The sequence below is a fragment of the Adiantum capillus-veneris genome, chromosome 30, assembly GCF_014529385.1.
Source record: "Adiantum capillus-veneris isolate H3 chromosome 30, ASM1452938v2, whole genome shotgun sequence".
In the NCBI taxonomy this organism is placed as follows: Eukaryota; Viridiplantae; Streptophyta; class Polypodiopsida; order Polypodiales; family Pteridaceae; genus Adiantum; species Adiantum capillus-veneris.
This window is the reverse complement of record NC_140960.1, coordinates 26,474,352-26,546,440: the sequence shown is the minus strand read 5'-3', so window position 1 is coordinate 26,546,440 and position 72,089 is coordinate 26,474,352. Positions and strand designations below refer to the sequence as shown.

The window sequence follows — 72,089 nt, the reverse complement described above, 5'->3', positions numbered from 1 at the left end:
TGACTTGAAATAGAAATTTTAAATGTCCCATCTAAGTGAAATAGTTAAACCATGAATTAATGAAATAACAAAATTTGGGTATACCATAACTTCAAAACCCTGCATGACTATGTAGAAGCACCAAGCTTTGCGTGGGATCGACTGTTCCACCCATCCAAGTGCACACCGTTAGATTTGAACATTAAGCTATTGTACTCATAGCTACGCTTAAGGGATGGCGTAGACTATGTAACCACTTTGGACCCAATAGCACATCTGTTCACTCCATATTCATAATCTGTAAGCTCAAGGACATATGATACCTTTGAATTTCTAGTGGCACATCTTTCACTTGAGTGTCCCACACCTCGGTATCATGGTCATTCATCATCACTACCTTGTAACGGTGGGAACTTGAAGTCTGAGGTAACTTGAGCCGTTTCACTAACTTATAGTTAATGAAATTGTGTGAAGCACCATTTTCCACCAAGATCCACCACTTGTTTCCTTGGATGGACCCATGCATATGCACTAGCTCATGTGGATCGAAGGTCAGCTGCCACATGGAAGCCGTGATACAGCATTCATGCACCACCTTGGTTTGTGTTACCTCCACATTGGAGAAATGAGAGGAGCACTCAAGAGGCAATAGCTACACCATGTGCACTTCTCTCCCTTTTCCTTGGGCATCAAATTTCCCCTTGGTACAATCCTTTTTGCCATGCCCACTCTCTAAACATGTGAAACAGAGTTTTTCTTTTTCAGCCTTCTGAAACTCTTCAGTGGAGAGATTCCTCTGATGCAACTGCTATAAACTTTCTTTTATTGTGCCCATGCTATGTGCGTACATTTTCATGTAAGGCACGTGATTATTATGCAGTGATCTCTCATTGGGATCTTCGTTCATATGAGCTTTCACTATAGCCTCCTCAAGCATCTTGGGATCCTAAGTCTTGACATGCTTCTTAAGCTCTAGTGTTAGACTACGGATAAACCCTCGCACCAGTTGAAAGGTATCTAACCGCTCTAGCTTGAGAATGACTTCACAGTAGTGTGAGATATTCTTCAATAGTGTTTTATGTTGATGCATAGAACACTTATCCTGTAATGAAAATGGCCTATGACCTTTGAGAATAGCGGAATTAAGAGAATTAGAGCGAGCATTTTTGTGAAATTACTTTGAGAACTTGGAGGGTGAACTTAATTGATGGTAGCAACATAAACATGGTACTTAATTAACTTGGCATGAACAATACTTTTTCAAGAGAGAGAATATTAGAGAACATGACAATAGATGAGGACCGGATTTACTTGGAGCCGGTCCCCCCTCCAAAAGGCGTTTGTATTCTAGATTCTCCCATCAAGAGAGACTTTGTTACAATACAATCTTTTTGTTCTTTGTGACATTGGTGATTCTATGAAGATGGAAAGCTTCATGCATCATGAGCTTAACATAAACTTTGAAAAAAGCATTAACTATCCCAAGCCTCAGTCCCAAGGCCTCAAACACCTTCGAAGGTGGAGAGAGCTAGCAGGGAATGAGGGTAGGGAAGAGGAAGAAGAACATTTCATACGAGAAAGAAATAGTTCCTCACTTATCATCACTCTTCTTTATTAGCATAGCATAATAGCATAGTAATGAAGATGAAGAAGATGGCAAGCTTAAGCATTGAATCATGGCTCTTGGTTGGATTTGCATTCCATAGCCAAGAGTGTTGGTGTAGGCTCTCCACTTCTCAACAAAATTGGAGAAGGACATGGAGCTCTTGCATTTTGCAATCCACACAATGAGAAAATGTGTGTGTGTGTGTGTGGGAGAGTATCCCCCTCCCCCCCTCTCGTGCTTGGTCCACACCTCTCTCTCTCTCTCTCTCTCTCTCTCTCTCTCTCTCTCTCTCTCTCTCTCTCTCTCTCTCTCGTATTATTTTATTATTTCCTTTGGACATGTGTCCTCTTTTTCCTCTTTTGAGAAACCAATAGAATTTAAACACATCATGAGGGCCACATGTGGAGGATCATTTGAACATGTGTCTTTTATGCTTATTAAGTCATTTGGTTGAATGGAATACTTCAAGGACATTTTCAATCAAGCAAGCATGTGTTTTTTATGCTTATTAAGTCATTTGGTTGAATGGGATACTTCAAGGACTTATTCAATCAAGCATGGACGTTCACTTATCTTTAAATTTAACATTTCAAAAACCTTAATCATTTAAGCATAAAAATCACCTCAAGCTTTGGGCAAGGTTCCCACATTCACTTTAAGCATCTTAGCACCTCATGCTTGGGTACGATTCCCACCTCGAGGTTAGCACTAGCTTGCATAAGGTCAAAGGACTTTTTAACACTAACTTTTGGAGGTCTTTAATGAAGCTAACCCTAAGGTATTTTAAGCTCCATTAGGTTGCATTACTCTTTGATAGACCATCTCTCATTTGGACCCCTTTACCATTGGCCCCGTGTTGAGATAGATCCGTAAGCACATGTCTATATTCTAGCCCTTGTTCCCGTTTATTATCCCACATTAAATGATCCGTTTAATATGAGAAAATCATTTGGGTTGGTTAGATATTAGATTTTATGACATTACCTCTCTCTTGAAATCATAATCGTCCTCGACTATGAGGTAAAAGAAATAAAGCCATAGTCATTAGTCAATTTTTCTTAGCGGGTAGAGGATCCCTTTTTACCCTACAACATCATTCCAAGATGGATGACTAATCCATTTGGTGCTTGGGAGACATAGCTGCCGCAAGCATGTCTGCTCTTTAGTCCATTTCAACCTCCCAAGTAGAGTGACAAGTTCTACATGGTGTTTGAGAGACGTCGTCATCACAAACATGATTCTAAGTATGCATACTACTTAAGTTTGTGCACAATAAAGAGAGAATTAGTCTTATAAGACAAAAACATTGATCATTTAAAAGAAACATGTACATTTTCTTACTCTAATGTAGCATTGTAAGCGTTGACAAGGTTCATACTATCCTTAAGCTGGATTCCTTGCATCCATCTAGCATGTTCAAAAGGATCGCTTCGGGTTGTAGCACCTCTTCTTGGTCTTCAATTTCGGGAGGGTCTTCAATAATTGGTTCATTTGGAGGCTCTCCTTTGTAGGGCTTAAGTAAGCTCACATGAAAATCATTGTGTATGAGCCAATGGTTAGGCAAATTGAGTTGATAAGCCACCTCATTGATTGGCTTCAAACTTTGAGAAGGACCATAGTATCTTTTTGCTAGTTTACCATAATACTTTTGATGGCCTGTAGGATTTTTGCCTGTCGTTTGCCTCAATCAAGCCTTAGGAAACTTAAGTAAAACCCAATCATTTTCTTTGAACGTTACTTAAGACCCTTCCATGCTTGTCAGCAACAGCTTTTCGCCTTAGTTGAGAGATGGATATAGCCTCCTTGATCTTTTGAAAAGATGCTTGCAGGTCACGGCTATACTCATCGGCAGCGAAGATCTTCCCATGTACTTTAAGTAGCAAGGGACTTTTAAGTCTTCCCTCTACGATTTCAAAAGGTGCTTTTCCCGTAGAAGTATGGATAGTATTATTATACGCATACTCTACAAGAGGTAAGTACTTTTCCCATTGTGAGCGTTGATCTACTTCGGTAACATAGGTCTTTAGTAGATCAAGAATCGTAAGATTTGGTATCTCACTATGGCCATCTGTTTGTGGGTGATAGGCCAAAGAGAAATTCAATCTTGTACCTAGATTTTCGAAGAGACCTTTCTAAAAATCACTGGTCATTCTAGGATCTCTATCTGATATGATGGATGTTGGCAATCCATGGTGTTTGAAAATCTGGGATATAAAGAGAGTTTCCATTTGGTGTGCCTTAATAGTCTTCTTGACAGGGATAAAGTGTGCTTGGTTGCTAAACTTGTCAACTATTGTCCATATTCCCGTATTCCCATGGATACACTTAGGTAATCCAAACATAAAATCCATGGATATACTCTCCCATGGTGAATTAGGGATTGGCAATGGCTAGAGTAATCCAGATTGCTTCCCTCTATCATACTTGGACTTTTGGCATACCACACATTTTGAAACATACTCTTGTATGTCCACTTTCATGGTCGGCCAATAAAAGTACGAGACTACTCCTTGAAGAGTAGGTTGAATGCCTCTATGCCCTGCATAGGGTGGAGCATGGGATTCATACATGACTTTCTCACGAAGGGAGTGGGTAACACATAGCCTATTGCCATGGAGAAGATAACCATCCTGCAAGGTTAATGGTTCCTCTTTCTTCCTCAAAGCAAGGGTGGACAGTATGTCTTTAAATTCAGGGTCAGTAGCATACTCATCTATCATAGAAGATAGATCATTGTAAGTTGCTATAGACACAGCATTAACTTTTGGTCTTCGTGAAAGTGCATCAGCCACTTGACTATGCGTACCAACAATGTGAGCAATGTGGAAATTAAATTGCGAAAAAAAAAATCCCACCTCATTTGTTTGTCAAAAAGATTTATTTGCGTCATGAAGTACTTGAGACTTTGATGGTCTATTCGTAAAATGAATGGAGTCTCCATTAAATAGTGCTTCCATGTGTCTAGGGCATGTAGAACATCTAAAAGCTCTTTCTCATAAATGCCCAAGACCTGTTCATCCGTATTGAGCCTTCGGCTCTCATATGCTATGGCATGCCCTTCTTGAAGCAAGACTGCTCCAAGGCAATCACCGCAAGCATCACATTGGAACTCAAATGGCTTTGAGAGATCCGGAAGCATGAGGATTGGTTGAGAGGTAAGCTTCTCTTTGAGCTTGTCAAAAGATTTTTGCTCTTTAGCAGTCCATGAATACTTAATGTTCTTCTTTGTTAAGTCATGTAATGATCCTACTATTTGAGAAAATTTTGCTATGAAGCGTCTATAGTATGCACACATACCAATAAAGCTTCTTAGCTCATGTAGATTCCTGGGATTAGGCCATGCTTTTATTACCTCTAACTTTGATGGATCCATACGAATACCATCTTGAGAGATAATATGACCTAAGTATTGAATCTCTTGAAGGAAGAATTCGCTTTTCTTTTGGTTGAGAAAAATCTTGTTCTCCCTCAATGCTTGAAAAATCACTTGGAGATGTTGCTTGTGTTCCTCTAAGGACTTGGAGTAGATGATGATATCATCAAAGAACACTCCAGTAAACTTGCGGTAGGGTCTAAATATTTTCTCCATCAAACGATTGAATGTGGCAGGTGCATTGGTCAAACCAAAAGGCATGATTAGATATTTATAAAGACCAAACATTGTACGAAACGCGGTCTTTAGGATATCTTCCTGCACTATCCTTATTTGATGATAGCCACTTTTAAGGTCAATCCTATTGAAGTAGGTAGAACCTTGTAGCATATCAAATAGATCTTCTACTCGAGTTACGGGAAATCTGTTTTTGATAGTAATATGGTTTAGTGCATGATAGTCCACACACATGCGGTATGTACCATCTTTCTTTTGCACTAAAAGGACTGGAGAACAAAAGGGAGAGGAGCTAGGCCTCACCATCCCTTTGTCTACCAATTCTTGTACTTGCCTCATAATCTCCTCTTGTTGAGCTTGGGAAACTCGATAAGGAGGCTTGTTAGGCAGTGAGCTTCCTGATAGGATCTCAATTCGATGGTCATCATCCCCTCGTTTTGGAGGCAAGTCCATAGGGATATCATCGATGAACACATCTTGGAATCCTTTTAGAAAGTTAGACAAGTCTAACTCTTCTTGATTCCTACCATTTTCACTTGATAAACCATTAGCGTCATTAGTGGATTCTTTGACAAAAATCATGTACGCAGAAATTGAGCTTTTCATTGACTTTATCAAAAGCTGGTGGATTTACAAGTGGTATAGTACGGCCAAACTCATTAGTATCTATATACATGTTCTTTCCTCTGTAGGTGAAGTAGATTCTCCTTTCAGGGAACTTCATGTTGGCAGCCATGAAATCAAACCATGGTGCCCCTAGGATAGCATCCTCATGTTGTGGAGAGGAGAGATGAAAAAGTCTTCTTTGTCGACATAGCTTTGGACATGAAGCCTCAACTTCCCAATCAAGGGAGTAATGGAGGCTTGTTGTCCCTTGAAAGTTGCATCAGCCGTTACAATATCTCCCATCTCAAAAGCTTGAATGCCCAACTTGGTGGCCAACTCCGTTGATATGAAGTGGAGAGTAGAGCCAGGGTCAAACAAGATGAAGGCATCATGCTCCCTTACCTTTCCCCAAGCATAGGAGAGAGGTGATCCTTTGCAATGAGCATCCTCTTTTGGAGCTTCGATAGTGGAAGCACTAGGAGTCTCATTGCAAGCATTTCTTTTGGGGCAAGAATGATAACCATGTCCTTGCTCCCCACACTTAAAACATTTGTGATCCTTGCAAAAGTTTTCAAGCTCTTCAGGAGAGAGTTTATTTTTACTTTTGTAAACTCCTTTCTCCTTGGACCGATTGTTGTTGTTGTTGTTGGAATGGCCTTGGGAAGAATGTTGGGCATTAATTTTTCCCTTTGCATCACTTTTGTCTTTATTTTCCATGGACTTCACATTCCGTCTAGCCCCTTGTTGGAAATTGATGCGCGAAGCAACCATGGTATGGTGGATTACTTCGCTGATAGAACTAGGCCGTTGAGAGTTGACATACTCGGCCATGTCTTCAGGTAATCCCACACAGAATTGTTGCTTTTGCTCGGCAAAGTCTATCTTTTGAAAGATAGTAGCCTTGAGATGTAAATCCCAAAATTTGTCCACATATTTGTGCATAGACTCATGAGAGAGAAGCGTCAAACTCCACCATTCGATGAGCACTTTGTCCTTTGCATCACTTGCAAGGAATTCCTTCATGATGGAAACTCGTAGAGTTTTCCATGTCTTTGGGGCTTCTCCGTTGCCACGAAGGCTAGCCCACCATTGACGAGCCAATTTTTGGAAGTGCATAGCTACATGGCGTAGCTTGGAGGACTCCCTGAAGCCCTCGTCTCCAAAGGCCGCATCAAATTGTTGGATGAAGGCCAATACTTTGTCGGTAGCACCAAAGGTTCCATCATAGGTGAGAAAAGAGATACTCTTTTCTCCCTCTTTGAACTTCTTTAATTAGCTTTTGTGACCTTCGCCATGCAGGGTAAGATTTGCAATGTCCTCCTCTCTTGTATTCTCTAGGAGAATAGCCATAGCTTTCATCGGTAGAGGAGGAAGGTGAAGGAGAAGGAGAAGAGAATGACCTCTTTCTTGCCCTTTTCTTCCTTTGTTTCCTCTCTTCACTTTTGGAGTGACGAGGAGAAGGACTATGGGTTAACCGTTTCCTCTTGGGAGGAGTTAGCGATCATTTAGTCTGCCTTCTTCGTGGAGCCACATCTTCGGAGGAACTTAGGGATTCATTACTTTCTTGATCTTTGGATTCCTCCTCTTGTATGGGAGAGAGTCTTCTTTTGGGGGTCTCATCAAGAGGCCTCTTAAGCTCTCTCTCCTCTTGGAGAGGAAAAGAAATCCCATAATCACGAAGTTGTTGAGTAACTTTGGCTTGCAAAGCGGGGTTGCCCATAGCTTGTTGCAACCTAGTAACAAGATAATTAACAAACATGGGGGCATCATCATTAGCACCTTCATGTGCAAAATCAAAGTTTTTAATGTTCATTCTACTCTCTTGGTTATTGTCAGCCATGCTAATTAAACTTATGTGTTTACTTAGTGTATGCTTTGGCAATTCAAAACCTTAGTTGCTACTCCTCTTAGCCTTTGAAAATAGGCCCTTAAGTATCTACACCCACGGCTCAAATTGGTTAATTATAGAGAGTAGTGGAGTGGGTTTAACATAGTGAAGTTGCCGAGGGATAGCTCCTTTTGGACTTCTTATGGCTCAATAATAGTAAATTCGTAGGTAAGTCTAAGAAGACTCCATTATTAAGGCCAAAGCTTCTAAGGTGTGCACCATATTCCACATAGTGGGCTCAACAAAACCGATAATAGATCCCATTCCCGTTTACCCTAATATAATTAACAAAATCAACCATTAATAGGCTACCTAAGTACCTCTCTTCTTAAGCAAGAAAAGAGAAACCAAATGCTCTGATACCAATGTAATGCAAATGGCCTATGAACTTTGACAATAGCCGAATTAAGAGAATTAGAGTGAGCATTTTTGTGAAATTACTTTGAGAACTTAGAGGGTGAACTTAATTGATGGTAGCAGCATAAACATAGTACTTAATTAACTTGGCATGAACAATACTTTTGCAAGAGAGAGAATATTAGAGAACATGACAATAGATGAGGACCGGATTTACTTGGAGCCGGTCCCCCCTCCAAAAGGAGTTTGTATTATAGATTCTCCCATCAAGAGAGACTTTGTTACAATACAACCTTGTGTTCTTTGTGACCTTGGTGATGCTATGAAGATGGAAAGCTTCATGCATCACGAGCTTAACATAAACTTTTCAAAAAGCATTAACTATCCCAAGCCTCAGTCCCAAGGCCTCAAACACCTTCGAAGGTGGAGAGATCTAGCGGGGGATGAGGGTAGGGAAGAGGAAGAAGAAACATTCCATACAAGAAAGAAATATTTCCTCACTTATCATCACCCTTCTTTCTTAGCATAGCATAATAGCATAGTAATGAAGATGAAGAAGATGGCAAGCTTAAGCATTGAAGCATGGCTCTTGGTTGGATTTTCATTCCATAGCCAAGAGTGTTGGTGCAGGCTCTCCACTTCTCAACCAACTTGAAGAAGGAGATGGAGCTCTTGCATTTTGCAATCCACACAAAGAGAAAATGTGTGTGTGTGTGTGGGAGAGTATACCCCCCCCCCCCCCTCTCATGCTTGGTCCACACCTCTCTCTCTCTCTCTCTCTCTCTCCCTCCCTCTCCTGTATTATTTTATTATTTCCTTTGGACATGTGTCCTCTTTTTCCTCTTTTGTGAGAAAGAACTTAATTATTTATTTTTATGTATCTAAATTCTCATTGGACCCCTTTGAGACCTAACCAATAGCATTTAACCACATCATGAGGGCCACATGCGGAGGATCATTTGAACATGTGTCTTTTATGCTTATTAAGTCATTTGGTTGAATGGAATACTTCAAGGACTTATTCAATCAAGCAGGCATGTGTCTTTTATGCTTATTAAGTCATTTGGTTGAATGGGATACTTCAAGGACTTATTCAATCAAGCATGGACGTTCACTTATCTTTGAATTTAACATTTCAAAAACCTTAATCATTTAAACATAAAAATCACCTCAAGATTTAAGCATGGTTCCCACATTCACTTTAAGCGTCTTAGCACCTCATGCTTGGGTATAATTCCCACCTCAAGGTTAGCACTAGCTTGCGTAAGGTCAAAGGACTTTTTAACAATAACTTTTGGAGGTGTGTAATGAAGCTAACCCAAAGGTCTTTTAAGCTCCATTAGGTTGCAGTGCTCTTTGACAGACCATCTCTCATTTGGACCCCTTTACCATTGGCCTCGTGTTGAGATAGATCCATAAGCACATGTTTATTTTCTAACCCTTGTTCCCATTTATTATCCCACATTAAATGATCAATTTAATATGAGAAAATCATTTGGGTTGGTTAGATATTAGATTTTATGACACACCCAATTTCTATCTGCTTCATTTGTGTGCAAAACTTACTTTCTAAATAGAACCTCAAAGATTTCCCAAGTCTTTGGTATGATTTCCTTCTCCTTGAGATACATCCACCATTTGTAGGCCTTGCCTTCTAACAGCAGACTTGTTTGCAGTGCCTTGCCTGCATCCGGAGTGCGTTGCATATCGTGAATCCCATCCCATTTTCTAAGAGATATATTCAGTGTATTTGTTCTCTTTCTTCTCCCCTATAAATTGGTGGGTTTGTATTTTTAAACAAATCATCCACCCCTTTTTGGGTGAGAGTGGAAAGAATCCGAATTGGAATCCTGTCCTTGATTGGAGCCTTGCTCCTACGTATGTGTTCAGCAAAGCCCTTGGTTTTTAGTTGCATATATTACACTACTAAACTGCTAATTTAGTAACATTTTCATGCAAATGTGCAAAATTATTCTCTATCACATACCTACGTGTTTGCAGTGCACAAAACTCTTGTATATCAAGTAGCTCATAGCTATCATCTAGCCCTGATGCCGCGCATGTACCCTCCATGCGAGTGTTCAACTGCGGGGCAACATCAAGTGAATTTTGCATAGAATTCTCCAAATCAAATGCATGATTCATGCTAATGTTTGAATCCATGGCGGTATGTGATGTGCTAGCAAGAGAAAGAAGAACACCTTATTCTAATAACCGCCTGATGAATTGCTACATTAGTTGGCGAATAGGCATGTCAATGAGTCCGTAATATTTACCAAAAAAGCCTTGAAAACTTTCCAAATTTCTCTAATGACTTGCCGAAAGAGACACCACGGCCTTGAACACTTTGCTTAGCCCTCCTTTGAAGGTTTTGAAGCAAGACGATGAGTAAGAAATAATTCTACCTTTATGTTCTTCCGATCGTTCAAAAAGAAAACCAATATTTGTTGAGATTTTTAGTCTGTCTAAAAATCCAATTTGATTATCAAAAGCAATTCAATGACGATTGCCTTCTTGATATTGCTCGTTTTCAATTGTAGCCTCTACCGACTATGTAGGTAAGGTGTCAACTATGAGGTTGGGGTGTGTACACTACCTAAAGGTCACCCTTTGACTTCAGGCGACCACCAATGAGGAAAGAAGCTCAAAAAACCCTTTTCAATGGAAATGGCAATGCTCTACAAAATTGTTGAGGAAATTTAGAGAGAGAGAGAGAGAGAGAGAGAGAGCGCTCTATTACTCGCCAACCCCGCGTCCTTGACAGGTTTTCTCCCCCACTGCCTTGTGCTCCCAACAAGATCTTCTACTTGCGATTTGGTGGAGGTCGAGCTTTGACTCCCTCCTCGCCTAAGTGGTCCTGCACACGGCCAAGAGCCTACTTGCTTCCCAAGACCCTCTGCACGTGGCTTTCCTTCCACGGCTTTGCATGCATGCAAACTCATGCAAAAATCTAAGGAGTGTACCGACGTACGCGGACATTTGGCACCAAATTCTTTATGAATGTCAAGAAAATCCAAGTGCAAGGCACCCAGGAATCAAGAAAACTTGTACTCTCATACGGCGATAGTTCTACTCACCAGGTTTATAAGGCTATGTTCAAGACTACGTCTTACATTGCCAGAATTGTTGTCTAATAAAGCAGAGCGCTTGAAGGCAGGAGGTCTTTTGCATCCATTGGAGATTCCTAATGGTAAATAAGAAATTATCTCTATGGATTTCATTGTGGGTTTACCAACCACTTTACGAGGTCATGACTCAGTATGGGTGGTCCTAGACCAGTTGACTAAACTATGCATGTTTATTCCAACTAAGTCAACCATTAAGTCTCTAGAGTTAGCTAAGCTATTTATGAACAATATGTACCGCTTGTATGAATTGCCAAGTAAAATTGTGAGTGATCGTGATCCCAATTTTGTCCCTTTTGGAGGGTTGTATTTAAATGATTGGGTACACAACTCCACCTAAGCACATCATGTCACCATGAAACGGATGGTCATATTGAAAGGGTCAATCAAGTACAGCTAGAGGATATACTACGAGCATATGTTAGCAAGAAGCAATCAGACTGGGAAGATTATCTTCCTATTCTTGAGATTTCTTACAATAGTGCTAAGCATGTTACAATTGGGTTTAGTCCTTTCATGCTCATACATATGGTTTTCAACCTAGGTCATCCGTTACGGTGGGGTTGGCAACTAAAAAGTTTTAACAGGTCAAGGATTTCCTCCACGACCATATGGAAATTCCAAGATCGGCTCATCAAAATGTTTGACAAGTACATGATGGGTATAAGAAGTGTGTTCCTGATGAAAAACCCTAGCAAGTTACCTTCACAAAATGGGAAGAGGTATTTTTCTGTGTGCCACAACATTCGAAAAGTTTGAAGACTAGGACAACACCTAAATTGTCTTTAAGATATTGTGGGCCTTTCAAGATACTCAAGCAAGTTGGTGATAGGGATTACAAACTCTCATTACCTGCGCACTCTCGTATTCATCTAGTATTTCATGTAAGTCGTTTACATAAACACTTGCATAGGGATGACAATGTCATTAACCAACATATTCTGGTTGATATCATTGAACGTCCACCCAACCGCATAAACCTGAACACATCTTAGGCTACCATGATTTACGTACTCATCATCATGTACGTCGACAAGTTCTAGTCAAGTGGAAAGATCGACCTGAAGAAGGTTACACTTGGTAAAACATTAGTGTTCTTCAAAAAAAGCTTCCCACTTTTGTTTTCAAGGACGAAAACACCTCTCCGAGGGGGGACTAATGTAAGGCCAAGGGAAACCTAGGCGGACCCAAGCCAAGGGCCAATTTCCTAGGTGTGGGCAGGGAATCCTAAAGATAGATGGCCAAGGGCCTATATATAGGGTGTTAGGGCGGAGTATTCTGATGGGAAGTTTCCTAGGTTCTCACAGTAACTGCGTAGATAAGCCTAACAAAAAAGAACAAGATCCAGGCAACAATCCCGATCCAGCTAAGTCCCAGTTTATCAATTCTTATATATAAATTTAAGCAATGTAGGTGATACTAATATTATATCAACAGTTTCATGAGAAATATAACACATGAGTCCAATCAAAATAGCATCTTGCATATTCACAAACAATCCTTTCCAAGTCAATCAAATTGTACAAGATATCTACCCTTACACCTCTGATATAACCCATCAAACCACTTCATACTCCAACCCCAAAATCATAAATCATAATTAAATACATTGCATGAGTGATCAATCTACTTTGGGTGATACACATCCATCCTCCAAAACCAACTTTAGCACATAGCATGGCTATAAATATTTCGGTAGTATTTTGGCAACCCCCGTCATAACCAAAACCAAGTTCCACAACTAAAACGATAAAGGATCTTCAGCCCTTGACCATAACCATATTCCTTATTGAATCAAATCCATCTGAAGAATCTATATAGTGGCTCTCCAAGGAGCCTAAGTGCAATAGGTAGTAGGCTATAGTTTGACCATAACTCTTTATTCGAGTGGAATTTTCACATGACACATTAAGAGAAAATTCTCTAAATGATGTGTTTACTCTTCGATTCAAAGGTTTTAGCATGAATCAAAGCAATTTATGAGATACTGCCAAAACAATGTCCCAACAACGCATGCCTATGTAAACAGAAAAGCAACCACTCAGAGCGTAGTTTTCCAAAAATGAAAGTAAAGAGAGAAAATAGAGCTTCTGATCGTGAACAAGAAGTGATTACTAGTGTTTAAAAGGCTTCTTGATTTATCACAAGAGAATGGTAATGAGAGCTACGAGAATTTTTCCAAGAAGTTGATGTAGAGCACATACATTGTGAAAAGAGAAGAGAATATAGTAAGAAAGTAGAGAGAGATGGTTCTTCTTCTTCTTCTTCTTCTTCCCATGAAGGAGAGAGAAACTCTTATGGAGATGGTGATGAAGAGCTTGCACCACCTCCGTATAATACCTGCATAGAGTTTCAATGTATTCTATGTAACTAACGGCACTGAAAACTAAACACTAATGCTAAATCTACAAGCTCAAGTGCTCCGCAAGGCAAAATTGGGCGCCCAATCTTTTGACAAAAATAGGCCCTGCTTTTTTGTATTTTTTCAAAAAAAAATGGCATAGCTTTTGGAAGTCAACTCTAGCCAAAATCATCCAAATTTTCCTGCAAAAATTTACTCCGAATTAAACAACACCTAAGCAATGAATGAGATCGTGAGTGAACTAAACTGCACCGTGGTGTCCCAATATAATTACAAAATATATCGTACCGCCCCGATGTACATTAGGGAAAATTTGGACTCTCAAAGGGGCCCTATAAGGATGTTTGACTTTGTCTCTCTTGTCCAAAGTGGGCAACCCGGTGAAGTCCATGAACGCTTTGTCAAAACCCTATCATCCAACATATTATTGAAAAGATATTCCAAAGTAAGTTCTAAATCCCCAAACTCCAAATTTCAAGAGTTTATTTGTAGAAGTTATGAACTTCCTACTGAAGCTGAAATGTGGAAAAACATTCTATTTATAGAATGGAGCTGTCACATCAAAAAATGGAATCTTCGAGAATATAAGGAATCTGATGGTATGCTATATATCAATGGATAGATCTCAATGAGTACATTTCAAATCCAATAGGTCCAACAAGTTTTGATTTCATTTGTAAAAATTTTACCGTGCGCCCGTTTTGGACAAGAGAGAAAAAGTCAAAGTTCTTATGGGGGGCCTTCGAGAGTCCAAATTTTTCCTAATGTTTATGATGCCTCTTTTATAAAAATACTTTTCGTACAAATTTTGTTTAATCCCATTTCTTTACTGTATCTCCATTCTTTTACCATACGGCGATCAAAAATAATATTTTTGGGTTAAGAAAATTTAAAAAAGCATATTGCTTTTTGGAAAGGTTGAAAATCGTGTGGGTTAAGTCCACCAACATGCATGCCTTCCATGCATATTTTGAAAATGTAGTAGCACCCATTTGAAGCCTTTTGCATTGTAGAGCATAAATAGCAACCTTCTTGTGTGGAGTTAAGTCCACCAGCATGCATTTCCACACAAATGTTGCAAAAATATAGCAGCACCCATTTGAAACATTTTGATCTCTTCAATATCAAAAACTCTCTTGAATCACCTTTTGACTTCACCTTGGTCATCTTTGTTGTGCCGTTTCTCATGCATGGTAAAAAAATCAAGAATTGGAATGCATTTGATCTATTTTTTCCAAATTGGAACATTTTGGTGCTTGAGTGTATTTGGAAGATTTGGTTGAAAATGATGAATTAGATGTATTTTATGCAAACAATAAGGTTGGGTGCATGTGAATCAAATCAGAGATCATGCCCACCATTTTTGGGGCTCTAAGAATTTCCAAAATGGGCTTGAGATGTGGAAATTAGCTCGAGTGATGAAGTTTTCATAGTTTCAAGTTTTTATTTGAAAGCATTAATTATACAGTGATATGCCACTATTTTTTAAAATCTCATATTTTTTCTTACATATTGAACAATTAACTTATTGATTGATTATATATTGATCGATAAGTTAATCAATCAATACAATTATTAAACAAATTCAATGGGTGTAAATACTATCAATTTTACCCATTTTAGCATCTCTCACCTTCTCTAAGTTAGAAGGTTAACCCAAGTAGTGAAAGTTATAGAAATTTGCTATTAAAAGGATCATTAAATTGATTTCTTAAAAGAGAATTTCTAAATTGGTTATTCAAATGTAGCTTGAACATAGGATACTTTAGTTTTCCTTTTGAAGGGATACAATATTGAAAATGGATGAGCTTTAAAGAATTTTTTAGCTCCTCTATTTTTTATACTTAAAAACACTTGATGTCATTGGATCCTTTAGCATTGCTATCATAGTGTGGCATAGACAATCCCTTGTCTACTAATCATCAAATCATTTGAGTCATGTGTTAAATAAGTGTAGAGGTTAGCACATTATATTGGTTTAGAGTGTTGGGGGATCAATATAAGAAATAGGGATTACTTTTGTGGAGTATGGTAGAAATTTAGTAAACCCCTTAAGAATGATTTTTGAATAACAATGTAGTAATCGGTCTCTTGGTTGTTTGAGCACTTACTCTTACATCTAAGATTGATATGGTGTGAGGAGTTCTGTTGGCTCTGCTAAACCTTTGTTCTTACTTCCAAGTGAAGAAGACATGTGCAACAAAAAAACATATTGGTTGTTATGAGAGATTATGCTCTTAACTCCAAGTAGGCTCTATTTGAAGTTAGGATATACAATAGTACTTGCTTAGTGTTTTTTAAGCAAATGCTTTACCTCTAAGTGAGCATAAATTGTATCTTACTTTGAATTCACTGATTTTGTGTACGCCGACCACTCTTACCTCTTAGGTTAAGAGAAGGTCATTGTTGAATTTAAGCGTAACTTGGTATTGCTTGAGATTTGGTTGATATGGCTTATAAGCTTCAATTACTAGATGCAAGTGGCATACATACAATTATATTCCATGTTATTAGACTCAAAGAGAAGTTGGGTCAATCTGATAATCTTATTCAAGATTATCGGATAGTGGAACTCATAGATACTCAATCTCTTCCACATAAATCAAAGATAATACTAGACACTAAAGAAAAAAGAACTAGAAATACAATTTAAAAGAGTGTTTAGTTAAGTGTGTTGAAGAGAGTTCAACATGGGAGCGAATAAGCACTTTCTAGAAAAGGTTCCCTAAGTTTAAGATTACTGCTTCCAATGAAATTTTCAAGGATGAAAATTTTTTGTAAGGGGAAAGGAATGTGATATATCCTACAGTTGGGCATGCACAACCACACACATGTGACATAACGAGATAAGGGGTCATGGCTCGAGTGTCATAAAGGGTCAAGACTATAAGTAGATTAGCCAAGTGTCAAAGCTTGCTCTCTTTTTCCATGCAGAGGTGGCACTTGCCCACGAGCGATAAGAGGGAGAGGCAAAGCTCTGAAGGTGTGTGTGTTTCCTTCTCTTAAGGTTAGCTTTCGCCATAGCTAAAGCTCCCACCCTACAACCAAAAAGGTTTGTTGCAACTTAGCCTAGAGCCAAGGTAAAGGGAAGAACTTCAAAAATCCTATTGCTAGCCCTTGTGGGTTGCATCTTTACAAGTAGGAAAGTGTAAACGTGCATGGGCCATGGTTGTTTAGGGAAAAAGATTGTGTCCGGACAATGCTTGGGGGTGTGTGTATACAGTTTCTATTTTCACGTGTACCTCAAAAAAGAAAGGAAAAATTAGTAAAATACCCCTCTAATTTGTGGATAGGGCCCAAAATACCCCTCAAATTTTTAAAAAAGTCAAAATCTATTTTGGTTGGATTGTTCAAGCTTTTCTAATCTTTCTTCCTTTTTGACAATTGAGATCCATTTTTGAGTGCTTAGCATGTAATTTGTCATAAATTACGTCACAGAAAAAGGCAATTATGTCTAAAAATAATGAAGCTATTCATCTCCAAAGCCTGCATAAGCAACCCAAATCTAGTTTTAGCATATTATTGATAGACAATCCGTCTTTTTATGGAAAGCTACAAATTTTTTTATCTTTGGAGAAATTTAATCTCACAACTAGGGGTATTTTGGGAATTTTAAAAATTTTGAAGGGCATTTTGGGAATTTATTACAAAATATTGGGGGTATTTTGGGAATTTTTAAAATTTGATAGGTATTTTGGGAATTTCCACAAACTAGAGGGTTATTTGGTCATTTTTCCAAAAAAGTAAAGGGGTGTGATTGCTGGATGACGTCATCATGTGGTGATTGCGGGGACACCTTTAATAATGAGTCATTGCAGTGATTGCATTATGGCGATGATGTGAAATGGAGATGGTTTTTCTTTGGGACTAAGTGACACGAGCATGGGAGGGTGAAATCTACCGTGAGGCGATTGTGGACGTAGATCTTGGCGACGATGTCGAAAGTAATTTAGGGTATCCTAGTACTCTAGATTACTTTTTGTAATCCAAGGTACGCTAGATTACTTTTGGTGTGTCGCTTTGCACACATGTTTTAAGTAAATTAAAGTCCACATGCTTCAAAAGCGCACGCAAGACTAAGTGGTTAGCACATGCCCCTCACGAAGGTGCAGTCAAGTGTTCAAATCCCACGGATGCAAAATGGCCTAGATTACTTTCGAAATGCGAGTATCCTAGATTACAAAAAGTAATCTAGGGTATCGTATTTGAGATCTACTGCCCATAATCGCCTCACCGTAGATCCCACCCTCCCGTGCCCGTGTCACTTAGTCCCGGGGACCATCCCTCTTTTTCTTTTATGCATGCAGGCTTGGCAGGAGGAGCACGAGTTGGTAGGGAGTCTTCCATTTATAACTGGCTACAAGCCCCAGCCCCCCACCACCACCACCACACACACACCTTCTTTCAGTCTTGAGCACATGAGCAACACCAATATTGGGCAGTCGGGCCTTCTAAAAGAGCGGGACTCCTCATGACCATTTATATCCCACCACGTCTGTTGCAGTAGCAGAGGACGCTGCTGCAGACCCGGTACAGTACCGTAGCTATAATGCTCATCAGGCTCCTGCAGTGGCGGTGGCCGCGGCAGCGGTAGGCCAGTCGCCGTCATCCATGCAGGCTGGCCACGACCACAAGGCTCAGAGCACACTGATGCCTGCACTTGCAGGTGATCATCATGAGGTGGATATTCATGAGATCAGCACACTAGAAATTGCACCAGCTGATCAGCATCATGCAGATAATGGTGAACAAGACCAGACGCCGCAGCTCCGGCTGACAGTGGACGAGCTCTTGCGAGATTGGGTCGGAGAGTTTGGCCGCATCCAAATCCTGCACTTCACCCTCACCAGCCTGGCTTGGGTTCTTGAGTCCCTCCATACCTTAGTCCCCATGTTTGCTGAAAAGACCCCCCATTGGCACCCCATTAATCATAACACTAACCTTAATAATATCACCCACAACCTTAGTAGCACCACCAGTTTTCCCTCTACCAATTACCATATTGTCAATGCAAGCCTTAGCCTTAATCCTCATGATGGTATTACCTTCTATAATGTTAACACACACCCCATGCTCATGAATGTTTCTCAGTCCCATCTTTGCTCCTTGCTACTTTCTCAATGGCGATGGGTCCACAAGAGCGAGTCGACCGTGTCACAATGGAACCTCATTTGCCGCCATGGCTACTTGCAGGGCTTTGCGCAATCTGCTTACTTCATCGGAGGCGTCTTTGGTAATTCTCTCCACCGGCCAAGTTTTGAATTTGTAATGTTTCCATTGCTTCCATTGGCAATATTAAAGTGCATACATGAGCACTTACTTGTTCTCTCTCTTTATCTGTAGTGCTTGAGGCATCTCAAAAGGCTTTCTTTTAAATATGTATATATGCATGTAGCAATGCACTTTTATGCAACAGGTGATACACACCATTAGCCAAAGGACACAATCCTAAAAGTTTATTAGAATAGTGGAGCAAATATGCCATCCTAATTAATGCATTATTAAAATCTTTAGTCCACTAAACACAAATTAAATTGAAAGTGTAACAGTAGCTCAGTGGTAAGACCTCTGACACAATAATCATCTTTTACACGTCATAACTCATGTGGGTGCGTATAAAGACCCCGGTTCGATATCCACTGGCATCTTTCATATTTCAATTGTACCTGCAAAAAAAAAGATGCTTCTATGTAAATAATGTACTTACCTTAAATACTTTAAAATGATCTGTCATTTTAAATACTTTAAAATGATCTGTTATTCCACTCATGCATAGATTTCTAATGAAGATTATGGTGAACTTGAACATGATGATAATGGTCATGACAACGAAGGAGCGGGGCTTTTCGGGCAATTGTTAGACTCGAAGTTGGGAAGGAGGGGGGCGCTAGCATTGTCCTGTATGGCAACTGCAATAAGTGGCATGTTAACAGCAGCATCACCAAACTATGTGGTGTACATACTGTTGAGAGCAGTAACTGGGATATGCTCAAGTGGGCTGGGGGTGGTTGCCTATGTCTTGGGCACAGAGTTGATTGGCCCCTCCTCCCGCACTTATGTGGCCATGTCTTCCTTCTACTTCTACCCTTTGGGCAACCTCCTCTTGGCTGCGCTGGCGTCCGCCATTCCCCACAGCTGGCGCTTCCTTTACCTCCTCACTTCTTTGCCCTCTCTTCTTTATTGCCTCTTTATCCTCCCTTTTCTCCATGAATCTCCACGGTGGTACCTTGTTCAAGGTCAATCCCATCAAGCAATCAAGGTAAGCCCCATTGAGTCTCACCGCTTCCATCTTGATGTGCATCATGTGCGTGCATACACCATCACAAGAAGATTTGGAAATTTTCTCATGTAAGAAAACGGCAGTGTTTTTCATACAATGCATAACATCATGAGCTTCTGCTCGAGAGGCACCTCATACCTAGCTAGGTACGATTGGGGGCAGGGGACCCCCCACCGGGCCGGCGGTCCCCTGCCCCCAATCATACCTAGCTAGGTATGCGGTGCCTCCCTCACAGAAGTTCATGATGTTGAGGTAAGTCAGAATGTGAGAATTTGTTCAAAACTTCTTGTGCATGGGCCAGTTACTCATCAGAAGCTCCCTATGTCACATGCGTTCAAGAGATTATAATATAATATCACAATATACATGTTATATCATGTATATTTATGTTGTCCAATGCCAGTTAGCATTAGACGCCATAGGGAATTTTATATGAAAATATATTCTGGCGATGAATCCACAAAACTTTTTACATCTATGACACATTGTTACTTGAGAATACAATATAAGATAGATCAAGTTTAAAAAATGTTAATTGACCAATCAAAAGACTAACCAAATATGCTATTTTTGTTCTAGGTTTTAAGGTCCATTGCTAAGATGAATCAGACTAGTATGCCTAGAAATGTTGTTCTTCTTACAGAAGAGGGAAAACCAGATGACACAAGAGACGATGCAACTGGGTTTGACGACCAATGGAATGCGAGAGAGATATCAAGGGAAAACCCGACGAGAAATGCATCAGAAGTTGCAGGGACTTATGCAAGTGGAACCTTGGTGGATGTTTTCAAGAGGCAAGAGACAAGGGAAAAAATGATTATAGTTCTGGTGGTTTGGTTTGCGTGTGCATTTGGCTACTATTCCCTTAACTTAAATGTGGGAAACCTTGGTACAAACTTGACGATGAGCGTGGTGCTGAATGGTTTGGTTGAGGTCCCAGGATATGCTATGGCTACATTCCTTTTACACCATATCGGCCGACACACTTCCCTTGCTCTTGTCTTGCTTTCAGGTGGATTAAGTAGCCTTGTTGGTGCTTTTCTTTCACAATATCTACTGCTCCACTCTTCCCCTTTACAACCTGTGGTTGGCCCTTATTCCAACTCTAAGGCTTCAAACACTAACACTACCATTAGCCCTCTTATCGCCTCCTTTAACATTCCTGGCAATCCTAAAGCCCTCAGATTAGGTCACCTTGCATCAAAATCTCCAAATATGAGAAGCTCCATTCAGCTAACTTGCAGCCTTATCGGACTCTTCTCCGTTTGTGGAGCTTATAACATTCTTTTTCTTTACAGTGCCAAGCTTTTCCCTACTGTTGTGCGCAATGCTGCCATCAGTTTTGCCAACCAAGGTGGGACAATAGGTTCTATTATTGCACCATTTGTCGTCTCATCTTGCCATGTCAACACAAGCCTTCCTTTCTTCATTATTGGCGCTATCTCCCTCCTCTCTGGTTTAATGGCCAGCAAGCTTCCAAAGACCGTGAACCGCCCACTCTATGAGACATTTGAGGGCATGGAGAAAGAGTTGGATCATGCATAGGATAGAAGATTCTCTGCAAAAACTGGTCTCTAAGATGACACTTTCCCCTGCTTTTAAAACATACATTTTTTTGTGCTTTTTCTCGATTATTTTAATTACATGCACACCCACCGGCAAGTGCATGCACAAATCGTGTGTTTCTTTGGTGAGCTACAGATAGTTTCAAGTGTCTCGAACCACATTACGACTTAAAAGTTACGGGGAATTGGGTTGTAAGCCTTCCACAGGCTTGCTGCAATTCATACAATGTCTCTTACAAAATAGCAACAATGTTTTGAGATCACACTCATCAAGCAACAACCAAAGCAAAGAATGGTGTAAATTTTTATCATAAAAATATGTCCTCAATTCACACACTAGGTATGAAAAAAGTAATGCAAGGAGAACAAGCAATCTAGAAATTATATTTGAAGATTCGCAGATAGACATAGGATCACACTTTGCAAGCAACATTCTCTTGCCTGAAAATAAAGATGGCTTAAAAGCATGCCAGCAAGAGCAATGAGTAAGAAGCAAAACATCAACTATGAGACACTCTATACGACAACAAATCACCAAGAAACCCAATCACAGCTTACTACACTCAAATGTCAATCTCCAATGAGCATCAATCGCCAAAGCTAGTGTCGCACCCGTAAGCCAAAAGTGTACATTTTACCACTTGCTGAAGTGCTTCAAACAGAACCTACCTTGAAAAGCATAACACTTCTCAAAATGAAGGATGAGGGGAGTAAGATATGTACACTCTTGTCTATAGAACAAGTCTCTGTGATGAACCTCTACCAAGGCATCTCAAGGACTCAACCATGCATTTGGAAGCATGCCACTTCTTTAAGCGTGTAAACTACTCTATGAACAAATCAACAGTCACATCATGCATAACACTTTAACATTTGAATCCTCTTTAGTTGAGTTACTGTCATTAGTAGAAAGGGTGTCTAACATGAGAAGAGGCTTTGGCAAAAATCATGTAATCAGAAACAAAATTCTTTATTGACTTCTCAAAAGCGTCATGAGAAACAATAGAAATAGTGTTTCCTTTCTCATTGACATGGAGATTCGTCTCTCTACCTCACATCCCAAAGAAGATCTTCATTTACAGCGTCGAGGAAAATAGAGTTTAGTGTTGAGGGTAAGACTGCCTTGTCAAGAAAACTGACTAGCCAACATAGCATCCTTGCAACTCAACCATCAAATGGTGAGCAACTCATTCAACTCGTGCCTACAACATTAGATCCATTGAAACCAAAAAGAACAAAATTGCAGCCTGCTTTCAGAGACCAACGCAAAAATCTGCCAATATGTTCCTGTAGTGCAAGCCCTCGCAATAACAAACAAGTCTTCTTGACTTTTGAGTTCAATCTTTGTTGGGTTACAGATGCTTTCATTCAGCCATCTCGATCAATTTCTTCCCAATCCATTATCTGCTATGAAAATTTCTATTCCACTTGTGAGCAGAGATAAACCCACAACAAAAGAGAGAGCAGGTATGGAGGACTAGCACTTGCTCTTTCTTCACTATAGTGGTTCCACAAGAGCCCATGCACCAAAGTACCAGAGTTGCTCTGGGCTTATTTAGCGAGACTTTTGTTTATAGCTTTCAATTTCTGGTAAAGAGGCCTGCTGATCAAGGTAAGTATTGCATCACAAGCAAGCGCTACCGTGAGGCAACAGGCCACAATTTGGAAATAGGTGCCGAAACACTCAACACCATCACATGATACATCGGTGCTCTTTCCTCCAGCCATAGCTTCGCGATCATAGAAGTAGCCTGCCAGGCTTGAGAAGACATACGCACCAGTGACAAAATAAGTACTTATGAGAGTAAAATTGGTACCAAAGTGCTTAAGCCCGTAGAACTCCGAGATAATGGGTATGCTTAGAGTCACAATTGAACCGTGACAAAAGCCTAGAACTGGCGATCCGACAAAGAGAGATACTGTAGACCCTGTTGACAACCAGAAAAAGAGTAAAATCATCGGTACTTTTGTCAGTGTCATCCATGCAGGTCTTGGCATACCTATCGCCCTGCAACAAAAGTAACACTTTAGCGAAGAGACGAACTCATCACTTCATGGTCACAGAGATTGAAGTGCTATGTAGCAGAAGTTGGGCATGCAGAAAATGCATGGGCTGTTAATCCAATGACAACACCCCTAGGCATTGTTACCCATTTTTTCCTTGATGGATGTTCTATACTTTGAAATATCTAAACTAGTTTGTTCATGTTTGATGCAAACATGTGTCTGTTCAAGAACTAGCAAAAGCTGATACTCCAGTTATTTGTCCGTCTTCATGTTGCCATACACACTGATTAAGGCATGCAAAAGTTTGTTCGTGTTTGATGCAAACATGTGTCTGTTCAAGAACTAGCAAAAGCTGATACTCCAGTTATTTGTCCGTCTTCATGTTGCCATACACACTGATTAAGGCATGCAAAAGTTTGAACATGCTTCATAACTTGTTTAAACCAAGGATATGAGTGAAATGACTCTCATGCCCTCAAAAATCAGCCCTCATTGTGATAGTTCAGGAATTACTTTACAAATGTTTTTCATCAGTTAGTACTTTGGTTCACTCCCAAAAATGTAGAAAGAAACCTTCATTCATTCTATCAGCTGTGAATATCCCTGTAGATACCAAAGCATGATAGGTGAATTCAGATCTGTCCTTCTGTAAATGAGCGAGGGTCACCCACGTCAGTCTCACACTCACCCAAGAATTCATCCCCTGGAAGATGCTCAAGACGTGTGCGTGTAAATCTCAGTCTGGTCTGTGCCTCCCTCTCTCTGCAAAACAAATCACAGAGCCGCACATCAGATGCATGTTTACATGTCTCAGAGGGAGCAGAGATACAGGTAGTGAGACATAGAACTGGATCCTCTATAACCGGGCTGTCAGGGTCTTCGATGTCTGGCATAACAAGGCATCCTGCAACACCGAATCAGGATTGCACAATCCTCATCTAGGCCCTGATATACATGAAACTGCAACTGTATAGAAACCGCAGCACGATCAGACAGAACTATCAGCAGCCAAAACGTGACTGTCCCACCAGGGGAAGCTGCTCATTGGCCAACATTAAATCTATCAAATCTCTCCAATAACCATCCAGACCGACTCTGAAACCGCAGGAAAAATGTAATGACTAGGAGGAGCGACTCTAGGAAGGTACATGCCATGCATCTACACCGCAAAAGGAAAAGCATCTCTCTCAGAACAAGCAATGTGCGGTAAGGCATGTGAAACATCTGCCTGCCAATCCTCTGCGGTCTCCACATTAGCAAAGTCTCCTCTCACAACCAAAGAATCCACATAACACAATACATCCACAATCTGCTCCCAGAACCAAGCCCTAGCAAGGGCTATGGTCGAAACAAATGCACACCAAAGTGTCCTCAATCTGTGAGAAATCCCACACAGCTCCGCCTGGAACCAACGTGCCATGATCAGGTAGACAATGTCACCAATACAATCCCAAGGGTGCTGCCGAAAAAAATAGAGGTGGAGATGTGGAGGCAGCACCAAGTAAGATGGCAGAGGAGGAAAATCAATATCCATAGCAAGTGGAGGGACCACATCGTGATGGGCACGCCGTAGGCTGGAGAGGTTGAGTTGCAGCTGTCGAACGAGATGGAGAACTTGTGAAGTCCTCCCCGCTCTCGGAGTAACCGGTGGGAGTCACCAAGCAGCAGGGGACACAGCAAGTGGGGGCCGAGGGTGCCAAGTGGGGGAGCCAAGCCCCACTGCACAGCTAGGCGAGGAACACAATCCCTCATCGGGATAGGGAGTTAGGGGGAAGTCAGGGTGTCAAGAAATCTAGGAATTTTCTCTCTCTCTTTTAGCGATGCAGGGAGACGCATCGTGTTGGTATGCGCAGATGACCTCAAGGCTCATGGTTTCAGAGGCATGGTTTCAGCATGGATAGACTGCCTCCTTTTCAATATTCCCTGGATGCACCCCTCACTGCCAGTCACACGGACGGAGATCACTAGACTCATTCGTCAGGATCTTATACAGTTGGACACCAAGAGGACATGGGTAGAGCCGATGCAGGAGTTGGGCACGAAGATGGCTTTCTACAAAGAGCATCTTCTCCAAGTTTCGGGAGATGGGTTTGTGATTCGTCCAAGCTACATGGACACTCATTTGTCTCATGGTCTGCGATGCGCTATTGGTCAGATTCGCACATCCTCACACCAGCTGGAGATTGAGACGGGTAGATTCAGAGGGATACCACCAGAGTCTAGGATATGCCAACTATGCGATAGAGAGCCAGAGACAGAGCTACACTACATATGCCACTGCATTGTGTATTATGAGATACGAGGGCGCTTCCATTGCTTATTCAGGGAGGGTTTTGGACCCCTAGATAGAGTCATGAGGTATCAGGATCAGAGATGCCTTGGCTTATATCTACTTGAGCTACATCGACATAGAGATAGTCTGCTGAGGAGACATGGAGTACGACAGTCATTGAGACAGATCACAGATTTCTTTGGATCGAGGGAGCCAGGAGACCAACCACCAGCACAAGGTTGTACCCACATTCATACCAGAGGCACCCTCAATGACAGGGCGACTGAGCTCGGGAGATCGAGACGACCACGACCGAGACACAGGAGCACACTCCATCGACGGAGACTCCAACAGAGGATCAAAGGCATTCTAGCACGACACCCAGAGTGTCATTAAGGGCCTATTCTACATTTCACATTTCACACTTCATTTTTCATTTTTCACATAGATATTGTATTAGATTCACCACTTTGTATTTGATGGTCTCATAGGTCATTTTGGCCTTTTGAAGACGTTAATATATCATTTCATTTCATTTGACATGGATCCCACTATCATTATATGCTGATGATATTGTGTTGATTTTTGACTCCCCAGAGGGAATGCAGTGTCACTTAGATGCTTTGTACACATTTGCTCATGACAATGGATTGTCTTTTAACCTAGGAAAAACCAAGGTTATGGTGTTTAACACCACACCACAGTGGGTCAGGAGATCAGCACCCACATTTACATAAGGCCAGAAGACGGTGGAATATACAGATGCATACACCTATCTTGGGGTATTCTTCAGTGGACCGGTGTAGCAGAGACTAGACTGACGAGAGCTTATGCAGCCTTGGGAGGATTGAAGAGGATGTGACATGAGTTCACACGTACATTTTCAGGAACCTCGAACAAAGCTCTTTCACGAACCTCGAACCAAGCTCTGGCTTTTTGACACTCTAGTGGCTTCAGCTATGCTTTACGAGTTCAAATTTGGGGACTCTCAGTGGACCACCATGGCAGATCTGGTAGCACTAATGGATGGAGAGGTATGGAGAGGCCTTTAGTCTCTATGATCACTCAGATGATTTGGGCTAAGCCCTCAGTGCCACATGAGATTGTTCGAGCCAAGGTAGCTGCCCCCCCCTCTCGTGGTCGAGGCACTTACTAGATCAGTATCCTTCATGCATAGTTTATGGGACCTCCCCACATACAGATATGCTTGGCTAGCCCTTAAGTCATCTCGACAGCTAGCGCTACGGGGGGATACAGCATGCTGGTATGGGTAGATGACATCATGGTTTCAGTCACATGGGTTCAGCATGGATAGACTGCCTCCGTTCCAGTACTCCTTGGATGCACCCTCCCTATCTCTCAAGCGGACAAAGATCACTAGAGTCATACGTCAGGATCTGATTCAGCTAGATACTAGGTGCACATGGATACAACCAACACAGGAGTTGGGCACAAAGATGGCTTTCTATAGAGAGCATCGTCTCCAACTAACAGAGGATGGATATGTGATCAGACCAACCTATATGGACACTCATTTACCCCATGGGATACGATGTGTTGTTGGTCATACCATAGTTATCCGGAACGGGGAATGTGGAACGACAACATGCATGAAATGCCATTCCCTGTTTCGGATACTCACATTTGAAACACGGAACAAGGATCCGAAACAGGAAATCAGGATGGGAATGGGGAACGGGGACCTGAAAATGGCCATTCCTTGTAACCTTGTAACTATGGGTCAGATGCGCGCATCATCACATCGGTTAGAAATTGAGACCGGCAGATTTAGGAGAGTACCAACAGAGGGCAAGATTTGCTAGTTGTGTCATATAGAGCCAGAGACAGAGTTACATCACATTTGTCATTGTTCGGTATACTGTGAGATACGAGGCCGTTTTCATTGTCTATTCAAAGAGGGCTTTGGACCATTGCCTAGAATCATGAGATATTAGGATCAGAGATGCCATGGGTTTTTTTTTTCTACAGCTGTGCAGACACAGGGAGAGTCTCGAGGAGATCAGGCAGTGGGAGACATTCACAAAGGGAGATCACTGACTTCTTTAGAGCAAGGACTCAGAAGTCAAATGGGCATCCTCGGGCATTGAGGATGATGATGGTTTTAGTTTTTCACTTTACTTCATTTTTATTTTGTACCCAAACATACTATCGCAGAGATTCGGCTTAGCTCCCATTTCCTTCGATGCGAGATAGGGCGTTGGGGCAATGGAGAAGAGTCAAATCGACTGTGCACATTATGCTCATTGCAAGTTCGAGAGTCTGAGTACCACAAACTACTAGAGTGCTCAGCTTTTGGTCACATCCGAACTTGCTTCTCTCACATTTTCAGCCATAACTTAGACCTACACACTTTCCTCTCCCAGCCAAAGTGTGGGCTCTCCATTGCGACTCTCATCACTACAATTTTGGAGCATCGAGAGTCACTCATCAGCCATACACATACTACATCACATGTAACTTTGGTCCCATGGTCATATTTGACCTCCGAGGACGATAATAAAATCTCTCTCTCTCTCTCTCTCTCTCTCTCTCTCTCTCTCTCTCTCTCTCTCTCTCTCTCTCTCTCTCTCTCATGGCCTTATACGGATCAGTAACTAGTTATGTACATACTCCAGAAGGGGATTCCGACGTTGTTCATTCCACCGGTGGAGTAAAGCAGGGATGCCCACTGTCCCCTACTTTATTTGGTATGTACATAGATGAGGTATCAGATTACATTGAGAGAGAAGGTGACAGAGGTGCTCAACTTGCAGGGTCATGGATCCCTTTGCTGTTGTATGCAGATGATATTGTATTGATAGCAGAATCACCAGATGGAATGCAGAGGCAGCTAGATGCTTTACATAAATTCGCGGAGGACAGTGGCAGTCGGTAAACTTGGGTAAAACCAAAGTTATGGTGTTTAACACCACACCGCAGTGGGTTAGGAGATCGGCACCTACATTTGCATATGGCCAGGATACAGTAGAGTACACAGATGCATACACATACCTTGGGGTGGTATTTGCAGGACCGAAGTTTACTCTTAAGAAAGCAGCGGATTCTAGATTATCTAGAGCCTCTGCGGCCTTAGGAGGGTTGGAGAGGATGTGTTCACAAGTGCAGTTTCAGGAACCACGAACAAAACTTTGGCTCTTTGATACTATGGTGGCTTCGGCTCTGCTTTATGGGGTCCAGATTTGGAAGTCAATGGAGAGACCTTTGGTATCTATGATTTCCCGAATGATTAGAGCCAAGGCCTCCGTACCACATGCGATTACCCGAGCGGAACTAGCGGCCCCTCTGATAGAAATTGAAGCTCTTACCAAATCAATGTCCTTTATGCATGGTTTGTGGGATACAAATAATTGCCGATATACTAGACTGGCCCTCGAATCCTCTCGACAATTGGCAATGAAAGGGGATACATCATGCTGGTATGCGCAGCTGTCCTCGTGGTTTCAGAGACACGGGTTCAGTATGGAAAGATTACCCCCCTTCCAATACTCGCTTCAGGCTCCATCACTGGCAATTACACGAACGGAGATTAATAAAATCATCCGACAGGATCTTATACAGTTGGATACTAAGAGGACATGGGTAGACCCTACACAAGAATTGGGCACGAAGATGACCGACTACAAAGAAAACTTCCTACAACTATCTGAAGATGGATTTGTGATTCGCCCGAGTTACATGGATACCCACCTGTCTCATGGTTTGAGATGTGCTATTGGTCAGCTTCGTACATCCTCACACCAGTTGGAAATTGAATTTGGTAGATTTAGGGGACTCCCACCTGAAAGCAGAATTTGCAAGTTATGCGGAATGGAGCCGGAGACAAAATTACACTACATATGCCACTGCACAGTATACTACGAGATACGTGGGCGTTTTCACTGCCTCTTTAAAGAAGGCTTTGGACCTCTAGATAGAATCATGCAATACCAAGATCAAAGATGCTTAGGCTTGTACCTACCGGAACTACATCGGCACAGGGATAATCTAATGAGAAGACAAAGAGCACTACAGCCTCAGAGGCAGATCACAGATTTCTTCGGATCGAGAGAAGCAAGAGCGGAAGGGGAAGCAAGAGGCCAGTAGCCAACACAAAGGAGTACCCACATTCATACCAAAGGCACCCTAATTGACAGAGCGATTGAGCTTAGGAAATCGAGACGACCACCACAAAGAGGCAGAAGTACACTTCACCGGAGGAGACTACAACAAAGGATTAGAAGCATTCTAGCCAGACACCTAGAATGCTCCTAAGAAGTTTATTTAATACTTTGTATTTAGTTTTTCACATTCACTTTCACACCTAGTACTTTAGTACTAAGGTACCCAGACATTGTAACAAATTCACCACTTTGTATCGGTTTGGTCTCATAGGTCATTCTGGCCTTTTGAAGACGTTAATATAACATTTCATTTCATCTCTCTCTCTCTCTCTCTCTCTCTCTCTCTCTCTCTCTCTCTCTCTCTCTCTCTCTCTCTCTCTCTCTCTCTCTCGTGGTTGTATACTATGTACAAAAGGGACCTCTTGCCCATGTCTAAAGAAAGGCGTATCTACCATAGTAACAGGGAACGCGCAGAACAAGGGATAACTGTATCGAAACGACATTCCAGCCGGTTTTGGGCGCCGAAACGGTTCCAGGAACGGAAAAACGTTCCGGAACCAGAACGAGCAGCCGCAACGGCCGGGCGGAATAGGCAGCTAAATTCAACAAAAAAAGTAGCCAATTTTCTATTTTGATGCCGACCAACTTCCCATCTGCAGGTGAAACTATTGTTTCACGCTGGCCATACAATGTCCGACCATTTGCAACTTCAAAAAGAGAATCCCAAAAATTAAACAAAAATCATCAGAAAGTGTCACAAAAATACGGAAGCGTAAACTTACTTTTTAATGTACTTCAAATACTCAAGAGAATGAGAGAAAGAGAGAAAGCTTGACACTTCATTGGGGACCAGAAGATGGGCTGGTCCCCCCCCCATAAAGAGAATATCTTTATTACTAAGGGAGAATCTTTACAAGCACATGAACGGGACGAAAGCCCGTCCTCTATTCTTTCTTGGCCTTTTTCTGCTTCTGACTGAGAGAGTAGAAGAACTGCTCTCTGACTACTGAGTGGATCTATCCTCTTCTGCGAGATTTTGGGAAGCTCTCGTAGAGGAGAGTCTACCTTCCACAAAACTCATCGGAAGCTCTCACGAATGAGGATCTATCTTCCGCTAACTGTGCCACTTTGGACGTAATCATTCCTGCAATCAACCAACCACAGAAACATGCAAAACACACACACACGCTTGCTGTAATTTTCTGCACATAACCAGAAATTGTTACCTGAGCGCGTTCCAATGCCAAAATAAAGGTCCTTTTCGCGATGGAAATGCTCCAAACTTGGTGTATGTGTAGAGTAGGTAGTGGGGAATAAGATTCTATGAAGACTTTGCTGAACTTCACCCTAATACAAGTGATTAGGGGCTGAAAACAGGGAATTTACAGCAGCTAGACAAGGGAGAAAGAGAGTTTACTACTACTTTACGCGATGAAACTTCTCCCAAAGCTGGATGCAACCATGAGAGGCCTTGTTCTAGGTGATGGGTGCTCAGAGGCTCCACATACACCACAAGGTGCTGCTCTCAAGCTTCAATGGAGAGCTTCACTGCGTAGAGGATAGTCAACTTGGGGGGGGTAGTGCACTACCAACCCGGCAAGAGGGGGAGAGGCCTCTCAGAAGAGGGGACGCTAGCATGAAGAGAGGGAGTGTGGGAGAAAGAGAGAGATTGCATGGGAAAGTGTGCCAAGTAGTTGGCACACTTACTTTGAAATTTTTAAACCATTCAACTTGACTTTAAAAATCCTATGCTAGTTAATGAAATGTGCAATTATGTGCACAACTGCACACATAGATGCAACCAATTAAATTGTTAGCTGCTCCCTAGCGCAATGCCATACCGACACTGCTCTGGCATTACCTGTTCGCACTTGTCCGACCATTTGGTCCAGCATAGACAATTTAAAGAATACATTAATTGACTTATCCTAAGGCCGTTAAATGATTCAGGCCTTAGGGTTATTATTCTAAGGACCCCATCTCGTTCCTGTGCTTGCACTAGCGCGCGTATCTTTCTGAGCCTGTAATCTGAGGCTACTATCTATCCCTTTATTGAAGTCCCGATTTCCCAATCGCTAGGGCTTCAGGGTATTTTTTGCTAAGGTCTCCCTGAGTTGCACTGGCCCAAACTTGGGCGCACCTGAGGTCCCAGAACTGCTAAATCTATTCTAATGTGCACACAACTAATTAGATAATTCTTTTCTCGTAAATAAATTAATTATTTACAAAGTCTGACTTAGTTACAGAAAGAAACCAAGAACTCAAGTTAGCAATTGCCACGTCCTCGTGACATACCACCCTCTTAAAATCGCAAACGTCCTCGATTGCGTGCCATATATACATGCCATAGATGTTTTAGTGTGGTAAGCACCCTTTTATCATCACATGTATCCGCAAGAAAGACTGTCAAAACATGTGTACAAATGAATTAATGAGACCATAGTTACAGGGGACGGAGGGGACGGAGCCTAGGGACGGGGGAAGCCCCCGGTTCCGGGAAGTAGACGGGTGGGGACGAACGACAAATGGCCTGCCAAGTGGGAACGTATGGAAAACGTCCTGGGGACAGGAGGGGACGGCAGGGGACTTTTTTTAAAATTTGAATATCTGATCATTTCTAGTGGCTAGTTGCTCTCCAATAGCCATATGTTTGAATTTTGAAGCACCCCAATGGCTATAAAAGCCACCCTTTGGGTCCTCATTTGTTGATGTTTTATTAGCACATTTGCGTCTAAGAACCCCATCTCGTTCCTGTGCTTGCACTAGCGCGCGTATCTTTTTGAGCTTGTAATATGAGGCTACTATCTACCCCTTTATTGAAGTCCCGATTTCCCAATCGCTAGGGCTTCAAGGTATTTTCTGCTAGGGTCTCCCTGAGGTGCAGTGGCCCAAACTTGGGCGCACCTGAGGCCCCAAAACTGCTAAATATATTTTGATGTGCACACAACTAATTAGATAATTCTTTTCTCGTAAATAAATTAATTATTTACAAAGTATGACTTACTTATATCCCTCTTGGTTCTAAACAGTTGACCTCAACTGTAGAGCGTCAACATAACTGTGCAAGATGGCGGGGTAGTCCTTAAGATCGGACACGGTCTTCGCTATGTGAGTTTGTACCTGAAAGGCACCGCCAGCAATTGGTGGTTAACCCTTATCCTGGAAGATCGCAAACCCCAAGAGTGGACTGCTTTCAAGAAGGAGTTCTACGCACAGTTCCTTCCTCCAGACTATAAGGAAGAGGTAAAGAAAGAATGGGATCGACTTTCACAGTCAGAGAACGAAACTGTTCCACGCTATGTGGATAGGTTTTGGGACGTTCTTTTGAAAGTCACTCCATTCAAGAAGATCGACGATTCGGAGAAGATACGCAAGTTTGAAGCAGGTTTGCATGAAGCCTTGCAAAAGGCTATGAAGCTTTACCCTCGAGGTAACTTGCAGATATTTATGGAATAAGCCCGCATAGCTGATGGAATACATGACAAGGGTACTCCCAGGAAGATGGAGCAAAGCACTTACCATGCCAAACAGAAGGCTCTCCATGAGCAACCTACCTCTACTTCTTCTTCTCAAAAGAAGAAAAGAACCGCCTCTGAGGCAGAAGCAGAAGCAAAGCCAAATCAGCCCAAGAAAGGGAGATATCTCTCTCCTGCTGAGTTGCGAACCTACATTAGTGAAGGAAGATGCTTCAAGTGCGGACAAGTTGGTCATATGAAGGGTGATTGTCCTACCAAACCTCCGCAACCACCCTCTTCCAATGCAGTCCCAGATGTACAGAGAAATATAACCAAGGATTAAAAAGAAAGAGCTCTTCTCAAAGCATGGGGTAGTATCAACAACCAACGGGCTCTTATTTTGTTTGACCCTGGTAGTACAGACAACTTCATCTCTACCAAGCTAGCTGACGACCTAAACTTGCAGCCCAATCGTTCTGGAGTTCTTATTCAAGCACAATCTGCTTTCAAAGGGCAGAACTCAAACTCTACTCCAATCATAGGGAAGTTGAATCTAAAGGTCGACGACTACAAAGATCAAGAGTCTTTCTTACTAGCTTCACTTGAAGGATGTGATGTTATCTTGGGAATGCCTTGGCACTACAAGATGCATCCCATTCCTCACTATGTTCAGAAAACCTTATCCTTTGCTCATAAAGGAAAGGAGTATCTTGTACTTGCAGATGCAGGTGATTGGCGTATTCCTATCGCAAATCACATTGCCATCAAGAAAGAAATGAAAAAGTGTGTTTCAGCGTGCTTGATTTTTGCAAGAGAGAGAGATGTGTCTGTTTCACAACTTTCTTCCTCTTTACTGAAAACTCTCTCTGTGTGAGGAAGTAGCAAAGACTTTGATGATCTGTCTTGATAATAAAATCAGCTCCTAATAGATAGTGTTTTTGAAACCGGCCTGTTCAATCCAAAAAGGGCGGTAGACTTTACTTCAAACCTTGATTTAGCTTTCACCCATTATTAGTCGTCTATTATACCTGCGCTATAGTGACACAAGAGAGGGGAATGGGATATAGATGCTAGAATGCACCTGTATGAGAAGACCGACACCAGATTGGCCCCTAACTTAGGCACCCCTTTCGGTATTTCTTTATCGTTTAAAAGAGGGAATAAACGTTGTGGTTCCTACAAGCTGCCCCGCGCAACCTTGGCTGAACTTCCACTGTTCTGGCCCGATTTCGGCAACATAACTGTACTAGAACCCTTCACGGTCAGTATTCCCACGCATTAAATGACTTTCCCGACGCATACGGGCACTTTGCAAAACCTGGCGAGAATCTGCAGCACGCTGAATTCTCTGTTTTCAGCCCTGAAAATGCGCCAGAACACCTGTACAGCGGTCCCCTTGCGTCCCCGAACCTCCTGGGGGTATTAGGGTCCGTTTAGGGCCAAAACCCTAAACCTGCAAAAATACACAGCAGGCTGTAATTTACTGTTTCGGGCTCCGTTTCGCGTGCCGGTCGCATCCTTAGCAAGTCCTCGAGCTCCCGCACCTGTAGGGCTACTTGCCCTTTGAATCGGACGAGATTTCTAGCGTGAAACCTCTCCGAATTCACCTGTACCTGCGGGGGGATTAGCCGCTAGCTAATCCAGTACCTGTGCAAGAGGCTCTTGCCTCGGCAATCGCGCATGAACCCACACAACTGTACATTGGTCAAATGAAGAGCCCACTAGTGGGCCATAAACTACTGCCAAAGGGGAGAGAGAGGGCAGTGTGTAGCGTGCAGGGCATCACTCCTGGCACCGCATTGTGCATAAGAGGGAAAGCAAGCACTCCATAGCTCTTAACTTGTGACAAAACTGAAAATGAGCCTCTCCTAGCTTAAATTTCAGCGCCACTTCTTGTTGCATGAGGAAAGTGCACCAGAAGGTGCCACTTGGCACATTTACAAGCATTTTCCCGTTTCGGGGTTGCCGCCTAAAAATCTCCCAACCGGTTGCCCAGTTGACTTCACAGCAGAGTAAGAAAATGTTCCTCTTGTCATTCCGGAGCTAATGACGCAAACACATTTTCAAGTCCCAAAATAGCAGTTCCCTAAATTTTAGGAGATACTGCCATTGTATCTTTCTAGGTCATCTGACCCTCTTTGTACACTGCAGCCACACCCGAAAGTGAAATGTAGCCTCTGTAGCAAAGGATTCCACTTTGGCTAGTCAATGACCCCACTTGGCTAACCATAGTCCTTGTCCAACCTTAGTGCTCTCTTGCCCTCAAGCCTGGACTCCCTCTGAACAGTTCCACACTAGCTATGCAATGTAGGGCAGTTAGATTTCCCGAGGGGTGCTTCGAAAAAGTGAAAGTAAATAGATAATAAGAAAGAAATCAACAAAAAGGATAGATAGTAGTCACACGCTGGTGACATACCCCCCTCTTGAAATCTCAAACGTCCTCGTTTGCATCTATGTCGTACATGCTCATAGTCAACACTGATGTATTCAACACCTGTCGACACATATACGACACATACATGGTCGTTGTCAACCCTGGTGTATTCAACACCTCGTCGACTCATGTATTGCCTGCGTGTGAACCCTGTTCCAATGACATAGTGGTAGCTTCGCACTCTGCCATTGCTTTGAGTCATTAACTTTCCAATGACAAAATGGTCGTCACACATTTTGCCACTGTCTTATAGTACACGTTGGATTCGTAACACTTTCGAGCATACCCAAACCGACAGTTTAAGAATGCAGTCACACATGTACCCTTTAATAGAAGCAATTACTGTATCCTTGACAAAGTGACAAGAAATACTCACTTCTATAGCACTAAGCACACTTTTGGACATTCCATAAGAGCAATTGCCAAACTGACAATCTGTACAGCTCTAACCTTTATGTAACATGTATGTCATTTGAGCTCACTTTAAATACCATGTACATCATTTGTTTCAAAAGCCATTGTCACACTGACAATCCATGTAGCTTTGAAACTCATGGGGTCAAGGTAGGTTGCAAATCGAAGGCTTCAAGGTAAAGCGATAACACAGTTAGTGACTCTGCAAGTTCACCTTCTTCCATCCACTTAGCATCCATTGGTGGATAGTTTCTGAACTTTACCAAGTAACGCCTAACAACCTTGCCTTTCACTTTTCTTTCCTTATGTGCCAAAATCTGTTCTGGGAGCAAGATCTCGTCAAGTTCCTCGACTTCCGGCTGATCTTCAGTTGGCATATCCTCTGGCACATCACCCACATAGGGTCTGAGAAGACTCACATGAAACGCATTGTGAATCTTCCAACTGTCAGGCAATTTCAGCCTATATGCAACATCACTGATTATGTCGCATACTTGAAAAGGCCCATAGTAACGCATGCTGAGCTTTGGAAACAATCTTTCCTTGCCCCTCATCTTCTTTAACCTTGCCTTTTCAAAGCATAGAAGCACCCAATCACCAAGTGAAAATACTAGTTCACGACGGTGACGATCAGCTGTTTTCTTTTGCTTTGCCTGAGTCTTTTCTAAGGCCACTTTGACCTTCTTGTACATTTCATCCATGTCCTGAACATACTTGTCTGCTTCAAATATCTTGTCCTTTGTATGCAGTATGGGAGGAACTTTCTTGCCACCTTCAACTATCTCAAAAGGTGCCTTGCCCGTTGATGAATGCACTGTATTATTGTATGCATACTCCACCAATGGCAAATACTGCTCCCACTTTCCTTTATGCTCTGACACATAACACTTCAGCAGATCTAGGACAGTAGAATTTGCCTCTTCTAACTGCCCATCTGTTTGAGGATGAAATGACGAAGAGAATTTGAGCGTGGTGCCCATATTCTCAAACAAGCCTCTCCAGAACAAACTTGTCATGCGTGAATCACGATCGCTAACAATCGACTGTGGCATGCCATGATACTTGAAAATATTGCTCATAAACAAGCGTGTCATCTGATCTGGCTTTATCTTCTTGCTGACAGGAATAAAATGAGCTTGCTTGCTGAATCTGCAAATGATGGTCCAAATACCATCTGTCTGCATTCTCGGAAGATCAAAGATAAAATCCATAGCAATACTTTCCCATGGTTTATCTGGAATAGGTAGTGGTTGTAATAACCCTGGTGCCTTTTGCCTGTCAAACTTGACCTTCTGGCATATTAGGCATTCTCGCACAAAGGCATCCACATCTCTTCTCAATGTAGGCCAGTAGAAGAATGTCTCAACCGCTTTAACTGTAGCATCGATACCACGATGCCCTGCATACGATGGGACATGACTCTCTTCCATAACTTTGCGTCGTAATGGCTTTGTGACACACAATCTGCCATGCATCATCATGAACCCATCTTTAAGAAGATAGTGTTCATGACGTTGTCCATCCATTAGCTGCTCAAAGACCCTTGCAAAATCTTCATCATTTTCATACTGTTCCCTCATATCATCAAGTGCATGATGATAAGGAATTGACACAGCTGAAATTTGTGGCTTCCTTGACAAGGCATCAACCACAACGTTCTTCTTACCTTCCACATGCACAATCTGAAAGTGGAACATGGACAAAATATTTGCCCATCGCACATGCTTCTCAGATAACTTTGCCTATGTCAAGAAGTATCGCAAGGTCTGATGGTCCGTTTGGACAACAAAGTCTGCACCTAGCAGGTAGTGTTTCCAACTTAAGAGCGCATGAATCACAGCCAGTAACTCTTTCTCATAGACCTGCATGGTCATCTCTGGCCCTTGCAAAATTCTGCTCTCATAGGCTACTACCCTGCCATCTTGCATTAGCACTGCACCAATGCTACTACCACAGGCGTCGCACTCGACCACAAATGACTTCCTAAGATCTGGCAACACAATAACTGGATCTGAAGTCGTCTTTTCCTTTAAGAGATTAAAAGCTGAAATCTCTTTCTGTGTCCATCTAAAGGTGACTGCCTTCTTTTGAAGAGCATGTAAAGGTGAAGCAATTTCAGCGAAATTTCGAATAAACCTTCTGTAATAGGAGCATAGTCCCAAAAAGCTTCGGGCATCATGCACCGTCTTCAAATTTGGCCATGACTTGATCGCTTCAACTTCTGCAGGATCCATTCTGACACCATCCTTTGAGACAATGTGTCCCAGAAAGTGAATCTCTTCCAGAAAAAATTCACTTTTCTTTACATTGACGAGCAACCTATGACTGCATAGCTCTTTGAATACAATGGCCAAGTGATGCCTATGCTCCTCTTCATTCTTTGAGTAGACTATCATGTCATCAAAGAATGTACCAACAAACTGCTGATGTGGACGGAAAATTCTGTCCATCATCCTATTGAACGTAGCAGGAGCATTTGTAAGACCAAAGGGCATCACTAAAAATTCGTAAAGGCCAAACGTTGTTCTAAAAGCAATCTTGTGCACATCCTTTGATCTAATGCGGATCTGATGGTACCCACTCTTTAGATCTATCTTGCTAAACATAGCTGCTCCTTCTAATTTGTCCTGAATATCATCAATTCTAGGTATAGGGAACCTATTCTTGATGGTAATCTTGTTCAGTGCACGGTAGTCGATGCACATACGCCACGAGCCATCCTTTTTCTGCACCAACAACACTGGAGAACAGAATGGAGATGAACTGGGCTGAATCAGCCCCTTGTCTAACAGCTCCTATACTTGGCTCATTATCTCTTTCTGCTGAGCCGCACTAACCCGGTACGGAGGCTTATTTGGTGGGCTACTGCCTGGCACCACATCTATCACATGGTCCTCGGGTCTCTCTGGCGGTAATTGAGACGGTAATGAATCGGAAAAACGGTCACTATACTGTTGTAAAAACATTGACCTTTCTTTATCTAACACAGATAAATTTGGTTCATCACAATCTAACACTTCACGTGCAAAAACCAAGTACGCAGAAAGATGCTTTTTCATTACAGAAGTAATAGCATAAGCTGATACAGTGGGAATAGACTCCCCTTTAAGCTTTACATCCAGAATGTGAGTCTTTCCCCTGCTCTGTACAGTGATCTTTTTGTTGTAGGCATCCAGGATTCCCTGTACACGAAACAACCAAGGAATACCTAACAACACATCACATCCGTCCAATGGCATGATGTAAAATTCTTCAGCATCTACATAGGACTGGATATGTAGACGCAACTTTCCAATGATGGGTGTCACAGCCTCTATATGGCGAGGGCATGCCAAACCTGCCTCTGCTGTATACCCCATCTCCTCACGTCTGATTCCCAACTTTGAAGCCAATTCTGGGGAAATAAAGTTGGCTTTGGCCCCTGGATCAAAGAAGATAAGCAATGTTTGATCCTTGACCTTTCCCCATGCTCTGCAAAGCTCACTTGCATCTGAATTTGGCTTATCGCCCACCATATCGGGCACTAGACCAGCCATGGGCTTCTTTCCTTTCTTGTCTTCCTTGTCATCAGAATCAGCTGGCCTTTTCTTTGTAGGACAATTGTAAGCAATGTGGCCAGGTTGCTCACAGATAAAGCATTTGTTCTCTGTCCTCAGGACCTTCTTTTGCTCTTCCGATTTACGAGGAAAACGTCTTTTCCATTTCTTTGCCGGTCCCTTTTCTGATTCAGCCGTAGCTCTATCTTTCCCTGCGTTGGCTGACTCTTGAGTCCCTTTAGGAGCCTCATTGGGAACGTGCTTCTTGGCTGAATTTTTCTTGCCTGATCCTGCCTTGACGCCAATGATAAATTCACAATCTTCTCCCTTGAGCAAACCATTGCCAGTGTTTGCTACCTCGATGAGCTGCGTCAAAGTAGTGACTTTTGTCTTCGTACAATACTTTCTCAATCCTTTAGGTAGGCCACAACAGTATTTTTCAATCTGTTCTGTCAATGGCACAAACCTATAGGAAGTTACTGGAAGTAACTTCCGATTGTAATCATCCAGATTTCTGTAAGTGGCAGCATTAAGCTGGTGCCATTCTGTCATGACATCTGCTTCAAAGTCATCAGATAACCATGCTGCTGCAAAAATCTGCTTGAAGTAAATCCATGTGGACGAAGCTTGCCCTTGAAGCAATAAAGTTGTCCACCATTGTCCCGCATTCCCTGTCAAGAAAGTGGCTGCCTTGCGGACCTTTGAAGCCTCTGTAAAGTTTCCCCTTGCATAGGCCTTGTCAAACTGCTGGAGGAATGAGAGCCTTCTTCCTGTCATCAAACCCTGTAAAGGTCGTGAATGTCACACCTTTGCCACCTTCTTTGTACGGAGTTGGCTTCTCTAGCGGCGTTAAATTGTCATATGGAAGTGACTGAAACATGGGAACACTGTTAGGGTTCATCTGTGTTCCTTGGCCGCTATTAACTGGACCTGGAAATGCCATATTTGGCTGCTAATTTGTAATTCCAGCCATACCAAAATTTGCCTGTGGCATCCCAAATTGGCCCTGAGTGCTCTGAAACCCTGGTTGCATACCCATGACACTGTACATGGGGTTAGGCATCATCGTTTGAGCACCCCCGAACACCGTTCCTGGCGTGTAAAACTGATTCCCAAGTGCATGACCAGCCATGCTCTGGAATACCGATCCACCTCCAAAATAGCCAGGGTGTACTGAAGGTGGTGGGAAGACTTGTTGCATAGCCTGTAGGTTGCTTCCCTGCCCATTAGAACTAGCTATAGGCTGCTGAAAGGTGGCGGGCTGAACTGGTACAGCTTGAAAGACTGGCATTTGAACCACCTGTTCTTGCACCTTAGGCACAAGTTGTGGAGACTGCATATTCTCCGTCAAGTGTACAGGTGTTTCCATTGACTCTGCAGTATGAATCACCTGTGCTTGAGCCTTAAAAGGCTTTTGAGTATGATCCAGTGACCCAACTTGCTGCGACGAAAGAGGAGGTTGCAGAAAGGCTAAAAACCTCGGGTTCTGCATTACTTGTGTGAACATAGCCACAGCAGTAGCCAACTGGGTCCTGAATATCTCATCATCCGTCTGTGGCGGTCTTGAAGACTCACCAACTTCATGTGTCTGTTGACCCTATGAAGAGAAAACCTCTTCAGTCACATCATCTGGTTTGTCAGCCATAATTGCAATTTCCTGTGTCTGGTCTATGATCCCCTGTGTCTTCAAGCCCAAACTGACCAAGGCTCACTTCTATGGGAAAAAGTGATTTAATCCCGTCGATGGAACCATGAAACCGGCCTGTTCAATCCAAAAAGGGCGGTAGACTTTACTTCAAACCTTGATTTAGCTTTCACCCATTATTAGTCGTCTATTATACCTGCGCTATAGTGACACAAGAGAGAGGAATGGGATACAGATGCTAGAATGCACCTGTATGAGAAGACCGACACCAGATTGGCCCCTAACTTAGGCGCCCCTTTCGGTATTTCTTTATTGTTCAAAAGAGGGAATAAACGCTGTGGTTCCTACAAGCTGCCCCGCACAACCTTGGCTGAACTTCCACTGTTTTGGCCCGATTTCGGCAACATAACTGTACTAGAACCCTTCACGGTCAGTATTCCCACGCATTAAATGACTTTCCCGACGCATACGGGCACTTTGCAAAACCTGGCGAGAATCTGCAGCACGCTGAATTCTCTGTTTTCAGCCCTGAAAATGCGCCAGAACACCTGTACAGCGGTCCCCTTGCGTCCCCGAACCTCCTGGGGGTATTAGGGTCCGTTTAGGGCCAAAACCCTAAACCTGCAAAAATACACAGCAGGCTGTAATTTACTGTTTCGGGCTCCGTTTCGCGTGCCGGTCGCATCCTTAGCAAGTCCTCGAGCTCCCGCACCTGTAGGGCTACTTGCCCTTTGAATCGGACGAGATTTCTAGCGTGAAACCTCTCCGAATTCACCTGTACCTGCGGGGGGATTAGCCGCTAGCTAATCCAGTACCTGTGCAAGAGGCTCTTGCCTCGGCAATCGCGCATGAACCCACACAACTGTACATTGGTCAAATGAAGAGCCCACTAGTGGGCCATAAACTACTGCCAAAGGGGAGAGAGAGGGCAGTGTGTAGCGTGCAGGGCATCACTCCTGGCACCGCATTGTGCATAAGAGGGAAAGCAAGCACTCCATAGCTCTTAACTTGTGACAAAACTGAAAATGAGCCTCTCCCAGCTTAAATTTCAGCGCCACTTCTTGTTGCATGAGGAAAGTGCACCAGAAGGTGCCACTTGGCACATTTACAAGCATTTTCCCGTTTCGGGGTTGCCGCCTAAAAATCTCCCAATCGGTTGCCCAGTTGACTTCACGGCAGAGTAAGAAAATGTTCCTCTTGTCATTCCGGAGCTAATGACGCAAACACATTTTCAGGTCCCAAAATAGCAGTTCCCTAAATTTTAGGAGATACTGCCATTGTATCTTTCTAGGTCATCTGACCCTCTTTGTACACTGCAGCCACACCCGAAAGTGAAATGTAGCCTCTGTAGCAAAGGATTCCACTTTGGCTAGTCAATGACCCCACTTGGCTAACCATAGTCCTTGTCCAACCTTAGTGCTCTCTTGCCCTCAGGCCTGGACTCCCTCTGAACAGTTCCACACTAGCTATGCAATGCAGGGCAGTTAGATTTCCGGAGGGGTGCTTCGAAAAAGTGAAAGTAAATAGATAATAAGAAAGAAATCAACAAAAAGGATAGATAGTAGTCACACGCTGGTGACAGTTTCCAAATGGAAAGAGCATGAATTACTGCCATTAGCTCTTTCTCGTATATGGAGACATGCAACTCTGCATCCTTAAGGCGCCGACTTTCATAGGCTATCGCGTGACCCTCTTGGTTCAAAACTGCTCCTACACAATCTCGAGATGCATCGCAGTATACCTCGAAAGATTTGCGAAGATCAAGGACGATGAGAACAAGTCCGTGACTGAGTAGATACTTAAGCTTTTCGAAAGCTTGTTTTTGTCCAGACCCCCAATGGAATGGAATCCGCTTCTTTGTCAGGTCATGGAGGGGACCTGTTATCGCGGCAAAAGCTCGAATGAAACGCCGATAATAGGAACAGAGGCCAAGGAAACTTCGTACATCATGTACTGTAGTTGGTGTAGGCCATTCTACAACTGCTTGAATCTTATCAGGGTCCATCCTCACCTGATTGTGAGACACTATATGGCCCAAATAATGGATTTCTTTTAAAAAGAACTCACTCTTCTTAGCATTCACAAATAATTTGTGTTTGCGTAATTCTTCAAACACTAAGGCGAGATGCTTATAGTGTTCGTCTTCCGACTCTGAGAAGATTAAGACGTCATCAAAGAAAACGCCTGTAAAACTTCTATATGAGTGGAAGATTCTATCCATCATTCTGTTGAATGTAGCTGGTGCATTAGTGAGTCCAAAAGGCATCACTAGAAATTCATACAACCCGAAGGTTGTTCTAAATGAAGTCTTATCACATCCTAAGGAGCTATGCGGATTTGATGATAACCGCTCTTCAAGTTTATACGACTAAAGACACTTGCTCCTTGTAACTTGTCAAGAATGTCGTCAATCCGAGGGATTGGAAATCGATTCTTGATTGTGATCTTGTTTAGGGATCTATAGTCTATGCACATACGGAATGTGCCACCCTTTTTCTGTACTAGCAAGACACGTAAACAATATGGAGAAGTAGTAGGCCTTATTAAGCCCTTCTCCAAAAGTTCGTTAACCTGCTTGAGAATTTCCTCTTGCTGCATTAGACTAACTCGATAAGGGGGCTGATTTGGAGGAGAACTTCCTAGGATCAAATCAATTGTATGATCCTCAGGTCGCGAAGGTGGGAGTTCATTTGGAAGTTCATCTGCAAAACAATCTTTATAACTTTCTAATAACTTAAGTCTTTTTTGCTTTAAAGAGGAAGAAAGTTGTGAAACAGACACATCTCTCTCTCTCTTGCAAAAATCAAGTACACTGAAACACACTTTTTCATTTCTTTCATGATGGCAATGTGATTGGCGATAGGAATATGCCAATCACCTGCATCTGCAAGTACAAGATACTCCTTTCCTTTATGAGCAAAGGATAAGGTTTTCTGAACATAGTCAGGAATGGGATGCATCTTGTAGTGCCAAGGCATTCCTAAGATAACATTGCATCCTTCAAGTGAAGCTAGTAAGAAAGACTCTTGATCTTTGTAGTCATCGACCTTTAGATTCAACTTCCCTATGATTGGAGTAGAGTTTGAGTTCTGCCCTTTGAAAGCACATTGTGCTTGAATAGGAACTCCAAAACGATTGGGCTGCAAGTTCAGGTCGTCAGCTAGCTTGGTAGAGTTGAAGTTGTCCGTACTACCAGGGTCAAACAAAATAAGAGCCCGTTGGTTGTTGATACTACCCCATGCTTTGAGAAGAGATCTTTCTTTTCCATCCTTGGTTATATTTCTCTGTACATCTGGGACTGCATTGGAAGAGGGTGGTTGCGGAGGTTTGGTAGGACAATCACCCTTCATATGACCAACTTGTCCGCACTTGAAACATCTTCCTTCACTAATGTAGGTTCGCAACTCAGCAAGAGGGAGATATCTCCCTTTCTTGGGCTGATTTGGCTTTGCTTCTGCTTCGGAGGCGGTTGGTAGGATGCTCATGGAGAGCCTTCTGTTTGGCATGGTAAGTGCTTTGCTCCATCTTCCTGGGAGTATCCTTGTCATGTATTCCATCAGCTATGCGGGCTGATTCCATAAGTATCTGCAAGTTACCTCGAGGGTAAAGCTTCATAGCCTTTTGCAAGGCTTCATGCAAACCTGCTTCAAACTTGCGCATCTTCTCCGAATCACCAATCTTCTTGAATGGAGTGACTTTCAAAAGAACGTCCCAAAACCTATCCACATAGCGTGGAACAGTTTCGTTCTCTGACTGTGAAAGTCGATCCCATTCTTTATTTACCTCTTCGTCATAGTCTGGAGGAAGGAACTGTGCGTAGAACTCCTTCTTGAAAGCAGTCCAATCTTGGGGTTTGCGATCTTCCAGGATAAGGGTTAACCACCAATTGTTGGCGGTGCCTTTCAGGTACAAACTGACATGGCGAAGCTTGGATCTTTCCTTAAAATTCCCTTCTGCAAATGCAACTTCAAATTGGCAGATGAAAGCCAAAGCTGTCATTATCACGCCGTCCATTGTAGGTGTCGAATTTCACATCTTTGTCTCCCGACTTGAATGTTTTCTACCTGTGGTGCTTCTTCTTATGGTGCTCCTTCTTTCTATGCTTAGACTCCTTGTGGACAGGAGTCCTTTCCCTTGAATGCACTTCTTGCTGCAACGGATCGTCGAGAAACATGTCTTCGGAAGCAACTATTTCATCCAGATCCTTCATGAAAGAGAACTGAGGGGAATCAGGGGAATCTTGCTCTTGAACTTTTGGATTAAACCGCACATGACGTTCTGGAGGTTTCCTCTGCCTCTCGTGCATGCGGGAGGTTCCAATCAAAGGATCTTTCCTTGGTTGTGGCGCCTTTGGGTTCTGCGGGATTTCTCCCGACCCCATCGGCATTTTCTCCTTCCCTTTTTCAAGAGTATGGAGAATCTTTTGGACTTCTGGATGGGAGAGAGCTTTCTGCAACTCTTCCACCTGCTGTTGAAGGAGAGAGAACTCTATCTCGCGTCCTCCCATTTCTGCAGTCTGCAAAGAGTCGTCAATCCCTTCACGAAGAGAGAGATGACCTTGCTCTGATACCACTGTCACAAAAATACGAGAGCGTAAACTGACTTTTTAATGTACTTCAAATACTCAAGAGAATGAGAGAAAGAAAGAAAGCTTGACACTTCATTGGGGACCAAAAGATGGGCTGGTCCCCCCCCATAAAGAGAATATCTTTATTACTAAGGGAGAATCTTTACAAGCACAGGAACGGGACGAAAGCCCGTCCTCTATTCTTTCTTGGCCTTTTTCTGCTTCTGACTGAGAGAGTAGAAGAACTGCTCTCTGACTACTGAGTGGATCTATCCTCTTCTGCGAGATTTTGGGAAGCTCTCGTAGAGGAGAGTCTACCTTCCACAAAACTCATCGGAAGCTCTCACGAATGAGGATCTATCTTCCGCTAACTGTGCCACTTTGGACATAATCAGTCCTGCAATCAACCAACCACAGAAACATGCAAAACACACACACGCTTGCTGTAATTTTCTGCACATAACCAGAAATTGTTACCTGAGCGCGTTCCAATGCCAAAATGGAGGTCCTTTTCGCGATGGAAATGCTCCAAACTTGGTGTATGTGTAGAGTAGGTAGTGGGGAATAAGATTCTATGAAGACTTTGCTGAAATTCACCCTAATACAAGTGATTAGGGGCTGAAAACAGGGAATTTACAGCAGCTAGACAAGGGAGAAAGAGAGTTTACTACTACTTTACGCGATGAAACTTCTCCCAAAGCTGCATGCAACCATGAGAGGCCTTGTTCTAGGTCATGGGTGCTCAAAGGCTCCACATACACCACAAGGTGCTGCTCTCAAGCTTCAATGGAGAGCTTCACTGCGTAGAGGATGGTCAACTTGGGGGGGATAGTGCACTACCAACCCGGCAAGAGGGGGAGAGGCTGCTCTCTTATAGCCTCCCAGAAGAGGGGGCGCTAGCATGAAGAGAGGGAGTGTGGGAGAAAGAGAGAGATTGCATGGGAAAGTGTGCCTAGTACTTGGCACACTTACTTTGAAATTTTTAAACCATTCAACTTGACTTTAAAAATCCTATGCTAGTTAATGAAATGTGTAATTAAGTGCACAACTGCACACATAGATGCAACCAATTAAATTGTTAGCTGCTCCCCAGCGCAATGCCATACCGACACTGCTCTGGCATTACCTGTTCGCACTTGTCCGGCCATTTGGTCCGGCATAGACAATTTAAAGAATACATTAATTGACTTATCCTAAGGCCATTAAATGATTCAGGCCTTAGGGTTATTATTCTAAGGACCCCATCTCGTTCCTATGCTTGCACTAGCGCGCGTATCTTTCTGAGCCTGTAATCTGAGGCTACTATCTACCCCTTTATTGAAGTTCCGATTTCCCAATGGCTAGGGCTTCAGGGTATTTTTTGCTAGGGTCTCCCTGAGTTGCACTGGCCCAAACTTGGGCGCACCTGAGGCCCCAGAACTGCTAAATCTATTCTAATGTGCACACAACTAATTAGATAATTCTTTTCTCGTAAATAAATTAATTATTTACAAAGTCTGACTTAGTTACAGAAAGAAACCAAGAACTCAAGTTAGCAATTGCCACGTCCTCGTGACATACCACCCTCTTAAAATGGCAAACGTCCTCGATTGCGTGCCATATATACATGCCATAGATGATTTAGTGTGGTAAGCACCCTTTTATCATCACATGTATCCGCAAGAAAGACTGTCAAAACATGTGTACAAATGAATTAATGAGACCATAGTTACAGGGGACGGAGGGGACGGAGCCTAGGGACGGGGGACGCCCCCGGTTCCGGGAAGTAGACGGGTGGGGACGAACGGCAAATGGCCTGCCAAGTGGGAACGCATGCAAAACGTCCCGGGGACAGGAGGGGACGGCAGGGGACTTTTTTTAAAATTTGAATATCTGATCATTTCTAGTGGCTAGTTGCTCTCCAATAGCCATATGTTTGAATATAAAAGCCACCCTTTGGGTCCTCATTTGTCGATGTTTTATTAGCACATTTGCGTCTATATGACTCATGTTCTTTGGTCTATTTAGTGTAAATTTGTGGTCAAAGTGATGCTCTATGTGTGTGGTATGTATGTAGGTCAAAAAATGCCAAAAAAACTCTCTTTTTTTTTTGCCGTTCCGACCCCGTCCTCGGGAAATACAGCCTGCTGTGTATTTTTGCAGGTTTAGGGTTTCGGTCCTAAACAGTATAATACACTCAGGGGGTCCGGGGACACGAGGGGACCACTGTACAGATGATTTGGAACATTTTCAGGGCAGAAAACAAAGAATTCAACGTACTACAGATTCTCGCCACGTTTTGCAAAGTGTCCGTATACGTCGGGAAAGTCATCTATTGCGTGGGGACACTATCTCTGAAGCGTCCTAGTACAATTATGCTGCCGAAATTCGGTCGAAACAAGTCATTTTCAGCTTGGATTATGCAGGACATCTCGTGGGAAATCACAACTTTTATTCCCTCTTTGAATGCAATAAAGAAATACCGAAAGGGGTGCCAGTCTTTGGGGCCAACAGGTGTCGGCATCTGCTTGGTAGCGCTCTAGATTCCAAGTCGTGTGTGTTTGAAGTATCAATTCCCGTTATAGGTTTTCTTTGCAAAGTTTCTATGTCCTAAAGTCTAAAGTAAAGTTTCGAGTGAAAGCTGCTTTGAAGTATTAAAGTGTTACCAAGTGTGTAGATTGCAGTTATCTCTATGTTTTCGTCTAATCACTCGCCGAAAGTGATTAGAGTTGATTATAGTGGTATCAGGGCCAAATCTGCTTCATTGCCCTATGTAATCAAAAGCACGATCCAATCAACATGGACGGAGAACAGGTCGACCACACTATTCAAGAAGGGAACCCTCCCAGTCCCTCCATACAAAGGCAACCAAACGAGACACATGCACAATAAGTGGTTCGACAATTGATGTACCTGGCACACCACCAAAAGAAGAGCCCAATAGATGATCGAATTGATTTAGAAGCCTTGCACAATTACTTGGGCTCTCTAAATCCACATGTGGTCCCAATTGTCTCTCAATAGACCTTCCACGTGCATTCTTTTGTATTGCAAAATCCTCTTGTGGCCTCTTCTTGACAGAATTCTGGAGATGTCTCTCAAGTTTTAGGGAATGGCTTCACGAGAACCTTCCCATGCTGCCACATATACTTTTCCCCCTTTACCTCCTAGACCCTCATCTTATCCTCCTCCCCCACTACCATGGAGGCTCGTCCAAAACCCTTTAGAGATGGGGGTGCTACAGTAACGTTTTTTTCGCATTCTCAAGCATCCAAGATTCTCATAATTCTCTCAAATTTTTGCAACAATTCGACGTCTTGTGCAGTAATGGGTGGGAACTTTACCGAAGAATCAAAGTTTCTCAGGATCACATCTTATCTCAAGGATAGTGCGTTGACATGGTGGGCTACCCTCGCCAAGAAACCTGACCGCCCTAAAACTTAGATCAACTTTAAGTTAACACTCTACCCAAGCTTTCTGAATGACACCTTCGAGGTCAAAATACTTGCTACTTGGTCTGGCCTAAAAATGTACCCTTCAAACACGCTTTGTAACGGGATGGGCACCACGTGCCAACGGAAAAGAACAGACTGAACAACTTTAAGTGCTTCAAATAACACAGAATTGAAAGAGATGCACGACACACAAGACGCGGAGTGGCGGAGTTCCGCTTCGAGAGAGCATTGGTCCCAGACCCCGATGCCCCTTTCGGTATATTGCTTCAACTCAGTACAAGCGTACTCTGTCCTCTGCATTCCCACGTGAAGACATGCCAAAGACTAAGCCAATTGCACATATTTAAAGGCCCTTGGCCATGAAAAGCTTCAAGTTCTAAAAGCATCTAGACTCCAAAAAGCTAGCAGCGCTAAAATCTAGAAATCCATACAATGTTGCCACGTCATCAAGCTATCAGCATGATTACTTAGGGAAGATGCTATAAGTATGGGCGCATTCGACACACTTTCAGAGATCGTAACCAACACATCCACTGTACACCATCCAATAGTATCCCTGTCAAGCACCCGAATAGTCAGGACAACAACGATAACAAGAAGCCCCACCCTTTTGTCGGATTGATTCCAGTGTACCAAGAAACGAACGGAACGCAATCCAAACGAGTCGACGAAGTCGGAAATGGAACGCCGTTTCGGAATGGGGTGCAACCGGAACGGTGCTCCGAAACGGGGGGAACATGAGGTGGAACGGCGAAACGGTAGAACGGGCAAAAGTAGGCATTTGGGGGCAAAAAAGTAGGTCATTTAGGGACAGATTTGGGGTTGGGACAGATTTGGGGTTGTTTAGGAGTTGGTTTGGGACTAAGCTGAATGGAGGTGATTCAAGCCTTACTTTAGTCGACCGTCCCGGCCCTGTTCCCTTTCTGTCCCCCCCTTCTCCTCCCCGTTCCCGTCTCATTCCAGAGCCTCCCGTTCCCGTTCCCTATTCCCGTTCCGAGTAACTATGATTGATTCCAAATCTCATAGAAGAGCCTAGACATGATACAGTAGGAGAACCTTGTAGAGCTTGGGAACGAGTGACAAAAATGCCCTTACCTTCTTTGACCCAAGGTCCGCCAAAAACTTCATTTCTACTGACATGGCCGCTCAACTATGAATTGACGAATACGCTGTCAGGAGTTTTTTTGAGCTAGGGATTGCGCATATGTACATACACATGCATGGTGCATCGAATAAAGGATTGCCCATTTTCCAGAGCCAGGTGGTTACGTGGGGCCCACATGTGTACAGGTAGGACAGCATGTACATAGTGCAGCGATTTTCACTATTATCAATACTAGTGTGTTTTTTCTACAATAAGGAGGAGTTGGTAGCGCGTAAAACTTCTCGAGGAAGCTATCCACGAGCCGACGACGTGAGGTCAGCAGGTGCGTCAGATGGCATCTAGTGGCGTCAGGAGGGCGAACGAGGTCAATATTTGCACGCGGATGAGGACAGACACAACGTGGGTGTTTTCTTGTGAGAGTTATGCAGAAAGGTCATCATTAGGACCACTTTTTGGGGCCACTTCGCGTGGTGGCGAGATGCATTATTGGAAAAAAGCTGAGTGCCAGGTGTGCGAATGATGCAAAAAGGTGACAACTATGCACTGCGAAGTCAGTTTTTGGCCTGTTCGGGGTCCGTTTGAGGTCATCTAAAAGGCCAAGGGTGCCCCAGTAATAAAGCTAAGTGTGGGAACTGAAAAAACAGAGAGAAGACCAGAAAAAACGTGGAGAAGAGAGGAGGAACAGCCGCAGCTGTGTTTTTGCTCATTTTGGAGCCTGTTTTGGCCGTAAACTGCTCATCCGATGTCAGATTTGAGCACTTTGACATTGTAGACTGGGGTTTTGGGCCGTTCCGGACGCGATGGCGCTGTCCATTTTGCCAAATTCCTCACTCTTTTTCTGCTGTTTTTCTGTGTAATCTTCTCCGGTGAGTGAAGCTTCTTCTCCAATTTGTGATTGTATCTGGTATCTTTTACCCATATTGTGTGAGCTGTTTGCCCCATTGGTGTTGGCCCAAGCTCATTTGTATCTAAACATCAGAAATTCTCCTCTTTTGAGCTGAGTTTTTTGGGTGTGTGTGTGTGTGTGTGTGTGTCTGTGTGGAGTGGACAAGTGGATAGTCTCTCTCCTCTCACTCCTGAGGTGTGTTCCCTGTCTCGGCCAGGTGTGTTGTCTAAGCCGAGTGGTGCCCCATAGTGTGTGTGTATCTTCCCAAGAGTGTGTCGGGTCGTTATAGAGGCGTTGTGTGTGTTTTCATCCCGCTCACAACGCAAAAGGCAACTCAATTGAATCCCAGATGGTGAATGGCACTTATGGGTCTACCACACCTTTGGTTGGCTCTACGAGTCCATGTCCATGAATTTCTCAATGCAGTTGATTTCTACATAATGAACTTAGCAGGAGGTGATGTTTTGTTGGGGATGCCTTGGTTCTATAAGTATGATGCTCTCCTTCGCGCTCAAGATAGAGGAATCCTGCTCACCCATAGAGATAAACAGATTAAATTAAATGTGAAGTTTCCGGGTTAATTTGTACCTATTTGCCTGTTTGTGAATACCTTTGAACGATTGATGGTTGGATTCTCTGTTCCAAGCTATACATTGAAAGCTGGATATTTCTTGTTCCATGGGAAACTTTGTATTGCGTGTGCTCTTCTGAATCCCATGCCCCACTATATGCAGGACATCGCAATATTTACCCAACAGCCCTCGCCATTGACACATTTTTCTATTGGCCTACTCTTCATGAAAATGTCGACAAGTATGTTTCTAAATGTATCACCTGCCAGAAAGTGAAGTACAACCAACAAAAAGCTTCCGGGTTGTTACATCCTCTTTATCCCTACTCAACCTTGGGAAAACATTGCAATTGACTTCAAATTCGACTTGCCGACTACCTCATCGAGATGTAATGGAATTCGCGCCATCATTGACCACTTTAGCACACAAGCTCGTTTCATTCCATAAGGAAAACCATCAAAGCAGATAGGATGGAGAATCTGTTCTTACATCATATCTTTCAACTACATGGGATGCCTCAATATATCGTCAATGACCGAGATCCATGAATGACAAGTCTCTTTTGGAGATCCCTCTTTGACAACATAAACACAACATTGAAGTTCTCGTCATCATTTCATCCATAGAGAGATGGCCAATCGGAAAATGCAAACTCCACAATACTTGACCTTCTCAAGACCTAGGTCTCCGATCATAAGAACTTGTGGGTGAAATACTTACCACTCATGGAATTTGCCTACAATAACACGACTCATTCAACAACTGGAAAAGCACCCTTCAAGATCATTGAGGGATTTCGTAAAGTCTCCCCAATTCAACTCACAAAGGATAAGATTTTTGAGGCCGAAATTTTTGTACAAGACTTGGATATGTCCTATTCGAAGGTTAAAGAAGCTTTACAAAAGTCCCAAGACAAGCAAAAACGAGCTACAGACAAGCATAGGAAGCAATTGAGTATCAAAGTGGGCGACTAGGTTCTGCTTAGATTTGAAAAGGCACGTTTACGGAAAAAAAAAAGACAAAGAACGGTTGTATCCCAAACTCAGTCAACGATACTATGGCCCATTCAAGGTCATTCACACCATTAATGATGTTTCTTTCCGATTAGAATTACCTTCTCATTGGAAAATCCACAACGCTTTCCATGTCAACCTTCTTAAACCATTCAAAGGAGATTTGCCTACTATGCCTTCACACGACGTTGAACCAAAGGTAGAAGAGGCTGAAGAGATTTTGATCCCAAAACAGATTTTGGCTCATAAAGACTGATCACTCGAGGAAAAACAACATGAAGATTTTTGGTGATGTTCAGGAGCTATCCACCCATGGATGCCCAACGGATGAATTTTGAGGAACTGACTGATCATGATGATTTGATACAATCGTACACAAAAGCTTTTGGATTAGCTTGACTTCTAAATGTATGGATTTTAACATAGTATGACCATGGCATGCTTTCGTCATATCAAAAGGAAGATGTTCACTTCATGTGACTCTCCACAAACTTTGGATGAACGATCGCATCCAAAGAGACATCAGTTGGGACCTTGCCCTTTAATGAGATCCAATGTCATTTTATATGCATTGGAATGGTGTACACCCGTGATATACTTTCCATATTTTGGGAGTATGTACTATGATGTGCTTGCTTGAAAGATTTTCGAACGCAATCGAGTGTCTATTGCAGCTTATTTTCTATATGCGTATCAAAAGCATTGCATTCCTGCCTGACAAATGTTGAAAGTTTGCATATTTTCTTAGATCCTACAATCAAGGACGATTGCTTTGATTTTAGAAGGCGATATGTGACGGGTTTTAGGGTTAGGATTTCTGCATTGAGGTCATAGATGCATCTGATCCATGCGTTCGTTTGGCCAGTCACAGACTTCCTCTCTGTAACAAACTTGGACTCTCCAAGTCAAGATTCTACCGCGACACAGCAAAGATTCACTTCAAAACAGTTCACAATTCACAATTGATTCGACACAACCCGGCGGAGTTCCGTGCCTAGAGATATTGGCCCCAAAGACTGGAGCCCCTTTCTGTATTTCTTTTTGTATTAATCTGTGTTCAAAGTACAAGAGAGTGGGAGAGTTCTCACTCTCAGACTTTGCGTCCAGATGCTCTGAGTTGTGAGACACTGACCACCAATTTAAAGGTTACAAGGGACGCCCAAAAGCAGAGTCCCAAAAGCTGTTCTTTTAAAAGCTTTGCAAAATAAAGCAATTTGCCCCAAAAGCTTCTCAAAAAAATTGTGTAGGATTCGGCAGCGCAAAAGATGGAATTACCGTACAGCCTGCTAGCGCTTTTTGCGGCGCAAATTGTGGAGGGTTCGTACGATAGCCACGTCAGCACCATGAGCGTGAAATCCGAGAACCTACCACGTCAACCTGTCTCCGCAATTCACGGACCTGCCAGTTGAGGTATTTGTGCGTGTATCCGGGTTGCCACGTCACTGGTTTGTGACATACTGTCACCAGGAGGTGTATTTTTCCTGTTGCCTTCCGTATATAAGTACTAGATATTTTTATTTATTTTTACTTGTTTGTCTCGGAACCCTTGAAAAGATGCAAGTGGACATTGCATGGCCAGTGTGAAACGGCTGTAGCCAAATGGGTTTCTCACATCGGGGATCTAGGTCGGTCAGACAGGACCAGTTAGCACTGAACTCTGATGAGTATGGAAGCTCGTGTGCGCCAAACTGGAATTTGGGCCACTCTTCAAGTCACTGACAACTTTAAAGGTTGAAAGGGGCTAGTAAATTAACCCACATTGTAGATGTTGGTCAAATGGTAGTCTTCAATGATGGTCAGGAGACCGATAGGGACGCCATGGAAGCATCTCCTAAAATTTAGGGAACTGCTATTTTTGACCGGAAAATGTGTTCGCGTCATTAGCTCTGGAATGACAAGGGGAACATTTTATTGCTCTGTTGCCAAGTCAACTGACGCACCAGTTGAGATATTTTTAGCAGGGAAAGCCCAAACTCGGAAACTGGGCGACGTGTCAGCCTGTGAGCGATTCTACCACTCTGGGAGGCAAAAACGAGCTGCATATCAACAAAGGGGGCGCCATTTTCAGCCTCAGGTGGATTGTAGCAGGTACAGAAGCTATGGAATGCTTACCTTGCCCTCTATGCACAGTATGGTGACGGGAGTGATGCCCCGCACGCTACATACTGCTCTCTTTCTCCCCTACATACAGTATGTTATGCCCCACTAGTGGGCTTCTCATTTGACCTATGCACAGCTGTGGGGAAATATGCTTTCGTGCCGAGGCAAGAGCCTCTTTGCACAGGAACCGGTGTAGCTAGCTACTGCACCAAAGCAGGTACACGAGAGGGTGATAACCTCTCGATTGCGCAGTAAATTCAGCACTGTATGTTCGCTGTTTTTACTCTGTTTTGGGGCTGTTTTGAGCCCAGAATGCTTCCAGAATCAAGGGGCACTTAGCCCAAGGTGCAGGGACAGTCGTGTGCCCAAATCAGGTCAAAAACAGGGCTGAACCAGAAATTACAGCGACCTGCAATTTACTGTTTTGTGCTCCCGAATGAGGGAATATGTCCATGGAACAGAGGGCTTACCTTAGAAACTGATTCGGATTGATTTCGGTACCGTTATGCTGCCGAAATTTTGCCGAATCTGGAGCGTACTAGCTGGATGCAGGTGTTGTCTTCCAGGGGCTCTCTTTGTAATTCTCTCTCTAAATTAAAGAAATACCGAAAGGGGCACCAGTCTTTGGGGCCTACAGGGTGTCGTCTTTGTGTGCGCAGTGACATTCTAGTTGCTGGACGCATCTGTTTTCTCTCCTCTTCTCAACCCTCTGTGTAAAGTTAACAGATAATTGAAGTACTACCGCCCTCTACGTTGTATAGGCCGGTTACACATACCCCTCTCTTGAAAGCATTGTAATCGCCCCCGATTACGCCTGCAAAACAGACAGAGGCCATAAACTGTCTTAGCAAACACTGACTGTTAGTACCGACGCACTAGGAACAACACATCTAGCACATGTACCAATGGATAGTCACATCACAGAACATCACTTGACATGACAGGACATCACATGACAAATCACATTCAACAATCATTCCAATCTTAGACGATGATTAATCGGCAATGTATTTAGCAATCACGTCTAGATCCAGTCGGGACCTCTCAGATGCCGGATTGACTAATCCTTATTACAATCATGTCTATAGAGATTTATCAGACCGAAATGTTGCAGTCATTTCTTCTATCAGTTCCTGCACTCAAACAAGTCAAGTACAAATCAATCAGTATCATTTTCATTATCGCGAATTCCAGTTCATAAAGTCATACAGCAGAATACTATCAGCTCAGCAATATCCCTGAAACCCAAAGGGACATCAGTGACTCTATATTAAATCAAAATATCAGGGCAATCTGTCGACAAAGGAGTGTAGTGACTCCCCTCTTGTGCAAACCCACTGCACTAGATTCGTCCATGCTGAAGTCGGGGTTCTACCGGAGTAGACTATGCTAAACCGAATGCTTCAAGGTAAAGGTTTACAATCTGAGAAGTATCTGCCAGGTCCTCCTCCTCCATCCACTTCGCATTGAATGCGAGATAGTTCTTGAATTTAACCAAGAACTGCCTTATCACTTTACCTTTTATCTTTCTATCTTTATGTGTCAGTATCTGTTCTAGAACGAGTATCTCCTCGTTTTCCTCCACTTCGGGTTGCTCATCTGGCTCCCCATCATTGGACACATCGCCTTTAAAAAGCTTATGGAGACTCACATGAAAAGCATTGTGAATTCTCCAAGTATCGGGCAGCTTCAATCTAAAAGAGACATCATTTATCTTTTCTTTTATCTAAAAAGGTCCATAGTATCTCGTGCTAAGCTTTGGAAAAAGCCGCTCCTTTCCCTTTTTCTTTCTCAGGCGTGCCTTCTCAAAACGTAAGAGCACCCAATCGTTCTCCTTTAATTTCAAATCGCAACGATGTCGATCTGCTGCCTTTTTGTGTCTTTCTTGAGATTTCTCTAAAGCCTCCCGGACCTTGGCAAAAGCTGTGTCCAAGTCCCTCGTATACTCGTCGGCTTCAAAAAATTTATCTTTTATGTTTAAGAAGGGTGGAACCTTCAGAGCTTCAATAATCTCAAATGGCACCTTCCCCGTCGAAGAGTGTATCGTGTTATTGTAGACAAATTCCACCTAAGGCAAAAAAAATTCCAATTGAGTCTTCTGATCCGAAATGTAAGACTTCAATAAATCCAGTACGACTGAATTTGCAATCTCAGATTGCCCATCTGTCTGCGAGTGGAAAGATGATGAAAATTGCAACAGTATGCCAATGTTCTCCCAAATAGCCTTCCAAAAGAAACTCGTGAATCGGGGATCTCTGTCAGAGACAATTGTCTCAAGCACGCCATGTAACATAAATATCTTGGCAATGAACAGTCTCGCTAAATGATCCGGCTTGACTAACTTCTTCACTGGAATGAAATGAGCTTGCTTGCTAAATCTATCAATAACAGTCCAGATACCATCGTGCCCACTCTATGTTTTCGGGATATCAAAAATGAAATCCATTGCAATACTTTCCCAGGGGCGGGTGGGAATGGGTAAAGGCTATAACAATCCTTGTGCTTTATGCCTGTCAAACTTGACCTTCTGGCATACCAAGTGATTGCGTACAAAATCATCCACATCCTTCTTGAGTCTCGGCCAAAAGAAGTATTTCTCCACACCTTTCAAGGTGGTAGCAATGCTGCGGTGACCCGTAAATGGTGGACAGTGGAATTCGGTTAAAACCTTTTCCCTCAACGGCAGTGTAATGCACAACATCGTTTTCTTCATCGAGTAGCCATCCCGAATGGAATATCCCGCTACTACCTCCCCATTTTGTATTCGACCGAATACATCTACAAAATCTAGATATGTGGCATACTGATCGACCATATCCTCGAAGCTTCTATGATGTATCGTGGAAATAGCCAGAACCAACGGCTTCCAGGGCAAAGCATCTGCCACCAAATTTGTATGTCCCTGTACATGGACAATCTGGAAGTGAAACTGTGATAAGATGTTCGCCCACCGCATCTGCTCTTCCGATAGCTCCTTTTGTGACAAGAAGCAGAGTCTCAGTAGCGTAAACTACGGTGATCTGTGAAGACCATAAAATCGGCTCCGAGTAGGTAATGTCGCCACTGAGTAAGAGCATGGATAACCGCCAAAAGCTCTTTCTCATATATCTGTGCTGTCGATTCCGGCCTTGAGAACAATCGGCTCTCGTAGGCAATGACATGGCCTTCTTGCATTAAGACCGCACCCAGACTACGACCACAAGCATCACAGTATACTTCAAATGACTTCTGCAAATCCAGCAAAGTCAAAACTAGTCCAGTAGTCAATTTCTCTTTCAATGTCTAAAAGGCAGTCACCTCTGTGGGTCCCCACGAGAAAGGGACTCCTTTCTGTGTCAAGATATGCAAAGGGGAAGCAACCTCAGCAAACTATCTAATGAACCGCCGGTAGTAATCGGGCCAATAACGAATAGTCTCAATCTTGGTTGGGTCCATCTGCACTCCTGCTGTTGAGACGATGTGTCCCAAAAAGTGTATCTCTGGTAGGAAAATTCACTCCTCTTTGCATTAATCACCAACTTGTGATCTCGCAATGCCTGAAAAACCTGTAGCAGATGTTCTCTATGTTTTGCCTCATCCTTGGAGAAGACAATAATGCCATCAAAGAAAGTGTCCACAAAAGATCTGTACTCTCTGAAAATCCTGTCCATCATTCGGTTAAAGGTCGCTGAAGCATTGGTAAGACCAAAAGGCATCATCAAAAAATCGAATAAACCGAAGGTCGTCCGAAAAGCTATCTTGTAGACATCTCCCGACATGATTCGGATATGATATCCGCTCTTCAAATCGATCCTACTGAAACAAGAGGATCCCTGTAGTCGGTCTAGAATATCATCGATCCTAGGAATCCGAAATTTGTTCTTGATGGTGATTTTGTTGAGAGCTCTATAGTCAATGCACATTCTCCAAGATCCGTCTTTCTTCAAAACCAACGACACCGGAGAGCAATAAGGTGAAGTACTCGGATGGATAAGACCCTTTTTCAAGAGGTCTTTCACTTGGTTCATAATCTCTTTATTATGGGCTCGGCTCACACGATAAGGTGGCCGGTTCGATGGTGTGCTTCGAGGTATCAGATCGATGGTATGATCCTCAGGACGAGCTGGTGGCAACTCGCCTGGCACGCCCTCAGAAAAGCAATCCGCATGAGTGTGGAGAAAATCTTGGCGTTCTTTATCAAGGTCAGACATTTGTCCTATGTTCATATTCAACTCTTTCAAAAAGATCGAGTAAACAAATAGATTGGATTTCATTAATTTCGAAACGGCCGAAGCCGATACAATAGGGGCAGACTCGCCCTTAAGTTTCACATCAAGTACAATGGTTCGGCCCTTTTCAGTAGTCAGTGTCGCTTTCTTTGCCAGATAATGGACCACGGCGTTGTTCTTATGGTACCAAGGGACTCCCAGGAGAACATCACAACCTTCCAAGGGCATTATGTAGAAGTCCTCGTGCCCCAAATACCCCTGACAATGCAACCAAAGTTTGCCAATGACAGGTGTAATGGCCACGTCCCTGTTGGGTGTCGCTAGAACTGCCTCTGCTTGTGGTCCCATCCGATTGGGTGTAATCTCGAGCCGCACCGCCAATTCAAGTGAAATGAAGTTGGCCTTGGCTCCTCCATCAAAGAAAATCAAGGCTTCTTGATCTTTCACTTTGCCCCAAGCTCGGCAAAGTTCTGTACTCTCATCAATCGTGCTTGGGTCAGTACCCATGCAATCAAGAACCAGTCCTGGTTTCATCTCGCCTTTTCGTCCACGTTCCGCTAAGCTGCTTTCGAGCTCTCTGGCCTTTCTTCATCTTGCTCTTTATGTGCGCATTTCGTGGAGATGTGCCCAAGTTCCCCGCATCCAAAACACTTCCCCTCTTTGATGTAGTTGGCTCTCTCCCGAAGAGTGAGCCGGGGTCGTGCATCCTTATCTTTGTGTTCTTAAAGGCTCTTCTTCTTTCTACTTTCATTTTTAGAAGTTTGTTCGGTTCTCTGCGTCATGATCTCATATGAGCCCTATTTTGCATGACTCATCAGTTCTTGAATAGAATCTGACTTTTGTTCTAAGCAGTGATCTCGGATCTCTGTAGGAAATCCGCAACTAAACCGCTCAATCTGTTCTTTAAACGAGATCTTCTTAAATGAAGAAGCGGGTAGAAAAGAGCTCCAAAATCTCTTGCAATATGCGTCCAAAGTATCTTTCTTCGTCATCCGGAGATGATTCCAAGCAGTTCGTATGTCTTGTTCGTACTCTCGAGTCAACCAAGAAGAAATAAAAAGCCTTTTAAATTTCAACCATTTAACTGGCGCTTTCTTGTTCAATAGAAGAGTGAACCATCATGTTCGAGCATTTCCCTTGAAGTAAGAGGTAGCCCTCCGAATCTTGGAGTGCTCTGAGTAATGCCCTCCAGAGAAAGCTATATCAAACTGTTGTATGAAGGCCAAAGCCCTCGAAGCATCTCGGAATCCTGAAAAAAGTGTCAAATTTAATTGATTGTCCACCTTCTTTAAATTCTCGAACTTTCTTGCTTTTATCCTCCAAAAAATTATACTGGTTGGCTTTATAAAAATTCTTCTTCTTTGCATCAAATCTATGATCGTCGGAGTCCAAACTATCTGAAGACGAGTCCTCTGTAGAATTGTCAGAAATTGGGCGAAACTTAGGCTTCTTTGCCTTTTTCTTGCCCTTTTCGAAGCTTTGCTTTTTCCTTCGCTTTTTCCCTTTCCTGTCTTCTTTCCTCGAGTGAGAAGAGCTAGAAGAACTGTCAGAAGAAGAAGAAGAAGAAGAGGAGGAGTTGGAGTCTCCTTAAAATTGCACACGCTTCTTTTGTTTTCTTGCCGAAGCAGAAGTAGATTGACGACCCAAATAACCCGGGAAGTCAGTTCTTTTCTCCTGCTTTTTGTCATGCTTTTTGGCTTTGTTGTTCGCGTCAAAAATCTGGGTAATTCGTGTATCAACCACCTCTTCCAATTCTTGCTATGTAAACATCCTCGGAGTAGGAGGTTTCTTGAGTGCCGGTTTGAGGGGTGGTTCTATGGCCTTCTGCCACTGGGAGTGCACTTCGTCGAAGGATGTCTGAGTCAGAAATTTTGCAAATTTCGGATCCTTCGCAAGATTGATCATCATCTTTGTCGCATCGTCAACCAATTGTCGACGTTCCATCTCTTCAATCTCCAACTGAGTAGGGCGAGGTGGGCCGTACTCTTCGTGAGAATCTTCTTCGTGATCTCTTTCTGCATCCCTAGATGCGGAGGAAGTCGACTGTTCGTTGGAATCCATAAGTGCCACGAGAAAAGGATCAGATTTCTCGATAGAAGAGAAATCGGCCGCGCTCTGATACCATTGTAACAAACTTGGACTCTCCAAGTCAAGATTCTACCGCAACACAGCAAAGATTCACTTCAAAACAGTTCACAATTCACAATTGATTCAACACGGTCTGGCGGAGTTCCGTGCCTAGAGATATTGGCCCAAAGACTGGTGCCCCTTTCGGTATTTCTTTTTGTATTAATCTATGTTCAAAGTACAAGAGAGTGGGAGGGTTCTCACTCACAGACTCTGCGTCCAGATGCTCTGGGTTGTGAGACCCTGACCACCAATTTAAAGATTACAAGGGATGCCCAAAAGCAGAGCCCCAAAAGCTGTTCTTTTAAAAGCTTTGCAAAATAAAGCAATTTGCCCCAAAAGCTTCTCAAAAAAATTGTGTAGGATTCAGCAACGTAAAAGCTGGAATTTCCGTACAGCCAGCCCGCGCTTTTTGCACCGCAAATTGCGGAGGGTCCGTATGACAGCCACGTCAACACCATCAGCGTGAAATCCAAGAACCTGCCACGTCAACCTGTCTCCGCAATTCACGGACCTGCCAACCGGGGTGTATGTGTGTGTGTATCCGAGCTGCCACATCACTGGTATGTGACATTTGTATTAATCTGTGTTCAAATTACAAGAGAGTAGGCAGGCGCTCACTCTCAGACTCTACGTCCAGATGCTCTCAGTCGTGAGGCCCTGCCCACCAATTTACAGGTTACAAGGGATGTCCAAATGCAGAGCCCCAAAAGCTGTTCTTTTAAAGCTTTGTTAAAAATAAAGCAAGTAATCCCAAAAGCTGTAAGTAAATTCAGCCAACGTAAATCCGTACGCAATGCCACGTCAGCAGTCGTAAAAAGCGGATTTCCGTACAATCTGCAATACAGCCTGCCAGCATATTTTGCGGCGTAAATTCAGGAAATGCCGTACCGCTTGTTGGAGCTCTTTGCGGGACTGTCCCTTGTTGTGTGTGTCCGGTTTGCTGCCCCACTTGATGAGGTGTGTCTAGGGCTATGCCACGTCACCAGTTTGTGAGAAACTCTTTTGAAGTGAATCGCTAAGTGCCACGAGAAAAGGATCGGATTTCCCGGTAGAAGAGAAATTGGTGGCACTCTGATACCACTGTAACAAACTTGGACTCTCCAAGTCAAGATTCTATTGTTGTGTCACGGCAGAATCTTGACTTGGAGAGTCCAAGTTTGTTACAGCTCTGATACCACTGTAACAAACTTGGGACTCTCCAAGTCAAGATTCTACCGCGACACAGCAAAGATTCACTTCAAAACAGTTCACAATTCACAATTGATTCGACACGGCTCGACGGAGTTCCGTGCCTAGAGATATTGGCCCCAAAGACTGGCACCCCTTTCGGTATTTCTTTTTGTATTAATCTGTGTTCAAAGTACAAGAGAGTGGGAGGGTTCTCACTCTCAGACTCTGCGTCCAGATGCTCTGAGTTGTGAGACCCAGACCACCAATTTAAAGATTACAAGGGATGCCCAAAAGCAAAGCCCCAAAAGCTGTTCTTTTAAAATCTTTGCAAAATAAAGCAATTTGCCCCAAAAGCTTCTCAAAAAAATTGCATAGGATTCAACAGCACAAAAGCTAGAATTTCCGTACAGCTTGCCAATGCCTTTTGCGCCACAAATTGCGAAGGGTCCGTACGGCAACCACGTCAACACCATCAGCGTGAAATCCGGGAACCTGCCACGTCAGCCTGTCTCCACAATTCACAGACCTGCGAGCCGGGGTGTATGTGTGTGTGTATCCGGGCTTCCACGTCACTGGTTTGTGACTCTCTCCCTAGAAATATGGTCCATACCAATCTCTTGCTCAGAGTCCAAACCTCTATGGAGACGGCAGTTCTCTCTAAGTGGTGTCTGCATTTGTGATTGTCTGCATAACAATAGGATATCTGAGTAACCTTCGAGTCTAAGGCTAACTTGGCTGTGTTTTGCAGATTTCGGCCGAGGGGCCTAAAACCTAGAATGAGAAAGAAACTAAAGGGATTCCAACTTATGAGTACCTTCAGAGGTGCCTAACTTATTAAAAGAGAAGAAACTGAAGTCTGCCCAGCTTATAAAGTTCTGTCGATGAGGCCTCCATATTAAAAGCCCCCTCCCCCCGGAGTTTAAAAATAATGACACAGCTGGCAGTACAAATTTCTCCGTGTTTTACGGGCAGCTGTACGGAACCTCCGCGATCTGCGTTGACAGCTGACACATGGCAACTGTACAAATTCCCTTGTTTTTCGGCGCTATTTCACGGCAGATTTGGGATAAGATGCTTTTAGACCTGCTGATTTTGGGTCTCTACTTTTGGCAACCCTTATACAGTTTATAAGCATCCTTGGGCCACTATTGGGAGGTATCTGGACACGGAACTTCTGAGAGTTGGACCCTCGGAGTTTGTAATTCGGCAAATCAATAATAAAGAAATACCGAAAGAGACGCCAGTCTTTGAGGCCAGTGAGACAAGGGTGGAACTCCACTACTCCTGTGTTCCCGCATGGATTTTCTCTCTCTCACCAAGTTGTTTTAGTTGTTTTGAAGTACTAAAAGTGTTGCCAAGTGTGTAGATTGCAATTATCTCTGTGTTTATGTACGATCGCTCATCGGAAGTGATTACAGCAAATGTAGGCCCAACAAGCAACGTGTGCTCAAAATCGAAAGTATGATGTATATTAACATCCGAATCCATGGTGCAAGTGCAGCTGTTAGCGGAAAAAAACTACCTTGTAATCGTATTTTGATTAGGCGCCATTGAAGATAGCTTTGCTCTTAATGGCCTTGGATATTCAATTACTTCGAAAACCCCTTTGGTAATTGACAGCTTTTAAATCTTCTATAATGATAACTTCAACAATTGACAGCTTTTAAATCTTCTATAATGATAACTTCAACTACTTCAACTGTTAAGTTCGTGGTTTTCACAGCTCCGTTGCGGACCTCCACTCCAAGCATGAAGACAAGCATTATAATCCATGAAAGTGGAGGGATATGGGTTGGGCCCTTGGAAAGAGGAGCAATGGCAAACAATAGGATCGAAATTTTCAAGTTGTCGAGCTTGGAATTCCTTGCGAATTGGAAGCTTCAAACTTATGAGCTCGTGAGGGCTTGAAACTCCAAGCGAGAACCACCGCACTTGCATGCAACTTCCTTAGGCAAGAAGAAACATTTGAGTGCTTCCACTTGCCGAACCTTGGAAGTCCTTGAGGGTTCAAAGCTTCAAATCCTCTACGCTTCAATTTGTGACCGTTTGCAAGGCAAGAACCACCCCTTGGCAACATAAGGGCTAACCAAGGGAGGCCTAGAGTGTGAACAGTGAACACCCCACCCACCAAGCAAGGCTATGGCGGGCTGCAGCATAGGCAAAGAGGGAGAGTAGGATAGAGGGGGCGATGGCGAGCTCAGCTACGGTTGTTGTAGAGACGAGTTCTGCTCACGCACAGGTCTGAGATGGAGCTTGTGTGAGTGCAAGGGAGCGTTCCCACAGCTTCTCCTCGGCCACATGGTCCACGGTTTGCATGCATGCATGCAAGGAGAGGCCCCCGAAAAGCCTCCATGCCCCACTATCTTTAGCTCTGATACCAGTATGAGGCCAAAGGGTAAGAACCCCTCACTGCTACCCAGCCATCCTCTTCTATAATAGGAGAGCAAATCCCCCATGCTGGTTCCCACTGGGCCATGACCAGCTACCCTTGGCCTCACACAAAGTAAGAAGCACATAAAAATTAATGCTAACAAGTGGAACCTGTTTGATATTTTTGTCAGCCCAATGGCCTCAGTTCCAGTCCACTTACAATTTGAAAAGGAGCAATCTATACTTGTACCTGAGAAAATACTCGGAGATGTTTCCTGATGCAAGCCTGCCAGAAAAGTTTCCCAAGCTGAAGAGTGATGCAAAGAGGTTGGTGTTGTTGTAGCCCAATGATTGTCCCACTTGGCTTAAGTTGCTGCTGTAAGCTACACAGGATCCACACCCACAAAAGAGAGAAAGGTAGAGCACGTAGTAGTGCCAAGTCTTGAACAGAGAAAGAGTTGGTTTGTCCTCCCCAAGCTCTTCGACTCTCCAAAAAGACCAAGAAGGTAACCTGCCACAGCATGACCATTCTGCTAGCTTGCTTGGTAACGTCTTTCCTGGAAACTTGCCAGCGCTACTGCCATCTGCACTCGCATCCAGCAGTGGTTGACATAATGCACTATTTCCTGAACCGTTTGAGACTGCTTTATCAAGAAGAACATGACAATCGTGATCATGCAACGGAGGGGAACCTTTCTCATCATCATCATCATCATCATCATCTACCTCAAGTTCTTCAAAAGAGCTTACCACTTGATTGTGGTTAGCGCCCAAGTCCTCTGTTTCCTTGACCTCAGACAATAGTACTAGAGGAACCAAAGCTGGGGCTCCAAGGATGGCAAGTAGGATGACTATTGCCATTACTTTGTAAACATTGCTTTCCTTCAAGTCTGTAGGTAAGAAAGTAAGACTGGCAATATACACAGCAAGCCCGCAGGCCATGGTGTTGAAGATACGAAGGCTCGTCTGTTCTGCCTGCTCTTCTTCCTGCGTCTCAGCAGAAGAGACTGGCCGAAAAAAGATTGCTGAGATAAGTGAAAAAGTGGTGGGAATGATTGTTAACATCAGCAAATACGCAGAGGCTGAATTTGAGAAAAGTGTATCACAAAATGCGACAAAAACTGCTGCAGATAGTCCCATGTTGGCCTTAAACAATCCTGCAACCGGTCCACGGTTTCGTATAAAGTTCCGTACGGAAGCATTGAATATTGCTACATTCATCCAGCACGGCGTGCTTCCTGCTGCCGTTGCTGCCAAAATCATCTACACATGCAGGTAGAGGAAGGGGATGGTAAGCAAAATCAAGTTAAATCTAATGATGAAAACGTTATTGCAATTCAAGAAAACAAAACCATAAGCTGCATTAAAAGCACTTGCTGCGATTTCCATGTCCATGTAAACTTCAGTCAGGCCTCAAATAGCATAAAATATCGCTATAAATGCTAGTCCATGGGATTATTGTAGAATTGGGCACATAAATGTGTGTGTGAAAGACATTCAAATGTAAACAAAGAAAAAACACTCAGATAAGTGTATTGCAGGAACCATGCTTACCACCCAATATGGCAGAGGGCTGATGCTTTGAGAGACAACTAGCCACTCTACGCCGTACCCAAGAAACGCAGTAGAAGCCGAAATGCAGAAGAGGGCCCAGACAGGGAAGTGGTTGCTGAGGATGCCAGCAATGATGCCACCGAAGGAGTCACCGACATCTTCGGCAATGCTGATGCCATTGAGGAGCTTCTGGTTGATGCCTAGCACCTGTTTGAGAGCCGAAGAGTAGTTGGGAAACACATAACATCCAGAGAAAATTGTGAGCCAGATAGCGGAAACGAAGCCCGCCCATTTCTGTACAAAAACTGCTCGCTTCGCTGGGAAGGTGGTGGGCAAGCTTGCCATGATTGATGAGGCCAAACTGAGTTGATACGAACTGGTGTTTGTGTGTGTGTGTGTGTGTCTGTGTGTCTGTGTGTGTGTGTGTGCGTGAGAGAGAGAGAGAGAGAGAGAGTGAAAAGAGGGAAGGTGGGGCGCCAAATTAACCATCTTGACAGACCCACATTTACAACCGTGGTTTTAGATGCGGCTATGGATCACGACGCCCGTCTGCCGTACAGAGTCAGAATTCCACTAGAGACTGTGAGTCGTGACGCGTGACGCATGTACAACGCGGCAACGCCTGCAAAATTTGCACACGTGCCAATGTGCCATTCTAGCCTAGCCGCGCTGCCGCTGCTCGCATATAACTACAAAACATTCTCTTTATTCAATCTTTACAGACGATCGTGATGGCAGTCTTTCGAGAAAAACGGAGCGTTAATGTTTTTTTGGGTATGCGTAGCTGCTAGCAACTTAGCAAGATTCTCTCTCTCTCTCTCTCTCTCTCTCTCTCTCTCTCTCTCTCTCTCTCTCGCTGCCATTTCTCTCAAGCCGCACTCGCCGGATCACCCTGTTGGCGATACGTGACCAAGGAGGGTTGTCAAAAACTCTGTGCTTTATTAATAGTACTAATACAGTCACCGGTTTTTGGTTGCTTCTCTCACTTGGTATCGTTGTGGCATCGTGTAGTCACAAGTCGAATCAAAGAGATGCAATCACGTGTCAAAGGGGGCGGAATCCCTCCTCCTTTTATACTAGTAGGTGATACGATTTTCATGCAATTTGTGAACAGGTCAAAAAATGAGGCATCAAATCACAAAAACGTCTGTCAACTCCAATCGAAAATGGTTGTGAGTTGCGTGGAAGGCATGCAAATTTGACCTCTCTCTCTCTCTCTCTCTCTCTCTCTCTCTCTCCGCGCGTGCAAATGGGTGTAGGCAGCAATCTCTCTCTCTCTCTCATGAGGAGTGCAACTCACAAAACGTCTGTGAACTCCAGCTGAAAATGGTTGTGAGTTGTGTGGAAGGCATGCAAATTTGACATCTCTCTCTCTCTCTCTCTCTCTCTCTCTCTCTCTCTCTCTCTCATGCATGGCAGTTCGCACGTCATCGAAAGGTAGGCCTGTCTTCATATGCAATCACCTTGAGGCTTGAAGGCGTGTGGCCTTGAGCAAGACGCTGACATGGGTGAAAGAATCCATGAGAAAGGGGTCGTGCTGGGAGCAAGCGCAGAGAATACACGAGGCTAGGGAGAGCCGCCTTGCGCACAACGATAACATGGGTCATGGGTGAGAGAATTCATGTTGAAGAGGGGGGGGGGGGTTGGCGCATCTGCATCTTCTCATCAGAAGCCGAGATGAAATTTGGCTGCTAACGAGGGTGTCTCTGGAGTGAGGGACGTGCCGTCAAAAAGTTGAGGGGGAGGGGCAGAGCCTAAATTTTTTTTCTACCTTGGAATCTTTGAAGGAATGCAACTTTTTTAAAGTAGAGCGAATAGGGTAGGAAGTATAGATAGACAAAAACAATGCCATTGTCTTTTCTAGAAGTCTTGTTTTTATTTACCCTACACCTGAGTGCCTTGAGCCGATTGCAGATCGAGATTAATGGTGGCAACTTGCAGCCCATGGAGGGAAAAAATATAGTAGAAAATGGTTCTTTACGAGAAGATAGCATGGCACCCTAGGAAACAAGGTAAAGGCTGGCATTGGCATTTTAAAACAAACAAAGTCAAGGATCACGTTGGCATTTTAAAGCAAACAAACAAGTTTTTCAAAATGGAATGCCTTTTACGTTAAGAAAGAAAAAAGCATAATGCATAACATTGTTTTCTTTCAGAGTCTCTCTATCACAATTTGTCACTTTCTTTCCAAAATGTGAGCATAAGGGTGCGTCTGCACGGGCAGGGTTTAACCCCAGCCTATTGACGCAAGCGAACCCCCGCCCTCCTTGTTCAGCTCTGCCAAAAACGGCAGAGTTAGAAATCGTGAGCTCTACCCCCGCCTACCTACAGCGAGCGAAAGGTATGCGTATTAACCTGCTCCCGCTTTTACTCATTAAAGGTCAAAATTGCTCACGCATGGCAGGGGTAGCACCCCCGCCTGTGCGAATCTGCTCTTACTCATATACAACCAACTAAGCAAAGAGAAAATAATAGTAAAATCTTAAAAGATAAGATATGATGCTATCAAAACTTATATCAAATGGGTCTTTTAAGATTTAAACGAAACACACACACACACCCCGCCCTTTCTTCTTCCAAAAAAATAAATCCTCCTCAAAGAGTCCTTCCATCGGTAGGTGTGCAAGGTGAGGACTCACGTAGACTTGCTAATTATCTAAGGTGTCTAAAACATAAGTTGTCATAATATAGAAAAATTTGGACCTTATCTACCCACTTTAGTGTGTGCAACGGTCAGCATAGAGGGTTTGCATGCAAAATACACAGATAGCACACGATCGACGATAAAATCAACAGATCCGCATATCTGAATGATTGTGTACACACAGAATCCACAACAAGACCAATATGAGAGGAGCGGAGTGCGAAAGAAAGAAGGAAAGAGAACATGCAAGTGCACCTTCTACAACGGAGCACACTACACAGACACGGCAAAGAGAGGAGAGATGAGAGAGAGGAGAAGAAAGATATAGACACGAAATGCGATCTCCTCTGTGCAAGAGTGAGCATTTTTCTCTTGTACATATTTATTTATAGATTTCTTGAATGTTCAAAATGATTACAGATTGTTTGTCCAAACATGAAGTGACCATAGCTCATAAAGAGCACTTTTAATAATAAAATATTCATAAATGTGTTATCCTCTCGCATAGTCCATTGATCGCGTATGCTTTTGCCACATATCAGTTGCAATAAATATATATTTATTTATTTTCATTACATAACCCTCTGTTAGAAAGTAACTATCCTCCTATTGCTACGTTAAGAATCTGCAAATCAAACTTCAAACATAATGGTTAAAATTAGATAAAAGTATCATGGAATAGAATAAAAAGTCATAAACTTAAACAGCATTTGCTTATGCTTATTGTCATTCGCACACTGCATATTCTAGTGTCCCATACCGCAAGAATAGGCAGCATATGTCATATCTTGATGTATCAGGACATCGTTGGTCACATTCATTGGTCAATAATCAATTTCATAAATTTCAAGTTCTATTCCACACACGGTGTCAACAACCAATCATCATAACCCAACTCCCAAATCCAAGTCCAATTCCAAATTAGAATCATTTCCATTATATATCTAGGTAACAAAATCATACTATGGGCAATGATGGGCCAACCATTGCAGCATGATTTTGTAATCTATCTTGCCTAGATTGGCAAATCAGCACCAATCGATCGTGCTGCGTTGATTGGTGAATTTGCACTTATGCAGCCTAAGCCGACAAATCTACACTTATATTATTTAAAATAGTGAAGCGATTGTTTGTGGGTGTGTTGCCTAAGTCGGTGAATTTGCACTCGTGCTGCTTAAATCGGCAAATTTTCACAAATAACTAGTATTGCGTAAAATGGGAAATCTACACCAAGATGGGCATATACACACTACCTAAATCGGTAAATTTGCGTGCATGTGGCCAATGGCCAGACAAGGCATTAAAAAAACACATATATTTCATGTTTGATATCAAAGTGAAATAGGTTTAAATAGTGAAGTATACACAACTTGTTGTCGACCATCCCAAATCACCTGGCTTAATGATGTGAATAGTAATTCCATTCAATGCAAGTATAGTGATGATGATAGAATCGGTTGATTTCACAACTCATACAATTAATGGAAATAAGTAAAAGAGCCATGTCTTTTAAAACAATGTTGGGCGGTATTCTATGTTGTTGCATGTTTTCCTTTGTGAGGACATACCCAAGTGGAGAGAAATGAGATTAAAGGAAACAAAGAGATAAATAGTTAGTTGTATGTTTTCCTTTGCGAGGGGATACCCAAGTGGAGCATTACTATCCTTTATTAAAACAAATGGGTCTATAGTTGTGTATCCCTAGTGTGACCTTTGGATAGATCATAGGCATGGCTAGGTTTTGAACATAGTGTCGTGTGTAGGGTTGAGCAGGACTACCTATAATAGATCTAAGGGGGATAAATGGTAGTATACAATGCAATTAGGTCATGTAACTATAATATGTTATCACCATTAAAAAACTACTAGTATACATGTAAAAGTGGAGAAGGATTTATCTTGCTTGAGAATGTGATCCATGGTACTAGGCAAGGATTGAGCTTGAAAAGGTTAGTAGTGTCCTCATCGACTCACCTTTCTAAAGTCTCTTCGTGCAACTTCTGAATTGCGAAATAGGTGATAATAGAATGTATCTTCTAATTCTATACTTGTTATGGATGTGTAAGAAAAGCCAATATCACTACAGGAATAGCTGAAACATTGATCTCTATTATGGCCATTTTCAAGTGTGTTGACTGTGTCGAGCTCTTCAATGTAAACCATTAAAAAATTTAAAAAAATTGTAGCAATGTCAAGAAGTTTTTTATTATCATTTTTAATAAGATTTAATAGAAATCCACTATTTGTTTCCACCAAAAAGAACAAATTAATGCTTAAAAGCTTATTAAGGGCTACCATGATCATAATCTATTGTAACTTCATTCCAACTTTTTGGCTCGAGTTCAAGCACATATGTTGTGATATACTCACTAGCACACACATTGAGAATATACCAAGGACTAGAAATGACCCCTACCACCACTTAAAATTGTGTTCATCTTCGACTACTTTCACTGAGGCCTTCAATATATACACCTGAAGTATTACACATATTAGCCAAACATGCTTAAATATTGCAGGTGAGTGTTACCATATACATGTGGTAGTGATGTGTGTGAACACACTAGGACCGCCGGGGCATTTTTTCCCTCTTTAGGAGGTTTTTTCCCCCGAGCATTGTATATACGCCCATCATTCTAGGGCTATCTATCTTTCCATTACACACTAAGTAACACATTCTCTATGGTGTGCCTTGAGCTTCCTTCGTCTTCTCCAAGTTGTGTGCGTTTCTCTGCAACCCTAATTCCAACAATTGGTATCAAAGCAGCTTGCGTCCTCCCGGGCTTAGTCGCCAGCTGCTCCAGCACACGCCTGCTCACTTTCTCCGATTTCAGTGAGGGTTGGCGAGCGTTCGTAGGTCGACAGATATTTTGGGATTGCTCAAAGTGCTTAGTCTGCTCAGATTTTCGATTTGGGCTCATTTCGGCCTCCGTTTCCACTACAGGCAGGCCTGCACAGGCAATTTCGTCATTTTGTGCAAAAATTCTATCAGTGCCGTTTTCTGCATAATAGATGCCTTATAGTCTTCTACAGTTTGTGCTATATAGCACGTGTTGGTCCTGTTCCGTTTCTCC

At 43.0% G+C, this 72,089-nt stretch overlaps 2 protein-coding genes across 4 annotated transcripts; one reads left to right on the top strand and one right to left on the bottom strand.

Moving 5' to 3' along the window:
• The first annotated feature begins 18,144 nt into the window (after positions 1-18,144).
• Positions 18,145-21,358, top strand: LOC147417712 (organic cation/carnitine transporter 4-like). Its single transcript, XM_086507038.1, has 4 exons — positions 18,145-18,766; positions 19,368-19,792; positions 20,393-20,496; positions 20,581-21,358. The coding sequence occupies exons 1-4, from the start codon at positions 18,145-18,147 to the stop codon at positions 21,356-21,358; spliced, it is 1,929 nt and encodes a 642-aa protein (XP_086363164.1).
• A 971-nt stretch (positions 21,359-22,329) lies between these two features.
• Positions 22,330-66,975, bottom strand: LOC147417711 (protein NUCLEAR FUSION DEFECTIVE 4-like). 3 transcript variants are annotated; one of them, XM_086506561.1, is made up of 4 exons: positions 66,372-66,975; positions 65,068-66,080; positions 24,074-24,147; positions 23,243-23,386 (listed from the first exon to the last, which is right to left on the bottom strand). In XM_086506561.1, the coding sequence occupies exons 1-4, from the start codon at positions 66,858-66,860 to the stop codon at positions 23,379-23,381; spliced, it is 1,584 nt and encodes a 527-aa protein (XP_086362687.1). In that variant the 5' UTR covers positions 66,861-66,975; the 3' UTR covers positions 23,243-23,378. The 3 variants fall into 3 exon arrangements, with proteins under 3 accessions (XP_086362684.1, XP_086362685.1, XP_086362687.1); XM_086506558.1 differs by lacking the exon at positions 24,074-24,147 and having other exon boundaries at positions 22,330-23,386; positions 66,372-66,966; XM_086506559.1 differs by lacking the exon at positions 24,074-24,147 and having other exon boundaries at positions 23,052-23,306; positions 66,372-66,973.
• Positions 66,976-72,089: the final 5,114 nt, after the last annotated feature.

Coding starts and splice junctions, on each gene's coding strand:
- LOC147417712 (XM_086507038.1), top strand. CDS start 18,145: ATGCAGGCTGGCCACGACCACAAGGCTCAGAGCACACTGATGCCTGCA. Junction 18,767..19,367: donor CTTCATCGGAGGCGTCTTTG/GTAATTCTCTCC, acceptor ATGACAACGAAG/GAGCGGGGCTTTTCGGGCAA. Junction 20,497..20,580: donor ACAAGAGACGATGCAACTGG/GTTTGACGACCA, acceptor GACTTATGCAAG/TGGAACCTTGGTGGATGTTT.
- LOC147417711 (XM_086506558.1), bottom strand. CDS start 66,860: ATGGTTAATTTGGCGCCCCACCTTCCCTCTTTTCACTCTCTCTCTCTC. Junction 66,081..66,371: donor GCCCTCTGCCATATTGGGTG/GTAAGCATGGTT, acceptor CTGCATGTGTAG/ATGATTTTGGCAGCAACGGC. Junction 23,387..65,067: donor ATCTCCGAGTATTTTCTCAG/GTACAAGTATAG, acceptor CTTTTGTTGCAG/GGCGATAGGTATGCCAAGAC.